Genomic DNA, 72,089 nt, shown 5'->3' on the forward strand with positions numbered 1-72,089 from the left:
GCATTATAAGACTGTATCATTAAAACTATAAGTACCAGTTCTAGATCCTTGACTTTAGATAAACAATTCAAAAGATAAATCAACTAAATGTATGTAAAGACCAATCTTTATTTTAAGCCCTCTACTCTGGCTTCCTTGAGCTTAGACAAAAATAAGAAGGAAATAAAATACAAATATTTGTAGGACTATTTATATTTTGTTGCACGGTTGAAAATGTTTCGTATCTTGTATTTTATTTTGAAGTGATACTGTGACACATACATTTTTTTTAAAAACGGTTTTAATTAGGTCAACTAAAATATGCGTCATATCCTGCTACGGTCCTGCACCAGCGCCTTTTCTTGCAGGTGAATAACCTGACCCCCGGCTCGATGAGCGAACTATGGATAAATCAAAGAAAATAAAAGTATCGGAGGAACACAGAGGGTTTAATTCTGCGTGGACAGAGTTATATGCTTTCACACCAAACGATGCGGGCTTACCGGTATATTTGATATGTGGAGAGAAGTTATCAAAGGTGCTGCAGCCTTTACGTACTGGAGGAAAAACACGGAAGAGGAAGACAGCTGACGATCTTCAGTCATAATTCAAACAGTTAACTCTTTTTAGGGTGCAGCTATATGTTTTATTTATTTTAAAGTGGGCCCATTTTAATTGTATTCATTTTCTTCAAATGTGCAGAGGACTCTCAAGTGCTGTGTTGATTTATTTTAAAGTAGGCCTGTGTATTTTTTTTTTAATTCTCCTTAAAAGAGTTCTTTGTTTATTATTAAAGGTAAACAGTTTTCTATAATGTAATACATAATAAATGCAAAAAAACTGTAGTTTTTGTCTATGATGTAACTATATATACAACTTTATAAGCTCTCAAGCTATGAAATATGTTTTGCGGCTCCAGACAAAAACAATTGGTAGAAAAGGGGGCAAAATGGCTCTTTTGGTCAAAAAGGTTGCAGACCCCTGGTCTAAAGCATTTATTGCTTTCATTTTTCCCCTCTCATATTCACAGTGTGGATCCATTGAGACAGCGTGGTGTCCAGGGAGCTGCAGAGACTTCAGGGAGAAACCTCAGTGTGATGGACGTCCTGTCTGTTGGTTTGGCTGGAGAGGACTGAGGGTCTTTCCTCTGTGAGGAGGACCAGGCCTGATGGAGGAGGAGGACCAGGCCTGATGGAGGAGAACCAGGCCTGATGGAGGAGCCCATTCTGGGCATAGCTGATACCAACTGCACAGGCCTTTCACTTTATTTGACTAAATGTGTTTACTTATACATTTAATAGGTTATACATTACCTATCGGTGCTCTCAGCCCTCCCTTCCTCTGACTCGTTCCAACTCCTGCCTCCAAACTCTGCTGCAGAAACTCTCCTCTCGACTCTTTCATCCTCTCTGGACTCTCTCTGTCCTCTTGCATCTCGGCAGCCTCGTCAGTCCCCTCCTGCTCCCTGGCTAAATGGCGCACTGCGTGCCAATAGAACCATCCTTAGGGCAGCAGAGCGGAAACGGTGGAAATCCAAACACCATGACGACCTCCTAACCTATCAGGCTCTCCTCTCCTCTTTCTCTGCTTTGATCTCTCAGGCAAAAAGCACTTTCTTTCAAGATAAGATCCAATCTTCCTATTCCAATCCCAAAAAACTATTTTCCATCTTTTCCACCCTCTTAGAACCCCCCAAAGCCCCTTCCCCCTCCTCCCTTCTGTCAAGCGACTTTGTTAACTACTTTAAAAAAAAGGTTGATGATATTCGCTCTTCTTTTTCCGACTCACCTTTACTCACCGCTGGGTCACCAGACCCACCTTTACTCACCAGACCCACCTTTACTCACACACTAACCTCCTTTTCCCCTCTCTCTCCAAGTGAGGTTCTTACCCTCATTACCTCTGCCCGTCCTACCACCTGTCCTCTGGACCCTATCCCCTCAAACCTCCTTCAGACTATCGCTCCTGATATTCTACCGTTTCTCACCTATTTCATCAACACTTCTCTAACTTCTGGTCACTTTCCAAACAGTCTCAAGGAGGCAAGAGTAAACCCTCTCCTAAAGAAACCCACTCTCAACCCGTCTGATGTTATAAACTACAGGCCTGTCTCTCTCCTCCCGTTCCTGTCTAAAACACTTGAACGCGCTGTCTTTAAACAACTCTCCTGTTATCTCCATCAGAACAACCTTCTTGATCCGCACCAGTCTGGTTTCAAGGCAGGTCACTCAACAGAAACTGCCCTCCTCGCTGTCTCTGAGGAACTGCACACGGCTAAAGCAGCCTCCCTCTCCTCTGTCATCATCCTTTTGGACCCGTCTGCTGCATTCGACACGGTGAACCATCAGATCCTCCTTCACACTCTCCAAGAATTTGGAGTTTCAGGCTCTGCACTTTCCCTCCTCACCTCATACCTCAAAGACCGTACCTACAGGGTAACTTGGAGAGGGTCCGAGTCCGACCCTTGTCAATTAACTACAGGGGTCCCTCAGAGCTCTGTTCTTGGTCCCCTCTTCTTCTCCTTGTACACAAACTCGCTCGGATCAGTCATTAGCTCGCATGGTTTTTCATACCACTGCTACGCTGACGACACCCAATTAATTCTGTCCTTTCCCCGCTCAGAGACCCAGGTCGTCGCACGCATCTCTGCTTGTCTAGCTGACATCTCTCAGTGGATGTCTGCTCACCACCTCAAGCTCAACCTTGACAAGACTGAACTGCTTGTCCTTCCGGGAAAAGATTGTCCCACTCTTGACCTAACAATCAACCTCGGCACCTCTATGGTTTCCCCGACTCAGACTGCAAGGAATCTGGGTGTGACCCTAGATAACAAACTGTCCTTCACTGCAAATATCGCTGCTACAACCCGCTGCTGCAGATACACGCTTTACAACATCAGGTGGATACGTCCCCTCCTGACCCAGAAAGCGACGCAGGTTCTGGCCCAGGCTCTCGTCATCTCACGCCTAGACTACTGCAACTCCCTCCTGGCTGGTCTACCTGCATGTGCCATCCGACCTCTGCAGCTCATCCAGAATGCAGCGGCTCGTCTGGTCTTCAACCTTCCAAAATGTTCCCACACCACGCCGCTCCTCCGCTCACTTCACTGGCTTCCAGTAACTGCTAGAATCCACTTCAAGACAATGGTACTTGCGTACCATGCTGTGAATGGATCTGGCCCTTCCTACATCCAGGACATGGTTAAACTGTACACCCCAGCACGTGCACTCCGCTCCTCATCAGCCAAACAGCTCGCCGCACCAGCACTGCGAGGGGGACCCAAGTTCCCATCTGCAAAAACACGTCGGTTTGCTATCCTGGCCCCAAAATGGTGGAATGAGCTCCCCATTGAAATCAGGACAGCAGATAGCCTACACATCTTCCGGCGCAGACTGAAAACTCATCTCTTTCGACTCCACTTCGAGCGATAGATTTACTAACAAAGAATTGCTAACAAAGCACTTATATACTAATAAAGGACTGGCTTATCTGAAGCCAGTTGAGTAGCACTTGAAATGTTTTGGCTCTATGAAACCTGATGTACTTATATGATTCTGTTTTCTTCAAGTTTGTATCTTCCTGGTCGAATGCACTTATTGGAAGTCGCTTTGGATAAAAGCGTCAGCTAAATGCAATGTAATGTAATGTAATACATCTTCTGTCTATTGTAGTAAAAGGTTACAGTCCAGAGGGGACGCACCGTATACCGACATGTATACAAGGGGGTATCCACCAAGCTCTGATGGCGGGGGCTGTAAGACGATGATCCATCAGCGCTTGGTTCGGCAGGGGGCATTGGTAGAAGCATCGTGGGTGAAGGTGAGGTGTGTGCATGGGGATATTCACCAGTACCCGGTAGGGCTGTGCATCTTCACTGGTCTCACGATTCGATTCGATTACGATTATCCTGTCAACGATTCGATTCGATTCGATATCCCGATGCATCACGATGCATCACGATTCATACCAATGCGTTGCATCCTCAATTTTCTATATTACTGCACATGGCTTATTTTTTTATCAATGCATACATGCAGTAAATACATATGAACTCTCTTTTTATTATTTAGAAAGTGCTTCAGAAATCAATAACATAAATGTCTTGACATTAATTTATAAACCAAAATTAATTAATTGTATAGGTCTAGCCTCCCTATATCTGTGTGTGAAGTTGTTCCATCCTCAAAAACAAAAAACTAATGCTTCTGCAGTCTAGCTGCAGCTTCTAGCAACGGTCTTCTGTTAAAAAAAGGACACTGAATGTCCTGAATGTGGCATCACACACAGGACTTGAGTCTGAACACAGCAGACAACAGGAGTATTTACAATAGCATATACAAACAAAAATACTGCATGTGGGTGCACACTTACATTCTCTGTCTTACTGTTACATAAATCCCATGAATGTATGAGATGAAGTTAGCTTCATTATATCTCAATCAGTGATTAAGTGAATAATAAAGTTTCTATCGGGTCACTATCAGCTTGTCACTCATTATTTTCAGGGAGGGGGCGGGGTTTGGAGGAACGGAGAGGAGACGGTGATCACGGAAGCTTTTTTCCTCCTGCCTTCACAAACTTTACACACGTATATAATAATATCGTCAGAAAATTGCTAGAGGACATTCATACTCTGCAATCCAAGACTTAATTAAATCCACCAAAAACCTGACATGATTGTAACGCGATTATTTTTGAAAAACATAAATCCTTGTGTCTCTGAGCCGCAGCGACACGGAGTGATTCAGAGCGGGTCCTTCTGCTGTTGGTTCTGGACTGGTGTTCTTGTGTTGGTGGATAAAGCAGACTGCTCCGTGTTTGGTGTCGCTGTGCCGCTGTCACGTCTGTTCCCTGATCTCTGCGTCACCGACCGATTTGATATTAAAGTGACAGAAAAAAAAACATTATAGTAAAGCCGCGGCCGGAAAATCAGGAAGCAACGTTACTACGCTATAATTGGTTATCTTCCGTCACTGCATCGATACCGAATCGTCCACGTCCGCATCGCAATGCATCGTAGAAACGATTATTTTCAACACCCCTAGTACCCGGAGGTGACTATGGAAATATATTTTAGGGGGAAAAAGCATAGAGTCAGCGGTGGACTTAGTACTCACCTTGCGCTACCCCTGATCTTGGGAACGAACTGGCCAGGGTTTGCTAAGCTAACAGGGGCTATGGGGCTGCATTCACGTGCGTCAGGGAAATGTGAGTTCTGTGCTGTGTTTAGTGGAGAGTCGGATTCTGGTCTCTTTGCAGTAGGCTGGGTCCTGAGAGGGAAAACGAGGGACACAGCGGACTTACTTTGGTTACGATTTGTGTGTTTCTGCCACCCGGCTATTTTGAATAAACTGTTTTTGTTTGTTTGTTTGCTCATCTTCGGTCCTTTTAACCCTGTGTGAGCCAGAAGCCTCACAATATTCAATCATACTTGGGGGTGATTTCAAACTGTTGGCTTTAGATCGATCATCTATCAATATTAATAGGATAAGCAAATCTGCCTCTTTTATTAAAGGTCCGTCTGCGAGACAGCGAGACACCGCGAAACTCAGCCTGGGCACACACACACCCGCAGCCTGGCTGGGAGTTTGTTTGTGTGCCCAGGCTGAGTTCCGTAGTGTCTCGCTGTCTCGCCGACCCCACACCAGTGAGCCAGCTCACAGTGTCCCGCTCCTCGCAGCAGCGAGCCTCGCAACGTCCCGCTGAGTGTGTGTGTGTGAGGAAGTCCGCGGATTGGTCCAAACGTAACGGCTCCGCGGACGTAACGTCACTATACCCGAAATACGTCACTATACCCATGAAGTAAACAATGGAAAAAGAGAAATCTCCAACGAGGCGTTCTGGGGCAGCATAGACAGGTCTTTTCTGTGTTAGAGTTTTACTCGCTACAGGGTGTACTTTGAGGGTTTGTGACTCTGCACACCGTTTACATGCATAAAAAGCTACATAACACACAAGGGGACAGGTAATAACCAGAAAAGCATGACATGGGACCTTTAAGGCTTTCCTCTCTGATTATAGTATTTGTGATGCTTGGCGGATTGATTACTTTTTTATTGATAAAGAACTTCTCCTATTGGTCAAATTGTGTGCATACCAGACCATTGTAATTTCAGAACATGCTCCTATTGTGCTGGCCCTGTCTCTCCCTAACATCCCACAAAGGAATAGACAATGGCGGTTTATTTCAACTTTACTTTCGGATGAACATTTTGTACATTTCATGGAGAAAGAGATAGTATTTTTCTTCTCCACTAACTTAACCCCTGTAATGTCTACCCTTATCGTGTGGGATGCTTTTAAAGCATACCTTAGGGGGCAGATAATATCATATACTGTTCAAATGAAAAGAAAATCCCACAAAGAGCGAGCTAAATTGGAGAGATTGACCAACAATATGCACAAACTAATGATCCGGTCCTATAAAGCAGTCTTTCTCTTTATAGGACCGATGGTCCTTGAGCGACCCCTGGTGAGTATATTGGTCAAATTTCACAATTGACATGAATATATTAAAAGTTTAAAGTGTTTCTCAAACTGTTTAAAAATGACTAGTATAGAGTGTAGCATAGATGTAGCGTAGCTACCATAGACTGTATATATCGTAGCTACGTAGGTTCGTTTTACGTCTTACGTCATAAATGATCTGCACGGTCAATTTGAGCGGTCAACTGACAAGATGTCAACGGTTTCATCGTGCAGAATAATATTGACTGGACATGATGTGTTGGTATTTGCACAGATGGTGCGACTGCAATGACTGGGAAACAAAAGGGACTGGCAGCGTGCATACGCACAGTTGCACCTTGCGCCACAGCAACACACTGTTGCATTGACAGAGAACAGCTGGCTGTGAACAAAATGCCACCATGCCTCAATCTGTACTGGACCAGTTTGTGAAAATTGTGAATTAAAACAAAACACAAAGCACTGAACACACGTCTTTTTAAAGCTCTGTGTGAAGAAATGGGAAGTGAACACAGGGCTCTCTTCCCCAATCTTTTAGAGAAGCTTTAAAGCATCACTTTAATTGCCAACAAAGGGTAGGACCCAACCGAATGTCCCTTTTACAGGCCCCTCTCTCTCTTAAACAGAGTTGCAAAAATGTTAGTTAAAGTCCCAGGACATAGACTAGAACACGCCCTCCCCACAATTATATCTGCTGACCAAACAAGAAGTCCCTGTGTGTGGTTTCTCTTGACGCAGAGAAAGCATTTGACCGGGTTCAGTGGAACTACCTGTTTTGTGTTTTGGACAAATTTCGGATTGGACCAAGCTTTGCTTTGTGGATTAAACTCCTATATCAATATCCCTCAGCCTCGGTTCGCACCAACTCCGAGCTCTCGAAACCATTTGGCTTGCACCGTGGCAGCCGTCAGGGATGCCCCCTGAGCCCCATGCTTTTTTATCTGGCCATCGAACCGCTCGCTACAGCCTTGCATGATAGCAAAGACATATCCGGAATCTGGAGGTCCAAAATGGAGCACAAGGTCTCACTCTATGCTGACGAGCTATTACTTTTCGTTTCAAACCCGAGCACCTCTCTACAGTCAGTTTGGTCACCTGTCAGGATACAAATGAAACCTTTACAAAAGTGAACTCTTTCCAATCAATGACAAAGCACAAACCTTAAACCTCACCTACCTGCCTTTTAAAATTGAAAGCTACAAACTTTCTAAGTTGGGTGTTTCAGTTACAAGGAAATACACCGAGGTCACCTCTGTCAATGTCCCTTGTAGGTCGTGTCTACATTCAATCAAAATGAATTCAATCAAAATGACCATCCTACCTCAATGTCTTTATCTTTTGCAAGCCTTACCGCTCTTTATCCCTAGATCATTTTTCGACCAACTGGACACCCTTATTTGGCAGGGTAAGTGTCCCCGTCTCAACAAGGCCCACCTGCAAAAGAAACAGGGCTAATGGTGGTATGGCCCTTACCAACTTCTGTTTCTACTACTAGTCAACTAATCTGCACCGCTTTAAATTTTGGTCTCATTTCCACGTCCACCTCAATCCCCCAAATTGGGTGGCCATGGAATTGAACTCAGAGGATAACACGTCCATTCTTGCACTGCTTGGATCCAAACTTCCGATATCAATTAAATCTATCAGTAACCCAGTGGTTAAACACTCTTTAAGGATATGGGTTCAATTTACGAAGTACTTTGGCCTGTCTGACTTTTCTCCTCTGAGTCCCATCATACAAAATCCCTTATTTAAACCATCCGTTTTGGATTGTGGCTTTCTAGAATGGCGAAGAAAAGGAATCATTAGTTTCAAGGATCTTTTCATAGATAAAACTCTGGCATCATTCGAGCAGTTGAGCAAAAGAATTCAGTCTCCCTAAGTCTATTTTTTTAGACATTTACAAGCAAGGCATTATATGCTCTCTCAATTACCCAGCCTTTCTATATCTACCGATGCAACCATTGTTGATACTGTCCTCTCCTTAAACCCGTCCCAGAACAGACTTATTTCAGCCTTCTATAACAACGTGTCAGATCTAAGGTGTCTCTCCACAGATAAGCTCAGGGCAGCATGGGATGTGGATATGGGCTTTTCTCTTCCAGTAGATACATGGACTTCTGTACTTAAACAGGTTAATTCAAATGATCTATGTGCACTGCTTAATTCAGTTCAAAGTGGTACATAGACCTCCTATTTCAAAAGTCCAACTATCGAAAATGGATCCTGATTTTAGTCCCTACTGTGATAAATGCCAAAATCCTCTCTCATTCATATGTACTGGTCCTGCCCTCGCCTTTGAATGTACTGGAAGGAGATCTTTCAAACTTTAACCAAGGTGTTCAGTACTGAACTGGATCCAAATCCTCTGGCTGCCATATTTGGGGTTATAGTCGGTTCCGGCGCCGCGCGAGTGGCAGCCAGTTACAGCCAGTTACAGCAGCTCTTACTCACACTGAGTAGTTTTCCTTATATTTACTTATTTTTGACCTATCTTATCTTTTTATTTTTATTGTATATACTTTGTTTAACTTATACTTGCACTATGGACGTCAGGCCTGTACTTTTTGCACTCTTTTTAGTACTGTTTATGTTCACTACCGTGTCCGGGGTTTCCCCGGCCAGTGAACGTCCCATTGTTTACACTCGCGACCAGCTGTTAGCCTTCCGTAGCATGGCAATGCTAACCGGCGATAGACCCGCTGTTCCCCACGAGCTGAGGAGAAAGAGACGGGGATGCCGTGCCGGGGCAAAGCTGCGAGCCAAGAGGAGACGATACAGACCTGTCCTTCCATCTATCACCATGGGGAATGTTAGATCTCTTCCCGAACAAGATGGACGAGATCGCGGTGCTGACCCGGCATGAGAGGCAGTATCGGGAGAGCAGTATCCTTGTGTTTACTGAGACGTGGCTAACGGAGCTAACCCCGGACACTAACGCTACACTGGATGGTTTTCATCTGCTGAGGGCGGACAGGACGAGAGAGAGTGGTAAGAGGAAAGGAGGAGGGCTGGCTGTGTTTGTGAATGATAGATGGTGTAATCCAGGGCACACCACTATTAAAGAACGAATCTGCAACAGGGACATAGAGCTGTTAGCCGTTAGCATGAGGCCCCACTATTTACCTCGGGAATTCACGCATGTTATCGTGATAGCTGTATATATTCCCCCCTCTGCAAAAGCTGAAGAGGCATGTGACGTCATCAGCTCTACTGTAAGCAGACTGCAAACACAGCACCCAAATGCTCTTCTCCTGATCTCTGGAGACTTCAATAATGCCTCTCTTTCAAAAACTCTGCCCACTTTCAAACAATATGTTACCTGCACCGCCAGAGGCAATAAAACACTGGATCTACTGTACGCCAACACCAAGGATGCATACAGCGCATCCCCCCCCCCCTTCCGCCCCTGGGCAATTCTGACCACAACCTGGTTCACCTCCAGCCTGTGTACCAACCTCTGGTCCACAGACAGCCGGTGCCCACACGCACCGTGAAGAAGTGGTCTGAGGAGGCCCTGAAAGACTGTTTCGACACTACCGCGTGGGATGTGTTCACTGACTCTCACGGGGAGGACATTAACGGCCTTACAGACTGCATCACGGACTATATTAACTTCTGTGAGGAAAACGTCGTACCCACCAGGACTGTACGGTGTTTTCCCAACAACAAACCCTGAGTTACCCCTGGAATAAAGGCTCTCCTGAAGGACAAAAAGAGGGCCTTCAGATCTGGCAACAGAGAGGAGCTGAAGACTGTACAGAGGGAGCTGAGGTGGAAAATCAGAGAGGGGAAAAACAGCTACAGGAAGAGGATGGAGGAACAGCTGCTGCAGAGGAACGTCAGCGGAGTCTGGAGAGGCCTGAAGACCATCTCTGGCTACAAAGAGCCAGATTCCCAGGTCCGGGGGGACCGCCAGTGGGCAAACGACTTGAATAACTTCTTCAACAGATTTGATCAGTCATGCGCCTCCCCCCCCCGACCCATTCCCCCCTGCCGCACCCCCCATTGTCCCCACTGCCTGGAAATGGCCCTGTCACCTCTCCCATCTCTACTCAGCCCCCGGTCATCAGCTCACAGACACCTCTCACATCAGCCCCTGGTTCTTCTCCACCCGCTGACGACACCTTGTCCTTCACAACCAACCAGGTGAGGAGGGAGCTGCAGAAGTGTAAGGCGAGGAAAGCGGCGGGTCCAGATGGCATCAGCTCGAGGCTCCTCAAATCCTGTGCGGATCAGCTGTGTGGGATTGTGGAGCTTCTATTCAACCTGAGCCTGAAGCAAGGGAGGGTACCACAACTGTGGAAGACGTCCTGTTTGGTACCTGTGCCAAAGACCCCTCGCCCCAAGGAATTCAACAGCTACCGGCCGGTGGCGCTGACATCACACGGAGAGGCTGGTCCTTGGACACCTCCGGCCCATTGTGGCACCATCAATGGACCCGCTGCAGTTCGCCTACCAGCCTGCCATCGGGGTGGATGACGCCGTCATCTACCTGCTGCAGAGGTCCCTCTCCCACCTGGAGAAGCCTGGGGGTGGGGGGGTGGGGGGGGGGACACTGTGAGGATCATGTTCTTTGATTTCTCCAGTGCCTTCAAGACCATCCAGCCCCCGCTCCTGGGGGACAAGCTGCAGCTCTCGGGGGTGGATCACCACCTCACCTCCTGGATCCTGGACTACCTCACCAACCGCCCACAGTACGTGAGGACCAGGGAGTGTCAATCAGACACCATCATCAGCAGTACGGGGGCCCCCCAGGGGACGGTGCTGGCACCGTTTCTCTTCACCCTCTACACTGCAGACTTCACCCACAACACTGCAACCTGTCACCTGCAGAAGTTCTCTGACGACTCCGCCATCATTGGCCTCATCTCCAACGAGGATGCCAGGGAGTACAGGGAGCTGACACAGGACTTCACCCTCTGGTGCCAGAGGAACCACCTCCAGCTCAACGCAACGAAGACCAAGGAACTGGTGGTGGATTTCAGACGGCGCCAACACTCCCCCCCGACACCAGTGAACATCCAGGGAGCGGACATTGAGATTGTGAAATCTTACAAATACCTGGGTGTTCACCTGAACAATAAACTGGACTGGACTGATAATTCTGCTGCTCTGTACGAGAAGGGACAGAGCAGACTCTTTCTGCTGAGGAGACAGGTCTTTCGGGGTGCAGGGGGCACTCCTTCAGACTTTTTACGACTCTGTTGTGGCACCAGCCATTTTCTATGGTGTGGCCTGCTGGGGCAGCAGCATCTCGGCTGCTGATGGGAAGAGACTGAACAGACTGGTAAGGAAGGCCAGCTCTGTCCTGGGGAATCCTCTGGACACTGTGGAGGTGGTGGGAGACAGGAGAATGGCAGCCAAGCTGTCCTCCCTGCTGGACAATTTGTCCCACCCCCTCCAGGACACCCTGTCCTCACTGTGCAGCTCCTTCAGCGACAGGCTGCTGCACCCCAGCTGTCGCACGGAGAGATACCGCAGGTCCTTCCTTCCTGCAGCGGTCAGACTATACAACCCCTAGTAGACCCCCCCCCCCTCCCCTACACACACCACAACACAGCCTATATCACCCCTTGCTGCTAAATACCAATCAACTATGTGCAATATGTGCTATATGTGCAATATATATATATGCCGTTAATAACTGTGTAATTTATAACTGGCTGCTAAATCCTTAGAACCGTTACAAGGTGTGTTTTTTTGCATTTTGTATCTTGTAAATTGTGTAACTTGCTGCAGTTAAACACCATCATACTATGTGCAATATGTGCTATATGTGCAATATATACATTATATACATATGCCATTAATAACTGTGTAATATATAGCTGGCTGCTAAATCCTAAGAACTGTTAAAGGATTTGTATTTTGGAAAGTATTTTTCTTTTACTTTTATTTTTTATATTATATTTTTATTATATCATAACTTAGTACTTTTTTCTTAACATAGGTAACATTAAGCTGTCTGTGGCTCTTTCCTGCTGTAACGATGCAAATGTCCCCTCTGTGGGACTAATAAAGGTATTCTGATTCTGATAGGAAAGGAATGCATTTAACTCCATTTCTCCTCCTATCTCGTTGAGCCATTCTGCTTAAGTGGAGAGACAGTGTCCCGCCCACTCACTCACAGTGGTTGATGGACGTAATCTCTTGCATGAAACTGGAAAAGATCAGATATTCATTTCTACACTCAAACAGGACATTTCAGGAAGCCTGGGGACCTTTTTGAAATGCATTACACACTGTGAAATTATCTGTTATTGGTATAGCTTATCTGCAGCATATGTATGTGTGTATGAATACAGTAGATGTGTATCTGTGTATGTTGCATGTATGTTTATGCATATGTATTACATGCATATATATCCATTTAACGATAATTCTGGTGAATATTCGTGTGTATGAGGCACACTGGCTATGAAAGTAGGGGATTACTTTAGTCGTTGTTATTGTTTGTTTTGTGTTTTCCATTGTTCTGTATTTTCCCCTTTGTACATATAACCAGTACAAACCATTGTTTCATTTGTATATGCATACGTTTTGCTTTCCATTTCTAAATGACAAACCCGTTATCCATTGTAGAAACGTAATACAAAGATTTTTGATCTGAATACTTGTACTTTTACTTAAAGGGGACCTATCATGCAAAATGCACTTTTGTACGTCTTTTATACATGAATATGTGTCCCCGGTGTTCCAGGGAACTCACCCAGTGTCAGAAAACACAACCCTCTCTATTTTCCTCCATACCCAAATCTCTAAAAAAGGGGCTGCAACGGATCTGATAAAAACTGATCCAGATTTGAACACTGTCCTGACGTCAGGATGGTGGCGCTACGGCTATTGGGCCAACTCTCCACCTATCAGGGGAATGTGGGGTTGGGCCACAGCCGGCCATTGCCGCTCGAAAGCGCTGGAGACGCTGTAGTACATATGCCAGGCCTGTAAGTGGCGCTGTAGTCTGCCACAAAAGCAGCGAAGAAGACTTCCCGCCCATAGTTACCATGGTTACCCTTCTGTTTATTCTCCGCTGTGGCTTTTTTTCTCCCTCCCCGAGGCAAGCGTTTGCTCCCGCTGCAAACGCCCGTCGAGGCAAGCACTGTAATTCTCTCCGGTTAGTCCACCAGCAGATGACAAACACCCACCTCTCCGCCTCTTCCAAGGAACGAGGGGACCGTGCGGCAGAGTTTCAGTTTCAGTTACTTTCGCCGGTCAAGATGTCCGTTAAAGTTTAAATCTTCCGGACAAAATTAGAAAAGTGCCGGTCAAAGGTCTTCTTTGTTATTTATTGAGCTTTAAAACAAATGAATAACGACTCTATATAATAAAACACGGAGGACGGAGATCTCTTTTTCTCCCCCTCTTCTGACAGCCCAGCAGCTGATCAGAGCACGGCTCACCTCTCCTGCAGGGGGGCGTGGTCAGCAGAATCAGACCCGTAGACAGCAAACAGCACATAGAGCGAAATGAGGCATGGCTAAAATGCATGATCTGTTTGGTATTTTGAAAACAGAAACGTATAAATATACATTATATAGGTATGGCCCTACAATATATCATTTAAATATAGCATGATAGGTCCACTTTAAGTAACATTTTGAATGCAGGACTTTTACTTGTAACAGAGTATCCCTACACTCTGGTACTTCTACCTTTACTCAAGTACAAGATCTGAGTACTTTCCACCTCTGTGAATATTGTTTTGTTCCGTCATTTATTTGACAGCTTCATCCCTTCAGTCCATCACACCCACTTTACGTTCATAGTGTGTACTTCTACTTACTATTATTACTCTGTGTGATTGTGAATATCCCTCTGTGATGAAAGAAAGCCTCCACCATGCAACTCTTTTGAAATCTACGTTTTATTACAAAAACAATATACCTTCATCTCAACGGCTGTTGGCAAGTCACCAATGAATCCCTTTTGTCTCATAGAAATGAAATGTCTTAATTTGATCACCATATATTTAATAAAAATAAACATTATTAGAGGTGATTAACAACAACAATGGTAAGATGTGACTTATCTTAATCAAAATATATCAGCTATTTAAACTTATTATTTGTTGTTCACATTTTAGAACACAGCGATGAGAACAAAAGTGAGTGTGTTTTTGTGCGGGAGGGGGTGAACACACAGCAGACCGACACACTGGAGGATGTTCAGAATAATGAAGAGGCTTCACATGGCTACAGAAAAATGATCAGCTGATTAAAGAAATAACAGTCACATGTCTCCATATAACACATGTCAGCAGTAGGACTCACATTGAAGTGATCATGGAAATGCTGCAACAGAAAGGAGTGTATGAGGCGGTGCAGAATACAGGCTGCATGTGGCCTCTATGTGAGGCTGTGTGGATCAGTGGTGATGCTCCCATCATTCACCAGGAGCACATTTCTCCTCTCCACACTCTGCTGGGCCGACAGTCATGTAGCTTCCATGTCTGTTTGGACTCTGAGGAGCGTCCTTCTGCTGCGCTTCCTTCAGTGTCCTCTGTCCGACTCCTCAGTCCTTTTCGCTCTGCTTCACCTCCCTGCAGTGATTTGTTGCAACGGTATACATTGCTTTATTGTGACCCTTCCACCCCTCTGACTGGTGTTTGTTGCTGTTTGGTTTTTGGTATAGAAAGTGAGAACGTTGCAGGTCGACATTATTTTGGTTGAAGTCTATTCAGTGGGCCAACAGGAAGGGGAGAAGTTTATGCAGGAACAGGAGAGAGATGCAGAAGAGGGGGTCCATGGAGCTCATCAGACGGCAGCCTGGATGAAAGAGAGAGAAATAAGAATATTACAAATTACACTAAATGACACTGTTCTGAATATCACACTGATAATCTCTAATAATGTTTCTGAAGAGCCATGCTAGCACCTTGTTGTAGCATCATCATGCTAACATTCTGTGTTGTTATGGAGGTGTAATGTTTACCTATGCTACGACTACAATCGGATACATGCTCAGTGCATGGACCGTGTAGTGGTCTCTCAAACCCGCAGTGCTGCCTTGTAACGATAACCACTGATAGCAAGCTAGCTAGAAATGATCGCTGCCAGTACCAAATAATTACAGACTGCTAAAAAAATAACATGATGTAACGATTGGTGACTTCTTTTCAAGACCAGTTTTGTGGTACTTACTTAAATGGCGGAAACAAATACATATGTATAACATGTAATGTATAGTGCTATGTTTACTGGAGCAACCACGCTCACAGCTGTTTGCACAAAAAACGAAATACAGCAGTAACAGTTATTACTTTAGCTGCAGCTAGCATGACTAACAATGAGACTATGGTGGGAACAACTCATGCTTTGCTATGCCCCGCTCTGTATATCTGTCATGTTATAAACAATATGTGCTTGATTTCAGACAAATAAAAGTAGACTCCTGCTTTTTTTAACTGTTGAAAAGCCTTTTTCTGTCAAAAATGTTTAATCAGCCGCTGACTATTATGTAGGTAAGCTACAGCCCTAACCCCTTGAAACGAGAATGGCTACTTACTGTACAAGACATGATGCCGAAGCACTGAGAACAGACACTGAGGTTAAGATACATATTAAAATGTTCATTCTGTTAATTTCTTTTTTTTCTAAACAGGCCAGAAACACACACAGTACATAGGCTACAGATGCATTCATGTGGAGGGATGTCAGAATGATGGCTCATGGTGGCATTGTTTGCACCAAAAGTCAAAGTGCATTGCAGCTGATTTTCCACCTGATCTAACATCAAGATGCTTGGTGTCATTTAAAGCCTGCCAGTTACGTCACCAATGGTCTTTACATCTAAAACAGCAGATCTCACAGAGACAGTCTTTTATCGCGGTAAAAGTAGAGCAAATTTCCCATAAACATGTTTTTGGCCTTGACCTCAAAATGTTCAGATTGCACCTGATTACACTTCCTGTCCCCTTTGTGTTAGAATCAACTGTCCTACATTTTATTTTTAAGGTAAGCTAAGGTGTTTCAGAAAACAGACCCAGAATGAGGAGATTATACCAGACCTCATGTGACCCTGGCAGACTGCGTTTTGAATATATCTATCATAATCTCGCCATGTTAATCCCTCCACAACATTACTGAATGAAATGAAATGTTATTTGTAAAGGTTAGTAGGAAACAAAATAATATATCAGTGTAAGGCAATGTTACTGTCAGTGAAATATTTGTATTGCGTCTTTCCCACAGTGTAGGAGTATAATACACCTTTACAACATAAAATCATTTTATTAAGGATGAAAAGGTAGGATGTGTCAACTACATAATATAATAGATCACTACACATACTGCAGGCCACTTAAGCAGGGAACTCAAATAAAGGTCACATAGGAATTTAGCCAATATTTCCAATGTTATAGTGGCACTTCCAGAGAATATGATAATGAAGGCATTTATAAAGATCACCCTCACAAATGAATGTCACAGACAAAAAATCATAAATGTGCGTTAAAGTAAATAAGTGACTCATCTCTGTGCAGAGTGTTCAAACTGTGACCCAGTCTGAGGACCGTCAGGTCTGTAAGCCAATGAAAAGTCATACATTTTTACTAACATATAAATCATATTTTACAGTATCTCAGGATAAAAAAGGTGATATAAGTCTCCCCAAACACAACAAGCCAATCATTAACAGAACATTAGCTTATTAACATTTATTGTTAGCATTAAGTTGGATCCTACCATATCCCTTTCCTACCCTGCTGATGTTAACATATTAACATTTGGTATTGGTGTCTTTGTGTGTATCCATTGCAGGTGTTACTGTCACATAAGTAATACATTATTACTGAAATGTGTGATGACTAATGAAGTGCAGCTGTGACTTTTTATTCTCCCTACAGAGGTAACTGTAATTTGTAGGTACATTTTATCATCCTAACCTAAATGCTTGTGTTTGTGCAAGGCAACTACAACGAACTGCAGAGAGCCAGGAATAAGAGATGGGGGTGGGGGGTCAGACTGGAACAAAAACACGACACATCATTGACAGTATGATAATAACATTTCAAACACCAGATTCACCCTCAGTGGATGAAGCCAGAAAATGGTGATTACTTTGTCAAGTGTATTCTGTGCGCCTCATCTCTCAACAAAACACATATAAACATCTTTGGTACCACTTCATCCTAAAAGACTGTTTTGTTCCATGTTGGAGCTTTGGAATAGCAAACTCTTTCCATTATGCACACGCTGAAATATCCTATCATACTTATGTAATTGATTTGAAAAACGCTTGCAAACTCCTGACCAGAGGTTGTGCTAGACTTTTTCTGCTCCTGACGGCTTAAAAATATCTGATATTGGATTTGTCAGAAGCCTTTTGCAGAAAATGTAAATGGTTAAATATAGGCAAAGTCAACCAATGAGCCCATTTTGTTATTATCAGCGACATGGATTCAGCTAGTCATATTTGAATGGATGGGAATGACATATTTCACACCTATTGATGCACTATAGTGTGAGGATTTGCATTTCAAGCAACAATTATTTAAGTTTGTTTCTAAACAATATCAATTGCTAGTGTAGACGAGGGGGGGGGGGGGGACAGTCAACATCATAAACCTCCCAAAAAGTCAAGGCTTCTAAAACATGTTTCTAACAAACGATTCACCCGAATATTAAGCCACTGCTTTGATTCCAAAGGACATCAATGACCATTGTGTAATTATTCTACTTATCATATTTTCATTACTGTTCTTATGTCTTATGTTATTGTCTGGGAAACAGCAAGTATATTCTTAGCAGCAGTCAGCAAATGTAACCTTCACCACCATCATCCAGCAACAATAACCTCCCCCAAAGTCATCTGTCAACCATCATCCAGAAACCATCACCCCTGAAACATTATTCATCAACTTAGGCTGGAGCCACACGAGGACGATAACGCAAACAGACTGAAATCGATATCAAAAAAGTCTTCCGTCCACACGCAACAGGCACCAGAAACGTGTCCGTTCACACGAGACTAGGGGTGTAACGGTATCCGTATTTGTCCCGAACCGTCACGGTTCGGACGTCACGGTTCGGCACATGCAGTCACACGACGAATACGCCTTTTTTTTATGAAGGGAAAAAAGTCTGTCACTCAGGGCAGTATCCATTACACTATATATAATCCAGGGGGCGGTATTGCGCCTAAAAGCGGTTTGCCTGCCGCCCTTAAACAACAAATGAAGAACAAGAAGAAAACACAACAAAACGAACAAAATACAAGAAGAAGTGAAGTTAGTATGGCGATTTCAGATAACACACAGGAGCTAGAAGACCCACCTGCTTCTTTTACATCAGCTGTGAGGGAACATTTCGGGTTCCCTGTGGACTACAATAACAATGGAGTGCGAGTGGTGGATCGGGAGGACGGTGTGTCGGCGTTGTTCGACAGCGGTGCGGTATGCTAATGGTAACACCTGGGTAACACACACCAAACATGCTAAATCATATCAGAAGGCATCACCCAGATTTGCCAATCACCAGAACCCGGCGAAAGACAACAGCAGTTCAACAGCTTATCCCCGCTGTTTTTAAGAAGCCAATAGACATGCAAGCCGAGAGACCAAAATAAATAACGGAAGCTATTGGCATATATATTTCAACGGCTATGCGCCCTTGAAACACTTTTTTATTATTTATTTTGTAATATTTTCAAGACATTCTTTTTAGTTTTACAGCTTGATGAAACCTTCTTGTTTGAGATCAGCCATTATAGATAATATGGCCATCTGAGTGTGTGTGGTACTGTTTGTGGTTTGTTTTACAGTTAATTATTCAAAATGTTAGAGTTCCTTATTTTTATACTGAAACTTGCGCTACTGTTCAAAAATAAATAACAACAAACCTGGAATTATGCATTTGGGACTTTTTTTTTAGCTTTTTCTTGTTGTACCGAATGTTAAGGAATAATTCTTCTAGATATCTAACCTTTTGCTCTGTGACGTTTTATGATCTACTCTGACGTCTGTTATCTCCTTTAAGGAAAGGCATTGGTGCCATATGTGTTGTTGTTACCAGTTTGTTACCAGTCAACTTGTGTGGCACGAATGGTAATTGTTGTGAGAACACTGAGGCACTTCTTTATCGGTGTTTGTGGACTCTAAGATGTGAAATCTTTGAGGCCATGAGTGTCGGACGCAGGTGGTTCAGTGTTCCCAGCTGTTTAGTCTACTCCTTCAGAGATGTTGATTTCTCTCTGTGAACCAGTTAAAAGGTCTAGCATAGAGAGAGGCTCTTCAGAATTGACGTGGCAACTCTACCGTGAAGTCAGAACCTCTGACTCTTTGACTTGTGATGTGAATCCTCCGGCCGATACTCTGAATAAACCCATCAGTGTTTGACATCAAAAGCTCCAACTCTCACCGTGTCTCCTTCCTGAGTCGGTGACTCCCAATGCATTACTACACAGAAGTTTCCCCCACACCGAACCCGTACCGAACCGTGACTCCCAAACCGAGGTACACACCGAACCGTGAATTATGTGAACCGTTACACCCCTACACGAGACTGCTCGAAAGCGCTGGAGACGCTGTAGTACATATGCCACAGAAGTCTTCCCGCGCATGGTTGCCATGGTTGCCCTTCTGTTTATTCTCTGCTGTGGACGCTCTGGCTCTTTTTCTCCCTCCCCGAGGCAAGCGTTTGCTCTTGCTGTAAATCTCTCCGGTAGTCCACCAGCAGATGAAGAACACCCACCTCTCCGCCTCTTCCAAGGGACGAGGGGACCGTGCGGCAGAGTTTCAGTTAGATTATTTTTCGCCGGTCAACATGTCCGTTAAAGTTTAAATCTTCCGGACAAAATTAGAAAAGTGCCGGTCAGAGGTCTTCTTTGTTATTTATTGAGCTTTAAAACAAATTGATAACGACTTTATATAATAATATAAGAAGAAAAAACGGAGCCTCTCTTTTGCTCCCACTCTTCTGACAGCCCAGCAGCTGATCTCTGAGCAGAAGAGGTGGGGAGAGGCGGGGCTATTGCTTCAACGTTATCAGGAAATTATCGTATAGGCGTAAACACGGAGCCGTTTGCCCCCCCAGAGCGTTTCGTTTGCAGATCTACCCACCTTGGGACCCGTTATCGTTATCGTTTTATGTGTTTCCATGTCGGCCTTGTGTGGCCGAACCGTCTATATCAGCGGTTTTCAAAGTGTGAGGCGCGCCTCCCCTGGGGTGTGCCAGAGAGCTTCAGGGGAGGCGCAGCGTGAGAAAAAAAACAACGATAAAAAGACGAGTAAAGTGACACTTGCACACTTTTGGCTGTCTGTGGAGACTGAGTTCCCCCACCTCGCCAAAAAGGCTGTAAAAGTGCTCATTCCCTTCACCTCCACTACCTGTGTGAGTGCGGGTTTTCCGCATTGACTTTGATCAAAAGCAAGTGCCGGTCAAGGCTGCAGCCAGAGGATGATCTGCATTTATTCCTGTGTGCATCAAAGACGCAGACTCATTGTTCCCACTAAAGTAGGGGTGAGTGTAATAAGGAGGCAAAGTTGACGTTCAGTGTGTTGCCGGGAGCATATAAGGATGTATCCACGATGTTGAAAATGTAAAAAATGTTTAAAAAATATGTGTTGAGAACAGGGCGTGCGAAAATATACGGGTCGTGCTGCAGCTAGATTTGCCTGTCCTCTGTAAGAAGGTGTCGGCGACTGACATGCAAGGAAGAACGGCTGTCCACAGGCTGTTCCAACTTTAACAACTTTATTAACTTCCAGGGTAGTAAATTGAACATGCAATTGTAATTGGGTGTGTGGTATATTTTCCTGCACGAACACGCATGTTCCACAACACACAAACTGAACAACACTCAATTGTCCGATCGCTACCACCGTCCTTGCGATCTTGTTATAACAACAAAGTGCACGTTACTGATGCAATATGGTTGAGACCATTCGGGCTTATTCTAGAGGGGTGCAAGGAATAGTCCAAGTAGTGGGGGAGTTTTATACAATATGTTTAAAACATAAAGATAAAAAGGTTTAAAAAAGTTATTGTTTAATGTTTTAAGGAGGTGACGCTACTCAGCCAATCAAATCGGTGCAGGCTGTGAGTCAGCACGATAGATTCAAACACACACACAGAGACGAGACAAGAGGAGAGAAACAGTCTTCATTTTCTCTTACTGGACCTCTTTGAAATGCGATTGAATACCCCTGCATTATAGAAACAACAACAATAATAATAATAATAGCAATAATAATTGGGAGGGGGGCGCGGCTGTTCTTATGTTCTCTGAGGGGAGGCTCACCTTCCCACACTTTGAAAACCCCTGGTCTATATGATAGAGAACTGTAGCGGATATGACCGTTATCGTCCTCGTGTGGCTGGGGCCTTAGTCTAGCATCCAAGCCAACCTTCACCCACCATCATCCGTATTTTAGGAAACTGATGCAATCTGATAATAGTTTGAAGGGGTTTTTGGAGCTCATGGTTTGACATGTGCTGAAATAGTTGTGCAGCAACTGCTCTTTCCAGGATCTGACTGAGTAAAGGAAGTTTGGTGAGCTCATGTCCTGGCTTTTTGAGTATAGGGGTGACTGTGGCCATTTTGATGCTGCAGGGCGCCATGCAATGCATTCAAGAACTTTAGACTTCAGCACAAAAGAAATCTAGGGACTAGGACCAGAGATTTGGATGTAGAGTGCGGGGCATCAGGGAGGCACAGTAGCCGGTTAATGGTGAAGAACAGTCAATTGCTGGTTGTCATTGAGAGTGAAATAATACGTGTCTTGGTCCAGAAAAGAGTTTCATTATTGGTCTTTACATGGTCCTGAAAGGCCTCAAGTTGGAGGCCTGATCTGTTATGGAGCCTCTCCAGCTCACAACTAGTGGCCTTCCTGGTGGAGAGTTTGGTTGTGAAAGCAAGTCAGGAGAAGGTACTGTACAGGGTTTCAGGGGGTCAAGAGAGTCTAAGGGATAGGAGTGTATCTGAACTGTAGTGGGCTACTTGGCCATTTTCCATGGTAAAAGAAGAATCTGGGGAGATCGTGTTACGCAGGGCTGATAGTTAATGGTTTGATCATGCAGGGCACATTGGACTGATTGTTTATCTATGAAACATATGGAGATGAGGTATTGTAGAGTATTATCGATGTTGATAGGTAATTATTCCTGTATTGGTTCTTGTGACAGCAGCGTTGAATCCCTTCGTTAGAGTAAGACCTCCGCTGTCTGTTCAGTAGTGGATAGGGTGCTCAGCATTATCCATAATGGATAGCAGATTGTTCAGTGTCATTCTTCCTAACACAACACCAAAAGTGTCCGGTTTGCAGCTGATAACGGAGCCATCATTTATGAGTGTATGAAGTCTGCTGGTGTTAACGGCTCTGATGCTGCTCCCTAGCAGACTACCGGAGAATACAGTGTACTTGAAGTTTCCATACATTTTGCTGCACATGCTGAAGGATCTCAGCTTCCTCAGAAAATAGAGTCTGCTCATCCCCTACTTATATCTCAATATTGGTCTTCCAGTTTAGTCTGTTGTCCCTGTGCGTTCCCATGGTACCCATTATAGTCCACCACTACAACATCTTCACCCAGAATGCACAGGTTAACAAAGCTGTCTTGACTTCTGTACTGTCAAACTCCATACCGGACAGAGCACTGCCCAGCCAGACGTACTGTTGTCTTTTCTGTGAGGTAGTTGGTAATCCAGGAGATGGTGGTTGAGTTACCCTCATAGCCTGCAGATTGTCACTCAGTAGCCGTGGCTGGATCGTGTTGAATGCGCTGGAGAAATCAAAAATGTGATTCTCACAGTGCAACCCGATCCATCCAGGTACGAATGAGCACGCTGCAGCAGGTAGATAATGGCATCGTCCAATCCCGGTTCTCAAATACCTTCATCACATGGGATGTAAGAGCAACTGGCAAATATCATTGAGGAAAGATTGAGTCTTCTTCTAGTGGAAGCTTAAGAAAGGGCCGAACACAAGAAGCCCTGTAGACCCAGCCGGTCTGAAAGAAAATCACATTTAAATAAGTAGGCCCCATAGCCCTATAGGGCTTTTTTTTCACGAAACTGTGTCTCATACCCCTTTCACACCAAGGCTTTTCCCGTTCTAGCGCCGTGCTAGAGCTTTTCTGGTTCAGAACTGGTTCTTCGGTTCAGCTCCCGCTCTGTTCACACCGCTCAGAGCCCGACTGGTACTGCGTCATTGCGTCATCGTTTGCGTCATCGTTTGCGTCATGACGTAACCGTTTGCGTGCCTGCTTCATAAAGCCAAACCGCGCTGAAACCCCACTATGTTCAATCTGAATTTACTTTAAAATAAAAAAAAATCTATATTGATTCTGACTTTTCTACATCCAACTCACAGGTTTATCATTGCTTTGAGAAAAAAAAAGTGAAGATATAGTCATTTGTTCTGGGAATGTCATTTTTCGAGCCTGAGACCTGAAAAACAGGCTTGGGGCTTAACAGGGTTAGTCATGATGTCAACACCACAACCCATGGCCTGGGACTTCTGTATGTACACAAAGCCTGGGGCTGTGGCCTAATTTAGAATCACAAAGTCATGCTGATGTTGCCATACAGTTAAGCATTGGAGGTCAATGCTCCCATCTGTGATGATGTTGTGGTTGAGTAATGCTTACTATGTCAGACATTGTGGAAGGGACTGTCAACTCAGACCAAGGGCCTCAGATGTTCAGATCACACGTGGTTTGATGTGCAGTTTTCAGCTGGCCTGCTTTCCACTACCTGCTCAGCAGCAACACACTCAGAGTCTGGCTAGTAAACATAGAGAAGTGTTTAGCAGCTGAAGAGCTTATCAGTGACTAAGCCAGACCCCGAACCACAGATGAAAAACGAGAATATGAGAGTAAATTTAAGGCACCTGACAGCTTATCTCTCCCACCCCCCCACCAGCCACAACCACTGCCCCCCTCCCTGCCTCCCTTATTAATTGTTTCTGCCACTCAGTGAGATGACTTTGCAGAAAGTGACAGATGCCTGCATTTATTTCTCACACCATTGGCTGGTGTTAGAGAGGATAAGGCAGCGGAGCCTAGAGCGAGCTGAAGTAATCTTTCAATTTTGCCAGACTTCCTAACCTTCATCTGTTGTCAAATACTGAGGGCAGCTCAACTTGGAGGGGAACAGGGAGGACAAACTGCCAGAGACAGATTCCTCCGGGTTTTCAGTCAATAGTGAAATGTCAGCAAACCTTAACAGCTTAAACATTATTGGTTGAAGGTGTAACAGACAATAGTAGTCTGGCCGACATTTCACTCGTATATGAAAATATCAGCTCCCACTGCAATATTAATCAGGAGCAGTTTTAGATTCAAACCTGCACTTGTTGTATCTACTCAATTTATTTAATGCTTCTTTTAAAACAACAATCATGAATAATACATTGCCCTGGGGTAAATGTAAAATTAGACAACAACGTAAGCATTTGTATAAAACTGAATTGCAATTAAAGTAATAAACAACTTATGTCATAAAAAGACCTCTATCATCATACTGCCAGATTATAAATCCAAGTTCCACAGATCATTTTTTAAGATTTTAGGGACTTAAATGACACAATTGTTATGCAACCTTTAATTAAAGTAGGATAACTGGTCATAGCTCAGCTGGTAACACTTGCTCTGCCAGAGCACTGCTGAGGCGCCAAAGAGCATCATGGTCCTGCTCAGGGCGCTGTGCTGCAGCAGCCCCGTCACTCTGACATCTCTCCACAGTGAGGCCTGTGTTTGTAAATGAAAATGACATTTCATTCATTTAGCTTAAGGCTTGATAACAAAATGGTTGGCTGCGTTTCATCCAACAGTGTATAGAATGTAGCAGCGGTGCAGGAGATTGAGGACAGTGTGGCTCGTGTTGGCTGCTGTTACGCCCAACTCAATGTGAGGGAAGTTGGCTGAACTGAATTTGAACCAGACGCCGGTTTATCCTCCTCTACTGGAACCCACTGTGACAGATCCATCAGCAGCCAATCAGGGAGAGGATATCATGAGTGACTTGTGAACACAACAAACACTTTCTCTTTCTCTGTGGGGAAATGTGATATTTTTATCACAGATGCTGAACAAATACATTTAAACATTTAGAGCAAAATAGGAGATGAGTGTGGAGCGCTGAGCTGACACTGCTGGGGAGAGATTCATATATTTTGAATATTTGTAGGTTTTTTGTGTATATGTTGATTATAAGTTTTTATGGCTTCAGCTCCACCCTTTCATATTGAGATTCACTGAACACCATTTGGAACTTCACTACAATTTGAAATTACATTTTGAGAGGCTTACTGTTAAGGTTTTTGATAATGAGAAATATAGGTGTGACATTAAGAAAATTATTGTTTCTGTTATGAGCAACTGTGCCTGGTGACCGGCTGTAAGACGACAGGCTGGGAACAACAAGACAGCTACATGGACACTCTTTCAAGGAAACAGCTTCTTCTTGATTGCTTACTTTTTATGTAACAGAATGCAGTGTCAGTATGGTTATAGCAGAAATGCCCCCCTCACCGATGAAATAAAAGATTATAGGCACTTTATATTTTCTGAAATGTTCAGTCTTGTAACAGGGACACGTGAGCACACAGGACAGTGTGTATCAGCACTGTCACTGAGTTGAATTGAACAAAACAAGACAAGCCTTGAAGGGGTCACGCTTGAGAGTCCCTTACACTGAAGCTTCTGACTGTGAGCTTTTATGTGCTGTGTCAGTGATCATCCAGAACAGCACTAACAGATGTAGGTTACATAAATGAACAGTGGACACATGGCTTCACAAATACTTTGTTAATCATTGGTTTGGGCTTCCTGAAAATTGCATGAATAGAAGAGGATGAAATCTGTGTGCAGTAAAAGAAACAGCTCTGGATTCATTACGGTTCATCACTTTGTATTGAACGTTTGGCAATTGCAAAACATGTTGCAGCATTAACTATAATCAGGTTTTTTTTTTATTACAAAGTAGCAACCTGGAATTCTTGCATGCCTCTGCAGTTGTTAGGTGTATATAATGGGGACAGGAGTGGCAGCACAGGGATGGGAACCACATACTGCTGATCGTGACCAAACCAAGGATATGGTCATTGTATTCAAAAGGACTGCTGCTGACCTCATTAGCATTCTGGGAGAGGTGCAGGATGAGTATCTGGATGGAGTTCACCTTGACAACAGACTGGACTGGAAATCTAACGCTGAGGCTGTTTTTCATCACATGTTGCAGTGTGATCAGTCTCTAGTGGCAACTTCAATCCTCTCTGCTGGAGCAGTTGGCATTAGGGTAGCAATACCTATAAAATGACCACCTCATCTCGTGTCTATGTGTACAAGTAAACTTCTCTCCTTTATTTAAGCTCTTATAAATAGTATGAAATAGTCTTTTTGCTAAGCTGCTGTAACAGTACAATCTGTCTGTTTTAATTTCACTGCACCACCACATGTCTGGATCCACCGGAGGGGTTTCCTCATTATAACTGCCATGCTTGGAGCAGAAGCCACCGTCTGCTTTATTTGTACCTGTCCTGATTAAACTGAACACTTCACTGTTTCCAAGTGTCTGCAATCACTGACAGGAAAGAACACATTAGTTCAGCTCAAGTGTAGAAGAACTTGCCACATTTATCTGCAGAGAATTATGCACAGGTGAGTCACGCACAGTGTGCTCTTAAAGGGGCCCTATTCTGCTGATGTTCAGGTGTATATCAGTATGTAGTGTCTCTACTATGTAGTGTCTCTCTACTACGTCTCTGCGGAGATAAAGTAAATACATCTACATTTAAATACAGTGATATCAAAAGAAAAAGTTTACATTGAAGTATTAGCACCCCCCAAAGAGGCACAAGGTTAGTGTTAACTGTAATATAAAAATGTGTCCTGATTAGTTTATACTGTTTTATAACTTTGCTAACTATTTGCAGTTCACTTGTTTAATGGTATGCTAAAGTGATGCGAATATGGATGAAGCTTACATTTATTTGTTGTTTTGTGTCTTTGTATAGCTCTTACGTTGATTTTTGGAGTTTTCAATACATTTTAAATCATCAGTCAAGTGCACGACCATCTTTCGGAGGGATATGCTACACTTGGTGTTCCGGTTTCCTGTTGTTAGCATTCCAGCTTCACAGTAGCATGCAGCTAGTATGTTCTTGTGTGTGTAGTTAAATGGAAAATTAAGTGTGGAGTTCCATATTAAACACACCGCCTCCGACTCCCATTCATCGGCTCTACAACACGCACATTTTTTTATTTAAATTGCAGCCTATTGCGGTTATGCAATCGCACAAGCTGATATCGCGATTTCGATTGCAATTCGATTAATCGTGCAGCCCTAAGGTAGTGTTTCTATTAGGGCTGCCCCCAAATAGTCGATTAATCACTAGTCGACTAATTAAGTCTAAATCGAGCAAATTTTCATTAATCGATTAGTTGAAGAAAAATAAATGTATATATAAAAATTTTAAAAACCCATCCGTGCGCTGCATGTGCTATGACGCGCAGAACCCTCAGACTTCATTCAGAGCGGAGCCTGGTCATTAAGTTAATTTGGTCGGGCAGGATATCCAAAGTGTGGATCTTTCTGAGCGAGTAAAGGACGAGCAAACTACGACGGCAAAAAGTCTCCTCCTGCACCCCATTAGAACGCAGCTTCCTGAATGCCGGCTTCATAACAAAACACAGAGCTTAATTATCCCGACGACAACGTGTGTTACTTTCTCAGACTCGGAGGAAAACAGCAGCAGTGACTCAGGCAGTAGCCTAGCTTTGTATCAACATATATAGACCTATAATATATAATCATTCTGACCTCAGAAAACGATAAAGCTTTAATTTCTTGATCAGGGCGTAATGCGGAGGGATTTTTGCCGACGTTTCTGTTTCCTCTGTAGTATTTATTGGGTTGTTATATTCAGATATGAATAATAGAAACTAGAACTAAATGTGTCCTCGCTGCTTGTTCACACACACAATAAGAATCCTTACCGGAGCTTCTACTGTTTATACCGCTGCATCCATGCGCTTTGACTCTCATGCGCTCTCTACATTTAATTTATATTTCAAAGGTTAATTATTACAGTTTTATTTTATATTTTATGTGAAGCACAATGTACCATTCTGTTATAATAACGCTCTTTATCAGCCTTTGAAACTGAAACCATTTGGGAGGGAAAAAAAAGAATAAAAAAATAAATATATATTTATAATCATAATGTATCATAAACGTGAAGGGATGGGTATCGTTTGAAATGTATCGATTCCGATTCCGCTTATCCTTATCGATTCCGGTTCTTATCGATTCCCCGTTTCGATTCCAAAATTGTGAAAGAAAGAGGTCAAACGTTTAGATAACAAAAATATCTTTATTCTTTTAAGCTTTAACTGACATTTTTACAAATAAAAAATATACATGCAATACAAATGTATTGCACAATAGTTGTGCTTTATTTTTAACTGAGCTATGCCTGTGGCAAGCTATTAGCAGGCATTACACTGTGCCTTGTCTTTTTCTGTTTTAGTGTAGTGGAGCCTCACTTTAGAGCGTTTACCGCCATCCATCTTTGGTGTTATGAAGTGACTGAGCTCGTGAACTGTCTACGGGAGGGCGGGGGGAGCGTCGCTGCGGGGCAACTGTGGACCTCTGTCGCCTGTCAGCGCAACTTACATGATGCCGTTTAAAAGAATTAAGGGCGGTGCCGGCCGTCAGCGTACCGAGCCGGCCGTCAACTGCCCGCTGACGACCGGCCGTTCTGTGATTCTCCAGAACACACAGATCATGGCCAGTGGATATACTGTATTCCACCAGGTCACCGCGGTGCAGACGGACCCGGTGGAATACAGGGTCTACCGCGTTTAGGAACCGTTAAGCAGAACTGAAATTGTGTATTTTGTATGGGTACCCGGTACCCGGCATTTTCTTATCGGTTCTCATCTGGAACCGAGTTTCGGTTCCCAACCCTATAAACGTGCGACGATTAGACGACTAATCGCCTTAATTGACGACTATTGGTCGACTAGAAAAATCTTTAGTCGAGGGCAGCCCTAGTCTCTACTTTAAAGAGTCCTCTCCTGCTGATGTTCAGGTGTATATCAGTATGTAGTGTCTCTACTTTAACCTGTTAAGCCCCCAAAGACCCCGTCGGCGGGTCCTTTTTTTTTCCACAAATTAAAAAATAAAATAAAAAAAAATAAAAATTATTTTTTTATTTTTTTATATTAATTTTTTTTCTTTGGATGGAATGAATACCTATGGTGATAATTCAATGTAATACACCATTTTTATAGTCTGGTACCTGAAAAAGGTACCCAAATGTGCCGAAAGCTTATTCCGCCTGGAACTTTCTTTTGCTAAACCTCTCTAAAAGGGTCAAATGTAACTTGTTTTGCCTCAATCTTGATACAGGGTACTTATTATATGTTATAGTTTGGATTCCTAAAGCTTTTAGTCTACCATCCCATCATTCAAGGGTGGTTTTCACTATAAGTAATGGTTTTTCTTTAGGCGGAGGTAAGAATTTACCTTTTTTTGCTATGTTCCATCTGAATTTACTCTGACTGAGAAAAATCTATATTGATTCTGACACTTCTACATCCAACTCACAGATGTAACTTGCTTTGATAAAAGAAATTATTCATATAACCCTTTTAGAAGTTAAGTTGTAGTCATTTGTTTTGGGCATGTCATTTTCGAGCCTGAAACCTGAAAAACAGGCTCGGGGCTTAACAGTTTCAGGTGTATATCAGTATGTAGAGTCTCTACTTTAAAGAGTCCTCTCCTGCTGATGTTCAGGAGTATGTAGTGTCTCTACTTTAAAGAGTCCTATGAAGGTAGATATGGTGCAAAATGCGAGAGCGTGTAAAACTTGATGTGAGCACTTGCAGAAAAAAAATCTGAGCTTGTGTGCATACATTTACACTTGTATAAAATATCCACTTATCTGTGAACCACATTTGAAGTCACAGAAGAAAAAAAAATGTTTGTAGCTTGTAGAAAAAAAATTAACTTAGTGATGAAATGTTCACTTGCAGAAAAATATATATTTTTTAAATATATTTTCCATTACAACTGCAACTTGGTCATTACAACTTCACGAATCTGCTCTGTGGCAGTATAAATCGACGAATCTGCGGCCTTGACTTTTGCTACACTTCTTGCGATGAATGTGTCGCTAAAGTAATTTTCCCCTGTAGATGTGGGGGGAGAAACATGGGGAGAAAGGGGGGTTGGAGCGAAGGGGCGGAGCTATCAGAACGAGGAGGCGCAAACTCGGTCAGTCACACAGCCATGTCAGGTCGAACCGGATGACTGCGGGGCCCTGCATGTTGCCCCTTTCACACCAACGCGGTTCCAGGGCCGGTTCGGAGCTTGTGCCTGATAAGCACCAGTTTTTCCTGTTCACGCCGCAGCGGAGACGGCTCTTTTCCCCGAAAACCGGTTCTTACCAAGCTCGAAAAAAGTGTCAGTCTAGAGGCAAGAACCGCATACGTCATGCTTACGTCGGAGGGGAGCGAGATTAACCTGGACTAACAGTTTAAAGAGAGTATCCTACGGCAAATAAAAGTTGAAACAAGCAGTGGCGCTGAGCAAAGTGACTAGAACGCAACCACACACTTGTAAAAAAAACACACTTTATAAAGTCAGGCAACACTAACCAGTAACCAGGCTTCGTGTGATTCTGTTTATTTGTACCTTACTTTGACCATCCGTTCGTTGTTATTGATCATTGTGGAGGGGGCAGACGTTTTGTTTTGTATTATACCAGCTATCGGATGGAATCAATACATGGGCTGCACAGGTTGTCATGTCCGACTATCACAAGTAGAATCATAATGAAAAATACGCCGGTAAAATGTGCCTGTAGAAAACGGCTTATGCCACAAGTTATAGCAACAAGCAACAAGTAGCCTAGTCAAGATAGTCAGTTTAGCTTCAGTTGCTATGCTAACATCACCCATTTTATACCAGAGAAACTTTTATAACAGCGTTGTGATGCCAAACAGCGTCAATTCAGACTGACACACATTCACTTAAGGGGAACTGGGGATATGTATCAGCTGCTTGTGTGACAGTCAGACAGTGAATACTTTACAGCGGCCGCTGCTGTGAGTTAACGGGAGAAATAAAGGTTTGAAATTAAATTAAATGAAAATAAACTCCAGTGGACGAGCAGCACTGCAGCGGTCGGTAAATGCCGCTGTAACACATTAATAAACAAAGGAACCACGGCACTCTGGAGAAAAGTACAAGGTTGGAGAAGTAGTTATTTAATTTAATCTGGCTTCGTATGATTAAAAGTAACACGATCATCGACCCGACGCAGTCCCCCATTGTTGTTGTTGTGAGCGAAGCACGGAGCTAGAACGGGAGCTGCGTTGGTGTGAAAGGGGCAACAGTAGTCACTTGTTTGTGTGTGACTGACCTGAGCTTGCGCCTCGTCGTTCTGATAGCTCCGCCCCTTCGCTCCAACCCCCCTCCCTCCCCCCACATCTACAGGTGAAAATTACTTTAGCGACACATTCATCGCAAGAAGTGTAGCAAAAGTCAAGGCCGCAGATTCGTCGATTTATACTGCCACAGAGCAGATTCGTGAAGTTGTAATGACCAAGTTGCAGTTGTAATGGAAAATATATTTAAAAAATATATATTTTTCTGCAAGTGAACACTAAGTGCATCACTAAGTTCTAACACATTTTTTTTCTACAAGCTACACATTTTTTTTTTCTTCTGTGACTTCAAATTTGGTTCACAGATAAGTGGATATTTTATACAAGTGTAAATGTATGCACACAAGCTCAGATTTTTTTTCTGCAAGTGCTCACATCAGGTTTTACACGCTCTCGCATTTTGCACCATATCTACCTTCATAGAGTCCTCTCCTGCCGATGTTCAGGCGTATATCAGTATGTAGTGTGTCTACTTTAAAGAGTCCTCTCCTGCCGATGTTCAGGTGTATATCAGTATGTAGTGTGTCTACTTTAAAGAGTCCTCTCCTGCTGATGTTCAGGTGTATATCAGTATGTAGTGTCTCTACTTTAAAGAGTCCTCTCCTGCCGATGTTCAGGTGTATATCAGTATGTAGTGTGTCTACTTTAAAGAGTCCTCTCCTGCCGATGTTCAGGTGTATATCAGTATGTAGTGTGTCTACTTTAAAGAGTCCTCTCCTGCCGATGTTCAGGTATCAGTATGTAGTGTGTCTACTTTAAAGAGTCCTCTCCTGCCGATGTTCAGGTGTATATCAGTATGTAGTGTCTCTACTTTAAAGAGTCCTCTCCTACTGATGTTCAGGTGTATATCAGTATGTAGTGTCTCTACTTTAAAGAGTCCTCTCCTGCTGATGTTCAGGTGTATATCAGTCCCACCCCTTAGCCTATCACGTACAACCATGGATGTATAATAAGAACTGGATACAGCGCCAGAGGCAGGATCTTGTTCATTCCTATGAGAGCTGCTCATTGGCGCATGAAGACCAAATGGCCGGACATTTTCGAGAGCAAACATCACAAATGATTACCCATGCCTGGCTGTCAGAGCAGGAGTACCCGTATGTGCACTCAAAGTGCATGCGCAGTTGAGTTTTCCCTTAAGCCCGAGAGAGAAAACACATCTGGATTCGGTTTTTAGTGCATTTTACAACTTTAGTGAAAGAGAGTAAGACCCTCTGGAGGGAACACAGGGATTTTAGCCTTTGTAGACCATTTACATGCACTAAAACCTATAGAACACACTACAGGAGAGGGAAAAGAAACCCAAAAAAGCAGAATAGGACATCTTTAAGTAAAAAATAATAATATTGCATATATCAAAAGGGGCAGATATGCTCCTACAATGCTCATAAATGTTTTTACAAATGCACTTGAAGATACATTTTAATTTAATCATCAATTTAAAGTTACTAGTTACTGTCATATTTTAAAAGAAATGGGTAAAATGAATCAAATGCTAATGAAACATTTGTCAGTCAACACTTCTTATGCTCCGATCGCCAATTTTGGGGCCGATCGCCGGAATCAGTATCGACCGATCAGATCGAGTGGGTGGGGCCTATGGGGATCTTCCATTTAAGGTGATGTTTAAAATGCAGTTAATGGGGCTCATTCACTGGCGCTTCCACAAACAACAACCGACATAATTATTACATTCAAATGAAGTACATTATTCAAGTTTACATTAACTTTGGATAATAACACGGGAGAAATGAGCGGAAGCGCTCTCTTTTCCTCTCTCCCCCTCTCTCTCTCCTGACAGCCCGTCAGTATCTCCTGCAGCTCACTGATCCAGTAATGAGTGACCCGACAGTGAAGAATAAACATATTTATAACTAGTTTAGCTTGTTCCAGAGGTAGATAAAATAGCTAAGTGTGTTAGGTCTAACTCTTGTGTGTTTCGCTCCGCTCACCGGTCCGTCACAGCGGGTGGAGCTGCAGGATTTCTGCTTCACACACACGTTGCATACCGCTATTTTATTGTCATTTTCGGACACCTTAAAATACTGCCAGACTGGTGAAGCCATTTTGGCGAGCTTGTTTTGCCGCGCACAGAGAAAAGTGTCATGTATTTTACGTCATAATTTTACGTCATGCGATCGGCCCTCGCGATCGGCATTTTTAGAGAGCACCGATCGATCGGCTGAGAGTGAGTATCGGCCGATATCGTTCGGTGGCCGATCGATCGGAGCATCCCTACTTCTTATTATCTCTTATTCTTTGCATTTCAATTTGAATAAAAATAATGGCAAGGTGCACACTTGTATATATAGTGTCCTATGTTTGTCCATTTGGTTTTAGTTGGTCTTCTACAGTGTATTATAACTTATTCATTACATGTTATTAATTATATGTAATGTATTATATAAATTCTCTGCAGATATTAATTTTTCTGATGTTGAATTGTATATATTTACTGTTATTATTACTACCGTTTATGTTTGTTTTTAGATTTTAATGTATTTTTTAACTCACCAATGCCTTGTGAACATGTTGCTGTAACAAAACAGTTGTCCAATTTGGGATCAACAAAGAATCTAATCTCTTCTCTGTTAGACATCTGTAATAAAGGGCTGCACACACAGCTGTGCAAACAGTGTGTTCAGCAGGCACACACAGCAGAAGGAATATCACCTCTAATACTCCCAACACTCAGACTGCTCTCTGAAGCCGGCTCATGCAGGTATGAAGGCTCTCAGTGTGTGTGAGGTGTGTGAGAGCTGTCTGCATTAACACAGCGGCTGACAGGAGTCCTCCAGACCTCCATGAGTTTTAATTATTCACAAGTGTGCTTAATTGAACAGAACTGGGGCAGGTCGAAGAGCTATGGGGAGGTAGATAACAAAGATGCATTCAACCCCCCCCCGTCCCGTCCCTGTGCCATCTGCCTGATTAGAAGAGATTTGGAAAGTGTGCCAGAGGTGTGGCTGGGTCATGCGAGGAGATGATGGAGATCTCTGAGATGGGTAATGTCACATGATCCCTGATACACATGCTCTCTCAATACAACATCTGTATGAAGGAATGTATCTTTTAGGATAAGTGATAATATATGCTGTCATAAAAAATATATATATGTTAAATGTGTCAGTGCTCACTACAGGTGTCAACATTTAAATATGGACATAACACAGCTTATATTGCATGCAACTTAAAGGCCTCCTATACTATAGCTATCTCTCTCTTTTTTCAAAGATGTCAGAATGAAACACACTGCAGTGAACTCAGAGTAATTCTAGAATATTTGAATGAACGGATGTTAATATCAAGAGGTATTCAGTGTCGATTAAACCATTGACAGTATACAGCCCTAACCGTATCGACATAACAAACAGGTCCATTGATCAGAAACCTCCACAGTGTATGTCACACTGAAACACCTTCTGTTATGAGCTGTCAGAACATCAACGTGCATCCATCTTAATGATCCATTGTCGTCCGTTTATTTAAAGAAAAACTAAGCACAAAGTACAACAACCTTTAACAAAATATTTGCCCTACTGCGCATTACAGATGGCTCGTACCGTGCGTAGTTCACTGTGCGGTTGAACGTTGTTTGCCCTTCCATTCAGTGTGTACAGTTCGCCTGTCCTAAATTATAGGGCCAAAACCACACCTACAGTCACTATAATTCATCGATACACAGGGAAATCTAAAACATCCTTTAACATCAAATTATAATCATTTTAACTTTTATTTATTCTATAATGAAGCAACTGTCACACAAACCAATTCCCCCTGGGATTAGTAAAGTGTTTCTGTTTCTGATTCAAAAAATAATCAACAGATTTTTATTTTTATGTTGATATGTATATATTAAATCTTCTTCTTCTTCTTCTTTATGGTTGTTTTTATTTTTAATTGTATTATATATGAAGTCATTTGCAATGCCTTGTAACCATGCTGCTGTGGCAAAGATAATTCCAATTCAATAGTGTGTATCTAATCTCATCTCATCTCTAATAAAAGGCTGCACATACTGGTCCCTGTGAGGAGCCTCTGAATGATACAGCCACAGCTGCAACAAATCTTATAAATATGCAAAATGGCTTCAACAGCGTCCACAACAACGAGACAAAGAGAAACAGTTTGTCTGACTGAAGCAGCACATGAGCTCAGAGGTGAGTTAGTGAGACAGATGTCAGATCTGTATGCCTAAATCACCAGCTTCCTCCATCCTGCCCCCACTAGGGGTCACTGTGGCTCTGCTCCCTCTCCCCCTCCCACTCACCCGCTCCCAGCTGCTGGCGGAGGATGGCTGCGTTCCTCTGCAGGGGGGAAGCGGATGACTTGGCCACGGAGGAGGTGGTGGTGGAGGAGATGGAGGGGAGGAGGCCGGGCTGGGCCTGCTGAGGCACCCGGTGCCTCCCCTGCCCTGCCTTCTGACCCCCTGCCAGCCCCTGTTCAGGCTCCGAGGTGGCCCTCCCCCCTGCGCCCCCCCCCAGCGCCGTGTTGGTGTTCCTCAGCGGCCAGCGGTTCTGGATGTGTGACACCGCCTCCTCGGCCACCATGCCGTCCCCCAGCGACACGTGCAGCATGGCGTGAACCGTAAAGTCCTGAGACTCGTCCGCCCACAGGTCCGACACGCGGCACTCGTACACCCCCTCCTCCTCCTTCTTTACCTTGGACAGGCTGAGGCGGTGGGAGATAGCGCTGCCCTGGACACGCACGGTCTGGATACAGGCAGAGGAAGAAGGAAACACTGAAATGTGGCAATGTCAGCTATATTCATGTCCAACGCTAGCTTTTTACTTCTGGCGATTGCATTTACGCTTCAAAAATCATACAATATGTGGAGATTTAAATATATAGATGCAGCTTCTGTGGTTTCATTATTTATAGGCAGAACTATGTGTTTGAGTAAAATAAACATTTAAAAAATATTGTCATTTAGGGATTTTCTTTTTACAGAAAAGGGTATCTGGTTGAAATAACCCAAATAAATTAGGTCATTTCAGACCTGAAATACTGCATAGAAAATAACGTCATGGTTATTTTTAAACACCGCAATAATAATGGTTTATTTCAATATTTGGTAGAATAACCCTGATCTGTCGGCCCCTTGCTCTTGGCTTATCCTGCTGAACAAAACATGTAAGTATCATAAACATGTTTCCCACAGAGCTTATTTGTTAAGCAATATTCTGAAATCCAATGGAAAAATCCCATTACTTTTGGTAAAGGGAGCCCTGTGATGCTAACTTTAGAGTTGGCCTACAAACTACGTCATCACTGCACCAAAACACGTAACCAAAGCTGAGCCTGCCACAGCCTGTTGACATAATCCTGACATTAAGAAAGGCTGACGCTGTATCGGCATGAGACTAAAGTCCTGGGTGAATAGTCACAAAAAAGAATGAGCAAAATATGCATAATAATCATCTCTTTAACTTCTGATACGCCAAGATCAATATTTAATTAACAGGAATGCTTAGATGTTTATTTCTCATTAAAGAGAACACAAAAGTCAGAGCTACTACTCTCAGAATGGGATTTAGCCTGAACATATATGAATTAATATGAACATCATTTATCCAATCATAGTCCTCGAAAAAACACTTGAGTGTGTGCAGTCAGGAGAGTGGACACTTACACTTATTTTTGTGGCTTCCCTTGGAACGACCTGAAACAAGAAAGCATTGTAAATCACATGTATTGAAACAGGTCCACCAATCAACAGGGCATTAGCTGCTGCATTAGTAAAAGATTCACATTATTAGTAACATTAACATGTGATGTGTTTTTCATTTAGTGCAGAGAGCATACAGCGTGAGCAGAGCTGGCTGCGTACATTTCTCAAAGACGCCATTGATAACCTCTCTCTCTCTCTTCCTACCCCCGCTGAATGTCTTAATGTGCTTAAACCGCAGAGGAAAACGCTGCGGATGTGATTGTCCCTGACTCCTCTGACAACTGAGAAAGACTGATTTGTGATGCTGGAGGGAAAATAAATTCCTCCTGCCACAATATTCTATCATGGTGGCGGACCTGAGAGGAATGTAATGGTGTTGATAACCAACAAGTGCCCTTTCAGCAGCCAGAGAGCCATCGCCACAGAGGGAATGCTCAGGATTCATCGACAAATGCATCGCTTTCAAACACTGGGATCCTTACTTAAAAAAATAGGAAACTCAAAAGATTAAAGAAACTGTCTGCAACAGGCCAATGAATATAAAAACTCTCCAAATATGTGCAGCCTTTTGATTTACCTTCACTGCAAATGCATGTATGCATAGTGCACCAATGCTGATCGCTGACAGATAAACATGCACTGAAAAAACTGAAAAGTTGACTTTAATGAAATGTGTTGTCAACAGATTTCACATAACTGCATTAGGTTGGTTGAAAGCAATAATATAAAGTTTAAATAAGGTTCAACTTAATATTATTACTTTCAACTAACTTATTAGTTATGTGAAATTAGTTGACATTATATATCTAAGTCAACGTTGAAGTGTTTTCAGTGTGGTGGAAGTGCATCTGACATCATCCACTGCTGGGTAAGATCTGCTTTAAAGATGTAGCACAATATACACTGTGGCACTAACAGCACACACACACACACACACACACACACACACACACACACACACACACACACACACACACACACACACACACACACACACACACACACACACACACACACACACACCACACACACACACACACACACACACACACACACACACACACACACACACACACACACACACACACACACACACACACACACACACACACACACACACAGAGAGACCTGCGTTATGTATACTTGAGGTTCAGGTGCTTGTGCAGTTACCTTGGCTCTGTGGGCCGGAGCACTGATCTGCAGCTCGTGATGCAGATCTCCAGGCACGTCCTCCTTCAGGTACCACCACTGGATCTCCAGAGACATGGGGGCCGCGCTGACAGCCTTGAAGGCGCAGGGCATCTCCACGTCCTCTCCCTCCCCCACACTCACATCTTTAGGGACTTCAGTAAATGCAGCTTTGGTATATGATGGGTGAGGAGACACACAAGACACCAGAAGCACATTAATATGAGTGGGATGGCATGGTGGAGATGCTGTGTAAAACATAAGCCTAACAATCCAGAGTTTGGTAATCCATTACCCTGCCATCATGCAGACTTCCTCTATTTTTAGGATCTCCTCCAATAGTCCCCATTAGCTGTGATTTATAGACTAACATGGATTTATGAGAGCACATCAGACATAGAAATGTGCCTCAGGCTTTATTTGATCAAATAATGGAGAGCAATCCTCCCTCTGTTCCATGATGCTGTGATGGGGGCACAGCTGGGTCATTCTGTGGTTTTCAGGTTGATTTATTGTCACAATTCTCAAGTATTAAATAATTGTAGAGAAAGAAAAAAACAGGCTTAGTTTTAAACTAGCAGGGTATATTTAATGCTGCAGACAGGTGGCATTTGTTTTCATTTAAAGCATTTTAAAGCCACTGTCTATTTCCGACGTCAAATAATGTATTCCCTTCTCCATTTGCTTCATCAGCGGGGACTCACTTACCATTTGCACAAATCATAAAGGGCGAATTGAGGATGAAGTAGTAAAGCAGGCTGTAGAGTCGCGTTTTTTCCATGTCACAACAAGACTGGTCACACTCAGCACGGACATTAGACGGTCATTGGACCTGGATGTATTGAGTCCTGTTAATGTCAAGTCCAATAAAATGTAAATAACTCCAGATATGACCACAGATCCAGAGGCAGCGGCTCAGCCAGGCAGCAGGAACACTCCGGGGGTGAGCCAGAGCATTTTTAAACCATCATTCAGCTCAGAAACAAAAGGAACTACAGTAATTCTACAGCCAAAATATGTAATAAGTTATTCAACCCTCCAGTAAAAGCAATAGCGCCGTTAATCCGCACTGAGCGTCGTCTGGAAGTAGAGAGCGAACTTCCCGCGGCTCTCCATCCCCAGCCCACTGCTCTCAGGGCTCCGCTCCAGCACCCAGCACATCCCGCTCTCTGCGCGGGAGAGGCTGCAGCAGGGGCCGCAGGGAGGACTGCCTCTGCCCGGGGCTCACAGACCGGTGCTAACAGGAAGGTAAGATACACAGAGCCTCGCGAGTTTCCCTGTGTGTTTCACCCTCTCTCTTCTGGAAACTGCCACCGACCTGGAGCCTCGGATTAGTGAGCGTCGCAAGCGCATCGCGAGGAGGCGCGTTCAAAAGAGTCTCTCTCTCTCTCCTCTCTCTCTCCTCTCTCTCTCTCTCCTCTCCCTCTCTCTCTCTCTCTCCTCTCTCTCTCTCTCTCTTCTCTTCTCTCCTCTCCTCTCTCTCTCTTCTCTCTCTCTCTCTCTCTCTCTCTCTCTCTCTCTTCTCTCTCTCTCTCTCTCTCTCATCTCTCTCTCTCTCTCTCTCTCTCAGCTCGCATCTCTCTCTCTCATACAGTATTGCCAAAGCTCTGTATAGTTGTAACATCTATACAAAAATACACACAAATAAACAGTTATAAACAAACTGCAAAGAACATGTTTGTTTTTTTTACAAGGAATACAGATTAATTTCATTCATATAATACATTAATACAAAATAGAATATGAAATATATACATAAGCTATAGGCTATAAGATGTGAGACCTGGTGTATCTGCTCATTCCGATTCCCTCAAACTGTGACAGGCAGAGACAAACTGTCCTGCAACAATGCAGCTCTCTTTATATTCCCCCAGAAGTATTTTTAGTTTTTCATTTTCATTTTTAAATATTTGAGGATGCTTATGATTGAGTTTTGGGAAGAATTGTTTCCGTATAGGTTCAAAAGTTGGGCATTGTGTGAGGAAGTGCTGCTCTGTCTCCACAGCAGTTCCTCCACATTGTTGGCATGAGCTAAAAAGACTCAAGAGACTGCTTTGGATATTGTTACTATGCAAGTACTCGAAGTGGTTACCTGTTACAAATACCTTGGTATCTGGCTTGATGATTGTCTTACTTTTAAACTTCAGGTCATTAATCTGCTTAAAAAGCTGAGGGTTAGGCTTTTATGTGCGCTGCTCCTCTAGCTTGGAACACTATGCAAAAAACATTGAAACTGAGCATTTTGATTCCCTTGCATCATTTTAAAGCACGGCTGGATGAAATGTTATTAGATACCTGTCACTGTGAATAGGTTGCTAATTTATACCCCTGTAATTTGGTTGACTCTAATGGCGCATTTCCACCACAGGCCTCGCTCGACTTAGTACGGTTTTGTTAGGCCTTGTTAGGCCCGGCTCACTTTAATGCTGCGTTTCCATTACAGTACTATAGTACTATAGTAACGCAGTGTAGGCGGAGCCGTGACGTCATCTTCAATGAGAACCCCAGAAAAACAACATCAGCCGTTAGCTGTTAGCACTCAAGCTCACAGCTCCTCATATCTGTTCAGAAACTAGACAAAAGTTAAACAAGTACAAACCACAGACTGTCTGTGTCATGGCGAGTATAGTCGCTGGTTTATTTATGTCTGTATAGGCCGTTGTTGTGAGTGTGGACGGTCGGAGCATATATTGCGTTAGCTTAGCCGATCTCCATTTAGACAACGCGCATTTTAAAAGGTTTTTCGCCTGCCGTCTGTCTGCAGACTTGTCAAAGCATTAATTCATGGTTTTTACTAACCGGTATCAGTATGTTGTTACTTCGGCATCATTTTTGAAACGTGTATTACAATTAAATCACGGTCAAATATGTTCATCTTGTTGTAGTTGTAGCCCCCTTGCCAGCGACGCTCTCTCTAGTTTAGCAAACTCAGCCCGACTCAGCCCTGTTTGTTGGCCCCGATAGAACCACGATTTTGTCGGGCCCGGCACGACACGGCACGCTTAAACCGCGCTCCGCGCCGTGGTGGAAATGCGCCATAATAGTTGTGGGCTCACTGGTCCTGACGCAGAACACCGTTTGAGCCGGTTTGTGAACAGAGTTTCAGGACCAGCTGAGAGAGGGGACTCTTTCCCTTGTTCATCTCTTGATGCTGCAGGGCTTTGTGGTGGTAGGAGTGGGGGTCACTTTCTTTTAGATGTAGCCAATATTTAATTGATCGTTTCTGGATTTTTATTAATAATGGAAATGTGCCTAATTCCGCTCTGTAGGCGTTTTGTTCTCCTGTGAACCTGGACGATGCGTTTGCAAAACTCATTGTGAGCATTTTCTATTGGATGATTTTCCCATTTGTCAAATGTTTGGTTTGTTTGTGGGCCCTACACTTCGCTTCCATAGAGTAGGATGGGTTGAACCAATACTGATTGAAGTAATTTAAGCCAAATTAAAATTGGAATTTGAATGTGAATTTGTCTTTTTATTGCATAAAACGCCCTGCGTGCTTTCTCTCTCAGTTCCTTCACAGCTTGATTAAAGCTTCCAGTGGAACTTATTTTCAGGCTTAAATAATTATATTCTGAGCAATTGTCTATTGTTTGTGTCCCAATTGTAAAGTCAATATTGTTTGCCTGACATCTGGATCTTTTTTTAAATATCATTGTTTTTGTCTTTTTTATGTTAATTGCCATGGCCCAGGTCTGACAGTAACCTTCGAGTATGTTTAAACTCTGTTGAAGTCCTTCTTTTGTCGGGCTTAACAGGATTAAATCATCTGCATACAGCAGGAATTTGATCTCTATTTTGTGAAGTGTGAGCCCAGGTGCTGTGGACTGTTCTAAGATAGTGGCCAGTTTGTTAATGTAGATGTTGAACAGGGCCGGTGATAAACAGCATCCTTGTCTTACTCCCCGTTCTTGAGAAATGAAGGTTGTTCTTTTGTGTCCGATCTTGATGCTGCACATGTTGTTTGTGTACATAGATTTTATTAGGTCAAATGTTTTTCCCCCTATACCGCTTTGAAGGAGTTTGTTGAAGAGACCAACATGCCAAATCGAGTCAAATGCTTTTTGGAAATCAATGAAACAGGCAAATATTTTGCTTTTATTTTGATTAACATATTTGTCAATTAGGGTGTGTAGGGTGTAAATGTGGTCTGATGTGCGGTGATTTGGTAAGAATCCAATTTGGCTTTTGCTCAGGACATTGTGTTTCGTAAGGAAGTCTATAAGCCGGGAATTTATAATACTACAAAAGACCTTCCCCAGGTTACTGTTCACACAAATGCCTCTGTAATTATTAGGGTCAGATTTATCGCCGTTTTTAAAAATGGGTGTTATGAGACCACGATTCCAGCTGTCAGGAAAGTAACCTACAGTCAGGATCAAATTGAATAGTTTGAGTATAGCCAATCTGATCTTTTTACTTGTGTGTTTTAGCATCTCGTTCAATATGCCGTCAAGCCCACTTGCTTTTTTTGGTTTTAGGTTAATCAACTTTTTTTCCAGTTCCTGTTCAGTAATTAGAAAGTCCAAAGGGTTCTGGGAGTCCTGGATGACCCATTCTAATTTGTGGAACTTTTCAGTTATTTGTGTTTGTTCTGAGTCAGAATTGATAGGAATGTTACCACACAGATTTTTAAAGTGATCGGTCCAGATGTCTCCATTCTGTATAACTGGGTCATCGTGTTTACTTTCATTTAGATTTTTCCAGTTTTCCCAGAATCTGTTTGTGTTTAAAGACTCCTCGATTATTGTTAGTTGTTTTTGTGTGTACTGAGCCTTCTTGATTTTGATTGTACATTTGTATTGTTTGATCATGTCGCAGTAAAGGAGGCGTACGTCTGCGTTGCTTGGATCTCTATGTTTTTGGTTCGATATTTTCCTAAGTTCTTTCCTTTTTTGTTGGCATTCTTCATCAAACCAGTTGATTTATTTTTGTTTTGGGGCCTTGTTGCTGCATTTCTTCAGTTGGGATGTATGAGCTGTTCTCATGAAGATTTGGTTAATTTTTCTAACTTCCAGGTCTATGCCTTCTTTATTGTAGTCATATGTGGTGTCCAGAAAGTTGTCTAAGAGTCTTTGAATTTGTTCGTTTCCGATAGCTTTAATAATAATAATAATAATGCATTTGATCTATATAGCACACTTTAAAAACAACGTAATCTCAAGGTGCTTCACAAGGCTTTCTGGAACTCTTGTGCACTGTCTGGAGCCCATTTGTATTTTCTTTTAGTGTTAAACAGATTATTGGGCTCAGATTGTGGACTGTTAGTTTCTGTTCTTTTCATGAACACAGTCATTTGGCTGTGATCCGATAGAGGTGTTAGAGGTTTGACTATAAATGAACTGAGAGAGAGCGGGTCCAAATCTGTTATCATGTAATCTACGGTACTCGTGCCAAGAGGTGAGCAGAAGGTGGGTCTTCCCAAAGAGTCACCTCTAAACCTACCGTTAACAATGTACAGACTGAGGCTTTGACAGAGTTGGAGCAGGTCTCTCCCATTCTTGTTTATCTCAGGGTCAGAATTATGGCGAGGAAGACTTGTGGTGTTGCGGGGAAAGTTTTGTCCAAATATGTGTTTGTTACCACTCTCTGAGTATGAGTCTGGATGGGTTCCAGTACGTGCGTTGAGGTCTCCACAGATCAACACTTTTCCTTGGGCCTGAAATCTGCAGATTGGAGGTGTGGGAATATTTCCTCGCTGTAGTAAGGAGAGTCACTCGGAGGAACATATATTGTACATAAAAACAAATCATTTTCTGTACTCTTGGATAGTTTAATCCAGATGCGGGAGGGCTCAGATTTTATTATTGTTATATATTTTGAGAGTTCGAATTTGTGCCAAATTATAATGACTCCTGAGTCTCTCCCTTATTTAATTGCTGGGTTTTTGATCGAGGGCAGAATAATTTGTAATTTGTTTGTAATTTGGGGGACAGTGGATGTTGGAATCAGATCTACACCAGGTCTCTTGGAGGATAATAATGTCTACATTTTGTGTGTTCTCTTTAAATTAATCTGTTCTATATTTCTGTCCAAACAGAGAAGAATTTATACTTTGGGTGTTCCACATAGAGATGGAGAATGGTGTCATTGAAGTGGTCATTGTGAAGAATACAAATACATTTTGAACATCTGTCTCTCTCTCTCTCTAGTAAGCTATATATAAATGTACCTTTATTCAAGAAAATATAATATTTTCTTGAATAAGGTACATTTATAATATGCACATACACATTATATAGAAACAAAACCTTGACATAAGGGGTACATAGGTACAAAGGCCTATAGGCCTACAGGGTACCAAAAAGAAAATATATAAATAAAATTGTGATCAAATAAAAATGTAACATTTACACATTTGGTTTTGATTGCCTTCATATTTTCAATATATAATAGTGGTGCTATATTGTTCAGAATCAGAACTCCTTTGTTCGTCACAGAGGGGACTTTTACATTGTTACAGCAAAAGTAAAGATCAGAGAAAGGGCATGCACGATTTCAAATTAAAATACTACAATTTGCAAAGTATACATTTGGGTAGAAAAGTAGCAGTAGCAGCAGTATTTATAAAATGAATTAGGTGTAACGTGTAGAATGTGTGCTATAAGCTAGATATTTTTTGCAAGTCAGTCCATCTCTTCTTTTGAACTTGACATTTTTGTGTAAATGTGTGGTTTTAATAAATATATATATGCAGCATTTGTGGTTTTACTATTTCTGTTTTGTTTTTTAAATATGGTCATTTAGGGATTTTATTTTCCGAAATAACCCAAAAACTGCAGTGTATCAGTATTTGGTAGAATAACCCTGATCCGTCTTGATCTCTCGGCTGACACCCCTGGAGCAAAAACTCAAGCAGCTTGGCTCTGTTTGATGCCTCGTGACCATCCATCTTTCTCTTGATGATTTCTGAAGTTTTCAATAAGCTTCAGGTCAGTCAAATGTCCCTCAACAACTGCAAGATGACATCAAGTCATGGAGGCAGCCGAGGGGAAGTGCACATCAAGGACGATTCAAAACAGACTCCTCAGGGCTGGCATCCTGCAAAGCTAGGGATACAAAGTCCTTCATCAATGGGAAGCAAAGAGGAGCCAGGCTGAGGGTCGCTGAAGATTGGAGTATAAAAGGACTGGAGAATGGTCATCTTCTCTAATAAGTCAAATGTCTAGCTTTTCCCCAATACACTGATAAAAATCTCTCCTTTCCTTTAATGTGTTACTTTAATTTGCAAGTAATTTTGTATCTTCATTTTGATAAGTATATTTAAATCATAGCACCAAGTAAATGTTAACTAAAAGTAATGTGTTGACCTACAACCTGTGAAAAGCTAGTAAAATGTACAGGGCAATGTGAGTAAAGGTGGGCGACGCCCCCGATGACGTCAGAGGAGTTTGCGCTAGAGATGGCAAATCCGGATCCTTTTACGGACTCTGAGTCTTCTGAGTCCGTCATTGAAGAGATCCGGATCATACGAGTCCTTTGAGTCATATGAGTCAGCATCACCAAGAGCGTAGAAATCCTACCGGTGAAACCGAAAAGTTGTTGCATTTCACGAGCATATTAAACTAACGTTACATTAACCTCCGCGACACAGTGTCTTTTGCTTTAAAGGGGACCTATCATGCAAAATGCACTTTTGTACGTCTTTTATACATGAATATGTGTCCCCGGTGTTCCAGGGAACTCACCAAGTGTCAGAAAACACAACCCTCTCTATTTTCCTCCATACCCAAATCTCTAAAAAAGGGGCTGCAACGGATCTGATCAAAACTGATCCAGATTTGAACACTGTCCTGACGTCAGGACGGTGGCGCTACGGCTATTGGGCCAACTCCACCAATCAGGAGGAGACAGCCACGGCCATTGCTGTTCGAAAGCGCTGGAGACGCTGTAGTACATATGCCAGGCCAGTAGATGGTGCTGTTCTCACTGAATCTGCCCTTGCAGAGCAGAGCTAAAAAAAAGTGCAAATTGAGCGAAATGAGGCATGGCTAAAATGCATGATCTGTTTGGTGTTTTGAAAAGAAAAAAGTATAAATATGCCTTATATAGGTATGGTCCTACACTATATTATTCAAATATAGCATGATAGGTCCACTTTAAGGTATAATCTTTGTCTCCAGTATCTTTCTGTACTTACAGTAATGTGTGTTCGCTACAATAATTGACATGTCTGTTAAACAGCACCACGTTGAAGTTAGACGGAAGCCGTCCTCCCGCCTGATGGAGTTCCTGGAAGATTCTGCAGAGGAGCTTATTAAAGAGAACCAGGTAAATGTTCTGCTTGATTTGTGTTTAAATGTGTCTGCTGTTCTATTTGTACATGAATATCTCTATTCTCTAAAGGTAAGTACATCTTGCCAGTATGTGAAAAACCTCTCCAGTTTTTAAGTTAACATTTAGATAAAGTACATTGGAATCTAATTTGACTGTATAATATTTATATATATTTTCAAACTTACTCAATTTCAATGTTTAATATTCTGATTAAAAATGTGTTTTTCAGGAGAATTGATAGAACCCAATTATTGAATCAGGTTTACTTCCTGCAAAGCAAACATTATACAATAAACTGAGCTTCCTTACTTGTAGTCATACTTTGACCGTAACAAATAAGAGTTCATATAAATTCCCATATCCACACTGTAGCTACTGCATATGATAATAAAGCCCTTTGAACCTTTTGAAGCTTATCCCATCCCCTCTTGATGTCAAATCAATGGCTACTTAAATACTAAATTAAATAGCTAACTCAACCCAATCAGTCTTAGTAAATTGACAGAAAAGTTTACAGTATTGTATGTTAACACTGATTTACATGTTTTGACAGAATGGAGGCAAAGATATCGTTGAAAAAGGACTATGCTGAGTGTGTCGTGAAGCTCCATGTCCCCCATGAAGTTCAGCAAAAGAAGACGCCTGTTGTGCACCGCCAAAAGTGTTAGTCAGTCATGTTTCATGTTGTTATTCTTGTATTGTCTTTCACTTCCTGTTTTGTTTTGTCACTCACTTGTCACGTCTCATTTCAGGTTCCTTGATTCCCTTTCCTAATGTGTTCTCCCGCGTTCATCAACGCCAGCCCCGCCCCTGATTGTTTTCACCTGTTCCCAGTTACCTCCTGTTTATATTCCCCTGTTTCCCTCTGTTTGTTGTCAGTTCGTCTTGTCCTGTTCCCATGCTAGAACTCTGCTCTTCAGTGTTTGCTTTGTTGACTCAAAGCCCATTATTTGCTTTTGAAACTTATGTAAACTTTAGTTATATCTCTCACAGGCTCCGCCCTCTACTGGACTCTATGGGTACTACCTTATCCCGCGTGCATTCTCCCACTGAGACTTCTATAGACGTAGCCGGCCCAGGGCGGGCCTACCTGAATGCGCGCGCATCACACCGTATAAAAGGAGGCCTCACCTCCTGACTATCATCCTTTTTCTCTTCAGCAGCGGAAGTGATTCCACGAGCTTCGAGACGATTGAGAAAGAGAGAGTAAAGTGTAGGACCTACCCGAAATGCCCGAATCTAATTACCCTTCTGCTTCACGTCCTTGGGGCCTGACCACGCGGTGGGGTAATATGGGCTGACATGGCCAGACTGCCAGATGATCCCGCGGCTCACACGAGAGCATCGTGGGCAGCACTTCCTGGCGAGGGCTAACCCGCAGGAGGAGTCGGTGGATCTGGAGCTCGACGTCGTGGACGTAGGCGATTCGGGGAGCGAGGTGACGTCTCCCGGTTCTTCCGATGGGGGACGAGGAGGACGCCTCGCTGACCGGAGGTCCAACTCTCAGGTCTGCGCGGATCGATTTCCCGGCGGTGATGACTCTGGCGGCGGAGCGTGTAGGCTTACCGCTCCCTCCACCGCTGCCACCGAGGCCTGTAAACCTCCTGAGATTTACGGCCCGGTGCGTCCGGCGCAGCCGACCTTCGTTTCGCCCCAGCTGCCAGAGGTATGGCGGTGTGTGGAGGCGACATGGCAGCAGCCATTTAAAACGAAGGCCCCGATAGCCGCCATGGCGGGTATCGTTAAGGTGGTGGATCGCTCGGACACGACATGTCCGGGTGTTGCCACCCCCCTCGATGAGAGCCTGGCGGCCCATCTGCTTCCGCGGCTGGTTGGGCGGAGGAGGGTAAACGTCCTCTGCCCCCGCTGCCCCGGGACCGAGACACCTGGAATATCTGGATAAGTTATTCAAGCTCGGTACGCAGATGGCGGCTGCGGCCGATAATCTTGGCGTGTTGGCGTCTTCCTGATCACCCCTCAGGCAGACGCCCCCGCCCTCCCGTCTCAGGACGAGAGCGATTATTCGGACCACGCTGTTAGTCAGATGAGTAATCTGATTTATGGCGTGGCCACCGCAGCAGGGCGGATGATTTCCCTGGCCACAGTGGCGTCTCGTCACGTGTGGCCAGGGCTCACGGCCCTATCTAAGAAGGACCGAGAAGATCTCCTCGGAGCCCCCGTGTCCACGGAGGGGCTCTTTGGGTCGGTCTCCTCGGTCACCCAGCGCTTCAGCCGCCTAGAGGAGGAGAGAGTCCAGCTTAGCCGCATGCTATCGCTGGCTCCTCCTCAGGCCCCACTACGTGCCCCCCTCGCGCATGCAGGGGAGGGAGCGTAGTGCGACAGTGAAGCGGAGGGAGAGGCGCCGGCACGGGGGTCCCGTAGCTGCGGCGCCCTCCACCTCTACGGCCCACCCCGTGGCACCGGCATACCGGCAATCACGGGGAAGGGCTGCCCGACCGAGGCAGGCTCCGCAACAGCAGAGCACCCGGGTGGGGAGCTCCATCTTCGCGGAGTTAACTGCCTATTTAATGCCCAGATCCCTGTCAAAACGTTTAAAATAAAGATGGTGTTGATCTGTATCCAAGTCTGAGTGTCCTTTGTTTCCACAATACACTTGCACATGTTGATGACTATACAAATTCCCCACTCGCCGCCCCAGCTATAGCTCCCGTTAGGGAGCAGGCTAGTGGGAGTGCGCAGATGAGAGTGATAAACCGCAGGCAGCACTGTTATAGTGCGGTGCGGGTACAGGGACATTATGGCCGACGTTTTTCTGTTAGAAAACATTCTATGCCTGAAGCTAAGACTCCGAATAATGCTGTTTACTATAGTGATAGGGGCTGCATTATAGCAACGCCCGCACTTGTAAAGAGGCGCGTGGCGGTGCGTTTAGGGGCCTTAGTAAAACACACTACGCCTGTAAAAACTCCGGTTAATGCTGTTTTCCATAGTGAGGAAAATAGCATTATGACGACACGCGCCCCCCCCCCGAGAGCGGGCCGCGGTGCGTTCATGGACAGAAGAAGCTCCGATTAATGCCTCTTTCTCTCTAAGAGGAAACAGCATTATGGCGGAGCGCGCGCTCTCACGGGAGCGTGCCGTGGTGCATTCAGGGACCTCAGTGAAAAATCTGCCGTTGTTTTCTCTGAGTGGAAACTGCATTATAGAAAAACGGCCCTTTCTGTGTCAGCCCCCCATGGGTCAAACTTCCTTTTATGGAGGTTTTGACGGCGGAGTGGGCCACCAGAGAGTACCACAGCTTCATAGCTGCGGCTCCGCAGCTGATTGCACATCCCCTAACACAATGTTATGGGGAATGGAAACTCAGCTGTGTACTGACAAGGTGGATGGACAGGACGCTGAAACGGGGCTATTCACTCCAGTTTGCAGCATCCCACCTCCTTTTATGGGCATGCGAGAGGTAAATCTGTCTTCCCAGGAGGAGATGGGTTTCCTCTCAGCAGAGATTCAGGCTCTGGTGCAGAAACAGGCTGTGTCTGTTGTGCATCCTCAGCACAGAGAGAAGGGTCTTTATTCCATGTATTTCCTGGTTCTCAAGAAAACAGGGGAATTCAGACCTATTCTAGATCTCCGGGGCCTGAATCGTCATATTTCCAGCAGGAAATTCCGCATGTTAACTGTGAAACAGTTACTAGGGCTTGTGCAGCCAGGCGATTGGTTCACCACCATCGACCTGAAAGACGCGTACTTTCATGTGGAAATTGTTCCAGAGCACAGAAAGTATCTGCGTTTTGCCTTCCAGGGAATAGCCTACGAATACAACAGGCTGCCGTTCGGTTATTCCCTATCCCCACGCACATTCAGCAAATGTGTGGCCACAGCGCCTCAACCGCTGCGCGCACACGGCATGAGAGTTTTATTTTACATAGACGACCTCATAGTCATGGCTGGGTCCCGGGAACAGGCAATATTTTGCACAGCACAGTTGATCACACACCTAACCAAATTAGGTTTTGCGATCGATTGGGAAAAGGAGCACCCCCATACCTCGCCAACAGGCGTTGTATTTGGGTGTGGTGCTCGATGCAGACGCGCTGCGTGCCACCCTGTCAGAGAGCAGACGTGCGCCCCTTCTCAGGGCGGTGCACAGGCTGCGACAGGGGGCAACAGTGACAGCTTTAACTGTCATGCAGACTCTGGGTCTCATGGCGGCTGCTCACATGGTGGTCTCGCCGGTTACTACATATGCGCCGCCTGCAGAGGTGGTTCCCCAGCCTGCGTTTGGAGGCACAAACGACGGCTGGTGACCATCCCTCCCCCCCCTCAGTGGGGGCAACCTCCGGTTTTGGGGGTCTCCGGACCACCTCCGGAGGGGGTCTCCACTGGGACGGGTGACCTCCTACATCACAGTGTTCACGGACGCGTCCGGAACAGGATGGGGAGGGACCTGCCTGAAGAGAGCAAAAGGTGGGCTCTGGGCTCTGACAGAGTTTCGACACAGCAACCTCCTAGAGCAGGGGTATTCAACTCAAATTCAACGAGGTCCAGTTAGAGAAAATGTCCCCATGCAAAGGTCCGGAACATCAAAATGTCTAACTTGCTTTATGAATTAGTGTGATATATATTGAAGTAGCTGTAGCTTTATCAACGTCTGCATGTAATCAACAACTGACTGCCAATCAAATAAAGAAAGTACAATTCAAAAACAACAATATTTATTGTCAATTAACATTGAACTATACAGATATACAGTAAATACTGTGGATATGTGTAATGTTCCTCTCGGGCTGCATTTAAAAATAAAATAGGAGAAAATAAATAAAATAGCTTTTGAAAATGTGTGCATCTTAAAAGTGCTTAATTTTAGATAAATAAAATAAAGTGTAGCAGCAGCTTGAGTTTCCCTTTTTCTTTGTTAACCGTTTCACATCCTGACTTAACAGTTCCAGCCGATTATAGAACAATATCAGTCTTTACACATCATAACATTTAAACAGTTTTAAAGTTTCTCTTTCTTTCCCTCTTATATTGCAGTCCATCACTCACTTTTTTTTTATTCAGCGTGAGAATTGAGCTGGAGCTTGTCCTGCCAGGAGTTTAGATCTGGGCTGAAATGGTGTCAGGGCCATTCTCATTTCATTTCATTTCAAACCTTTATTTAACCAGATTGGTCCCATTGAGATCATAGATCTCTTTTTCAAGGGAGACCTGCAGCATATAGGTTCCACATGAAACATAAAACAATAAAGGACATCATAACAATAAAGGACATCATAATGCATACACACATGCAGGTGCTCATTGGTTAGCCTCGGTTAGCCTGCCCTGGAACGATATTTAGTTTTAATTTTGATCCTGGTGGACTGATCATATCGGGCTCTGACTGCTTATTTGTTGTGACCTCAGTTCTGACTTGAGAGGGAATGTTTGGTCAAACACTTTGTGTTTTGTCTCATAGTGGCGTTTTGGCACTTTTAATGAGCGCCACGGTCTCTGAACAAATAAGACACTGGTTCTGTGCTCCCAGTGGGCAGGATGAACATGAAATGAGTCCACTCAGGGTTAAAAGCTCTGTTCTCACTGTCCACTTTCCTCTTCTTGGAGAGCGCCATGTGTAATTATTTGTCTCTCCCTGTCTGCCGCTAACACGCCTGTTCACTCTCCTCTCCGCTTCTTTCCCTGTATCGCTAATTATTCTCTTCCTTCACCTTTCCTCTCCGCTTCTCTCTCTGCCGCTCCCCTCGTCTCTTCTTCTGTGTTTCTCTCCCTGTATCGCTCACTCGTCTCTTTCACCCCCCTGTCGGCGGCGGTTAAAATAGAATCGCCCCCGTCAAATTGAAATCCCCTATTAATGTATTGATTATAGGTCCGGGTCCGTATAGGTCGGCGTCTGGGTCCGGATCCGGACCGCCTGTTGCCGACCCCTGTCCTAGAGCTACGGGCAGTAGTGTTAGTCCTCTGGCATTTCATGCCCCTAATTCAGGGGAGACATGTAATGGTCAGGAGCGACAACAGCACCACAGTGGCTTATATCAACAGGCAGGGCGGAGTCCGCTCCGCCTCCTTGTTGACCACAGCGGAGGAGCTGTGGTTATGGGCCTCAGAGGTGGTGTTATCTCTGAGAGCCCTCCATGTCCCGGGACTGGAGAACAGAGGGGCCGACCTCAGGTCGAGGGGCGGCCCCCTGCCAGGCGAGTGCTTCACCCGGAGGTGGTGAAGCAGGTCTGGGCCCAGTTCGGGAGAGCAGAAGTGGACCTGTTCGCCAGCCGGCGCAACAGCCACTGTGCCCTGTGGTTCTCCATGGCCCTGATCGACGACCCGCCCTTGGGGGTGGACGCGTTTGCACACGAGCCATGGCCAAGGAAGCTGCTATACGCCTTTCCACTGCTGCGTCCTCTCCTGGGGAGAGTGAGGCGAGAACGTCTGGCAGTCATTCTGGTATCACCGAATCGCGTCGGGGCTCCGTGGTACTCAGAAATGACACGGATGAAGGTGGGCCAGCCCTGGGCGATCCCCCAGTTCTGGGGGGCGATGTCTCAAGAGGCAGGTGCAATCGGGGCGTTACCCACTCTGGGCCGTCCTCTTCAGGCTTGGCTCCTGAGAGGGACAGGCTGAGACAGGGTGGATTGTCTGACAGCGTTATTCAGTCTATCCAGGCAGCTAGAGCAGAATCCACCACAGCCTGTTACAGGCCAAAGTGGCTGAGATTCCAGCATTGGTGTGAGGAGCGGGGAATAGAGCCCCTATCTTGTGAGTTGGGCTCTATTTTATCCTTCTTACACTTACTGGTGGCGCATTCCACGGTGAAAGTGTATGCAGCAGCCATCTCGTCCTGTCATGAGGGATTTTGGTGGCAGGTCAGCCTTTAATCAACCACTGATGTCGCGGTTTTTACAGGGGGTTAGGAGACTGCGCCCTGTAGTGCACGTCTCCACCCCGCAGTGGGACCTGCCCCTAGTGCTCGAGGCTCTGGCCTCTGGACCATTGAGCCTCTGGAGCTCTCCCCTCTGAAAGCATTGTCGTGGAAAACAGCTTTGCTTCTTGCCTTAACGTCGGCCAAAAGAGTGTCCGAGTTAACTGCTCTGTCGGTGCACCCGAGTTGTTTACTAGTTCGGGGTGGCCGGAGCGGCGCGACACTTAGATTGAACCCCTCCTTTGTGCCTAAAGACCTAAGGAGGTTTTAGTCTCCCCCCCATGGGGGGCCAGGGAGGCTAAACTGCACCTCCTCTGCCCGGTGCGTGCGCTACCATGTTATGTGGGGCCTGCCGAGAGGCAGGGGGGGGATAGCCCCCCCACATTTGTTGTCCTCTCACACTCTGCACGGGGTCAGTGCTTGAGTGTGAGGCATGGGCGCTGGCGCTCTCCCTGTTATCCTTAGGGATTCAGGAAGGCAGGTGCGTAGCAAGCCCATACGGGGCCGAGGGGGCTCTCCCCACCCGTCTATGGGCGGGGGGGGGGGGTTGTCCCGGCACTGTTTTTTGAGCACACTTTCTGCGAGGTAAGCGCAGCAGGGTGTGCTCTGTCAGCCGCAGCCCAGATTTCTCCTCGGTCACAACCGGGTTAAGGGAGAGTGTGGGGCAGCAGCTGCTGACCAGAAAAGCCTGTCAGGGGCAGTAGGGTGGAATGGTGTTGGACGACAGTGCGCGTATACATCAGGGCTCCACCCACTGTACCCATAGAGTCCAGTAGAGGGCGGAGCCTGTGAGAGATATAACGGGGGGTTACGTATTGTAACCCTAGTTATATAAGCACAGGCGGAGCCCTCTACTCAGGGCACTGTCTGTTCTATTCCGCTCGCTGAAGAGAGGTATAGGATGATAGTCAGTAGGCGAGGCCTCCTTTTATACGGTGTGATGCGCGCGCATTCAGGTAGGCCCGCCCTGGGCCGGCTACGTCTATAGATTGATGAGGGTGAACGCCTGCCTTCTGCTCACGGACATCATCCATGCAATGAACTTAAAGGACACCTATCATGCTATATTTAAATGATATATTGTAGGGCCATACCTATATAAGGTATATTTATACGTTTCTGTTTTCAAAATACCAAACAGATCATGCATTTTAGCCATGCCTCATTTCGCTCTATTTGCTGTTCTCCAGCCCTGTTTTTGCAGGGGGCTGATTCTGTGAGCTGCAGCTGACCACGCCCCCCTGCAGGAGAGGGTAGCGTGCTCTGATCAAGTCAGAAGAGGGGGAGAAAAATAGATCTGCGTCCTCCGTGTTTTATTATATTATTATATCGAGTCGTTATTCATTTGTTTTAAAGCTCAAGAAATAACAAAGAAGACCTTTGACCGGCACTTTTCAAATTTTGTCCGGAAGATTTAAACTTTAACGGACATCTTGACCGGCGAAAACAAATCTACGGCGAAACTGAAACTCTGCCGCACGGTCCCCTCGTTCCTTGGAAGAGGTGGAGAGGTGGGTGTTTGTCATCTGCTGGTGGACTAACCGGAGAGAATTACAGTGCTTGCCTCGACGGGGAGGGATTGCATTGAATTACAGCAGCAGGTCAGGAGCAAACGCTTGCCTCGGGGAGGGAGAAAAAAAGCCACAGCGGAGAATAAACAGAAGGGTAACCATGGCAACCATGCGCGGGAAGTCTTCTTCGCTGCTTTTGTGGCAGACTACAGCGCCACTTACAGGCCTGGCATATGTACTACAGCGTCTCCAGCGCTTTCGAGCGGCAATGGCCGGCCGTGGCTCAACCCCACATTCCCCTGATAGGTGGAGAGTTGGCCCAATAGCCGTAGCGCCACCGTCCTGACGTCAGGACAGTGTTCAAATCTGGATCAGTTTTTATCAGATCCGTTGCAGCCCCTTTTTTAGAGATTTGGGTATGGAGGAAAATAGAGAGGGTTGTGTTTTCTGACACTTGGTATAAAAGACGTACAAAAGTGCTTTTTGCATGATAGGTCCCCTTTAAGTAACACATCAAAGTTGAAATACGCTTCTGTCGTTTGCAAAAATCTTTCTTAAACTTAATTTCCTCAAGATTTCTCATTTTTCCACGAAAAGTCCACATTTTTTACAAGCAGTGGTGTAATGTTGAGGTACTTGAGAATGTTCTTTTCATTGCACTTTATACTCCACTACAAATCAAAGGGAAATATTGTACTTTGTGCTTCACTATCTTATATAGAGTTTATAAAGTATAAGGTTCTGTTTTTTAATTTACAATTTTTTTTAAATATTGTTAGAAATCCTTGAGCTATTACATTCTCAAGGGTTACTACAATTACTACAGGTTACTTTTTACATGTAATACTCAAACAGCATTTAGCTAATTATACTTTTAATTAACCTGTTAAGCCCTGAGCCTGTTTTTCAGGTCTCAGGCTCGAAAATGACATTCCCAGAACAAATGACCATATCTTCCCTTCTAAAAGGGTTAAATTAATAATCTTTTTTCTCAAAGTAATGATAAACCTGTGAGTTGGATGTAGAAAAGTCAGAATCAATATAGATGTTTTTTATTTTAAAGAAAATTCAGATTGAACATAGTAAAAAACTGTAAATTATAGTGTCCGTCCAAAAATTATTTTTTACTTATAGTGAAAACTACCCTTGGATGATGGTAAGGTAGACTAAAAGCTTTAGGAATCCAAAGTACAACATATAAGTACCCTGTATCAAGATTGATGCAAAACAAGTGACATTTGATCTTTTTAGAGAGATTTAGCAAAAAGAAACCACTTCTGGGGTCATTTGGGTGGATTTTCCATATCTCTGGCTTCCCTTGCTCGATTTTGATGGTTGACACCTCTTTCTGACCGTTAGAGCCAATAGAATCGAAGGGGGAGTCCCCCACACACACTCATTGTGAAACAAAACGGTGGGGGCTTTGCGCATGTAATGTTGCATCAGAGTGAACCTATCTCTAGCTTTGACATCTGGAAACGGAAAAGCAGTTTTAATGCTTATGGATTATCAGAAATCATTTCAAAGGGACACAGACACATTGGATTAACCTATGGATTAACTTCAGCAGCATTATTATCGTTTTAATGCCATTGAAGACCACTTTGGAGAGACTACAGAGCCAATGTTAGCATTTTTAGCTACCTCGCGTCACCTGTTTTGATGTCCGTTTTTGCTTATAACGTCGCCATTTCGTATAATTCAGTGATAATGTGGGTGTCCATCGATTCTGTGTCACCTCACGATGTGAAACGATGTCATGGATGTAGAGAAGAGATAAATAATAAGGTTTTGTGAGTGATTTTCGGTGCAGTAAGGTGTTAGCATTTTTCGCTCGTTGCTAATTCAGAAGCTCAGTGTTAGCATTGTGGGTTTTCTTTTGAAAAAAATATAAAAATGATCAGTTAGATGAGTTTCTTCCCGTTACATGGATATAAAACATTCATAGTTTTATTAAATGAACATGCCCTCAGACACTGTTTCCTGCAAGATGTTGCGGCAGTGCCCCGGTACCGGGGTCTCTCGGGCTTAACAGGTTAAGTAACATTTTCATTACCAGACTTTCACTTGTAATAGAGTATTCTTACATTGTGGTATGAATATTCTTACTTAAGAAAAGGGCCGGATACTCCTTGGACCTCTGAGTGACAGTATATCAATGTGTTTCTGTGCCTGCTTTGTTTAATTTAACGGATGTATGTGCAGTATTTGTTAAAATCATTGTAAACTGTAGATTAATCATGGCTTGTATCAGACAACAGAACAAAAATAAATGTGTTTGTGTTGTTTAGGTCAAAAGGACACCTAGTGGGTACAAATGGTAATTACAGTGCTTTGAGTTATGTATTGTACTTTCAGTGTTGCCGTAGTTATGCAGAACTCGTCTCTTACATGTATTCACGTTTTTACTCTGCATTGTTGTCTAAGAAAACATATGCCTGTAAGTGTTTCTATGCTCTGTTGTTTCAACATTGTTAATGGAGAGTATGTGTGAGGGATACGTTGTTAAATGGTGGAAATATTGCTGTGAATTCATAGTTGCAACGATGTATGCTAACCGCTAGCCTTTCAATGTAATTTCCCATAGGGGTTAGCATGAAGCTAACGCATCGTTTATGATATGGTTGTTAACACACGCGGGAAATGTATGATATGTTAAATGATTGCTATGCTTGAAATGAATGAACATGTTCTTGTGTTTCCAGTTGTACAGTGCTTTCTGAGTAAAACTTTCAAACGGAACTTCTGAAGCAGAGTTTTCTTCCTGTTGTCTGTCTGCGCAGCCACGGGAGCGGGGGCAGAATAGTGTTGTTTAAAAGTGTCTACTGTGTCATGTTTTGTAGTAGCCTTAGTGTAAAACAGTTTTATTGAATAAGAATTGCATTTGATGATACTTAATAATTATATTTAAATATTACCTACATATTTATTAAATGAAAGATAAGAATAGCAAGTAAAAACAACCTGAAAAGCCAAATATGTTTTACTGGAGATTTGTAATAAGATGCAAATGTAATCTTAAGTAAAATCTACTATACAATAGTAAGTAAAATCTACTTACAAAAACTGAGTGTGACAGTAAAGTTTACTCAAGTGCCTTTAGTAACAAACACTTCTTAACTGTAAGTAGAAGCTACTTGAAATATACGTTATTACATTTACTTAGGTTTTCTGCGTGCGTTTTCTTACCTTGATTTTCCTAAGTAAATCTTACTCCCCGTTTTTTTCAGTGTACCTGCGGTCTAATGTTCTTAACCCTCCTGTTGTCTTCGGGTCAAATCTGACCGATTTACTACTTTCATCAATCATAACTTTTTTGTTTTAGATTCGTTGCATTAACCTGTTCCACCCTGAGCCTGTTTTTCAGGTCTCAGGCTCGAAAATGACATTCCCAGAACAAATGACCATATCTTCCCTTCTAAAAGGGTTAAATTAATAATCTTTGTTCTCAAAGTAATGATAAACCTGTGAGTTGGATGTAGAAAAGTCAGAATCAATATAGATGTTTTTTATTTTAAAGAAAATTCAGATTGAACATAGTAAAAAACTGTAAATTATAGTGTCCGTCCAAAAATTCATTTTTACTTATAGTGAAAACTACCCTTGGATGATGGGTTAGTAGACTAAAAGCTTTAGGAATCCAAAGTACAACATATAATAAGTACCCTGTATCAAGATTGATGCAAAACAAGTGAAATTTGACCTTTTTAGAGAGATTTAGCACAAAAAAAACACTTTTGTGTTCATTTGGGTGGATTTTCCATATCTCTGGCCCCCCTTGCTCGATTTTGATGAATTAAATCTCTTTATAACCGCTAGAGCCAATGGAATCGAGGGAAAGTTCTACACACACCAACACATTAACAAATAATGAGTGAGAGTGACGCGTGGCCAAAACCGGAAGCTGCATACACTCTGTTGGCTAACTTTTTCTCTCCGATTTTTACATACAAATGGAATTATGGATTATAAATAATTTTTTCAAAGCTACAGATACATTATTAACCTATGGATCAACCGATTCAGCCGCGTTTTTTCTCGTTTTAATGCCATTGAACACGTCTTTTGATCAGATTGACAGCTACGGTGAGACGATCTCCCGTAAAAGCATCCGTAACACATTACTCTAAGGATCGAGTTCAGACATATAGGCTGTCTTGAACACTATCATCAGAGTAACGTGATCTAATCAATAAATAAAGATTCAGCCGATAACACGAAAGCACATGGCTACTTAACATGCAGAATGACATCATTTTGCATGCTAAGTAGCCATGTGCTTTCTGGGGCTAAATCTTTATCAGTAAACCGATTTAACCGGTAAAAGTTCCTTCAAAATAAGAGTCTCGATCTTATTACTATCAAAATAAAAGTGCAAAACGAAAACTTTACCATAGGAAAATATTGGCATACAAATATAATCACTTCTCTAAAAGGTAACTCATTTTAAACATAGTTTATTTATATATAATAATAATAATATTAATATTAGTAATAAGCTTTATATTTGTATAGCACCTATTACAATAATTGTAGCCAAACTGGCTTCACAGCAGTTCAATAGACAGATTAGTATAACATGACAGGATAAAAGCAATGTAGAGGAGCAGCTACATTTCAACACATATATCCACGAAGATTAATACATGAAGACTTGTGACTCTGACTTGACTTGGACTCTTCTTAGGTGACTCGGACTTGGACTCGGACTCGAACACAGGTAATGATGACTCGGACTCGGACTCGACTCGGACACTCCTTGGGTGACTCAGACTTGGACTCGGACTCGAACACAGGTAATGATGACTCGGACTCGACTCGGACACTCCTTGGGTGACTCGGACTTGGACTCGGACTCGAAGAGTGGTGACTCGAGAGTGACTTGGACTCGTGAATTGGTGACTTGACTACAACACTGCCCTGACGTCTTCTGCTGTATTTCTTGCCCCCTCCAATCCACCTCTGGATTCCACTCCATGCTGGGATTTCCCCATTGCCGACCCTCAGCCTTTCCATGGAGAGGTGGAGAAATGCAGAGGTATTCTCCACCAGGATTTCAATGCAACAAGGACTTTCGCCAGCGCCCCTTGTCTTTTTCTTCTGAGGTGACTAAGATGAACTATGTGTTGAGTTTGCTTCGTGGAAGAGCTTTAACCTGGGCCGAAGCATTGAGTTCTTCTGTGGATTATGACACTCTTTCCTTTGGAGATATTTCTGAAAATTTTTCCACTGTTTTTGATCATCCCGAACACTCTGGCTCAGCTGCTAGTCGTCTGCTAAATTTACAACAAGGGACTCGAACCGTTGCAGATTACTCAATCGAGTTTCGCACACTGGCGGCAGAAGCCCGATGGGACGAGGCGGCTTTAAGGGCTGTGTTTGTTAGGGGATTGAAGGATCAACTGAAGGATAAACTGGCTGTAAGAGATGAGCCTGCTGACCTCCAATCCTTAATCTCCTGGGTGTCTCGTCTCGACAGCCGGCTGCGGGAGCGCCGTGCGGAGCGTGCGCAGCGTTCACCTTTTGCTTTGCCAAATAAGCCAAACAGCTCTCCCAAGTTTGCTCCCTCTGTGTCCAGACCATCTGACTTCACCTCACCACCTCGCGTGCCCACCGTTGCTAAGGAGGAAGCAATGCAGTTGGGACGCGCTGGATTATCCCCTGAGGAGCGCCTTCGACGCATGAGGTCTGGAGAGTGCCTGTATTGTGGTAAGGTTGGGCATATCCTTTCTGGTTGTCCTGTCCGCCCAAACGCAGGGGCTCGTCAGTGAATTTGGGGGTCCTGACGAGTCCGCAACCTACACCTATAGTAGCCCCAACTTTGAGCCGTTTCCTGATTCCTGCCAGACTTTGTACTAACTCTCAGACCTTGCCCCTCTCTGCCCTCATTGACTCTGGTGCTGAGGATAGCTTTGTGGACTGTGAACTAGCCAAGCAGCTGGGTCTTAACTTGGAAGCTTTACTGGAACCTTTGACTGCTTATGCCTTAAATGGTAAAAGCATTTCTAAGGTTACACAGCAGACACAACCCGTAACCCTGTTAATTTCTGGAAATCACAGAGAAGAAATTCAACTGAAGGTTATTTCCGCCCCTGCAACCCCTTTGGTTCTTGGTTACCCATGGCTTCGCACCCACAATCCGCATATTGATTGGGCCGGAGGGAGGATCTTAGAATGGAATCAGTCGTGCCACCTTAACTGTTTACAGTCTGCTGTGCCTCCCGTCCCTGTAGACCCTATGCCTGCTCCATGTGTCTCAGCTAAAGTAGACTTGTCTGGTTTTCCGCCTGCATGGAATCCCGGCAGACATCGTCTCCGACCGTGGTCCTCAATTCACCTCCCAGGTCTGGAAGACTTTTTGTCAATCTCTCGGTGCATCTGTCAGTCTGACTTCAGGTTATCATCCCCAGTCAAACGGCCAAACTGAAAGGGCAAATCAGGATTTGGAATCTGCTCTCCGTTGCGTTGCCAACCATAATCAGTCAACCTGGAGTTCCCATCTACCTTGGATTGAGTATTCCCACAATGCTCTCACCTCTTCTGCTACTGGTGTCTCTCCATTCGAAGCCTCCTTAGGGTACCAGCCACCCCTGTTTCCTGAAGAGGAGAATGAGTTGACTGTTCCATCCGTCCAACAACACATTCTTCGTTGCCGTAAGGTTTGGAGGGATACTCGCTCAGCCCTTCTTCTGACTTCCTCCAGAAATAAGAGATCTGCTAACCGCCACAGACATGTCGCTCCCTCTTATGCCCCTGGACAGTCTGTTTGGTTGTCTTCGAAGGATGTTCCCCTCCTTACAGAGTCGAAGAAGTTGTCCCCTCGGTTCATTGGTCCCTTTCCCATTGAACGCATCATCAACCCCTCTGCTGTCCGTCTGAAGCTCCCCAGGACCATGAAAATTCATCCCACGTTTCATGTGTCCCAGATCAAGCCAGTCCACACCAGTGACCTGTGCCCTCCAACCATTCCCCCTCCTCCCCCCCCCCCCCCCCCCGAGTCATCGATGATCATCCTGCCTACACCGTGCGTCGGCTCATGGATGTCAGGCGCCGGGGCAGGGGCTTTCAATATCTGATTGATTGGGAGGGGTACAACCTGGAGGAACGTTGCTGGGTGCCTCGGTCACGAATTATGGACCCTGTGATGGTGAGGGAGTTCCACAGGGCACACCCTGACAAACCTGGTGGTCGCCAGGAGGCTCCCGTTGAGGGGGGGGTACTGTGAGGATTTGCAGTTCTCCCTCCTTCTTCTCCCCTTTGTTTTGTGTTTGTTATTGTCTGTCTGTCTGTGTGTCTGTCTTCCTGGCTGGGCGTGGCTGACCCACTTCTGTTTCCCGCCAACTCACCTCGTCAGCTGTGGCTCATCATCTGGATTACACTACTCACCTTCACCTGCATATATACCCGGTTCCTCCATCCAGTATTCACCAGTTCGTCGTTTCACCACGCTGTATCCGTCTGCCTACTCCTCTGCCTGCCACGTCCAGCCACCGGCTCCTCGTCTGTGTTTCCTCCGTGCTTCCACGCACACCAGCTCGAGCCTGTCAACTCTCGCCGGCTCCGGATCCTCGGCTCGCCTCACCGGTGTTTCCTCCGTGCTTCCACGCACACCAGCTCAAACCTGTCAACTCTCGCCAGCTCTGGATCCCCGGCTCTCCTCGCCGGTGTTCCCTCCGTGCTTCCACGCAGGGATCCCCGGCTCTCCTCGCCGGTGTTCCCTCCGTGCTTCCACGCACATCAGCTCAAGTCAGTCAACTCTCGCCAGCTCTGGATCCCCGGCTATCCTCGCCTGTGTTCCTCCGTGCATCTCCGCACCTCCGCTGGTGATAAACCCTGGCCCTGGATTAAGTGGACATCTAATCCCTCTGTTTGTCTCCTGAAGGGTTTTTGGTTAATAAACCTTTTTTACCTAATAAACTCTGTTTCCTCTTCCTGGTGTTCAGCATTGTGAGTTCAGTCCTGTAGGCTCGTGAGAGCGTAACACCAACTGCTAAGGGAACTACTGACGTTCCTCACCAAGTTCTCTAAAATAGAGATTTGGGCTTGCAGACAAGCAGCGGCCAATATATCTTTGGCAGGATACCAGGTTTGCAGATCCAGGCCTTGGATTGGCCAGACAGCGCCGACCGGATCCCCATCTCCACCAGCTCTCAAGCTCCTGACAGGTGGAATGGACCTAGAATTCCCAGCCAATCTGTTCTTCCAGCCCTTGCAGTATCCACCTGCTTCCTGGCACCAACTTGTCATCCAGGAAGGCCCTGATTGGTGGTTGGACATAGTGGCTGAACATTAAAGCATGCAAACATATTATACTAGAATGAAAAAATATAATAATGAACCTGAAAAGTTGCCTAATAACTCATATAAAAGGCTTTACCATTCACTATCTCTTTGATCTTTTTAACTATTTGTTTTCGGAGTAAGTCCTGGTTAGTAATAGCTGTCTCCCCCAAACCTTCTCAGGAAGAAAGTGTTCAGTTAATGTCCCCTATAATCACCTTAATCCTAACCAAAGAGTAGCCTATACGAGTGGTAACAGTGTACCAAAATGGTAAGGTTATGGGCTGGACAGCTGAACAAAAGCTGAAACTACAAAGCTCTATAGAGCTGAGAATCGTCTGATAACCCGGTTATGGCAATTATGGTATTAAAGCTTAATACAGTGTAATCCTAATGAAATGTAACTGCTTCATCCTGGGAATGGCATATCAATGTATGTGTGATACACAGATGTGTTTGGACAAGGGGGATGCATACAGTAATGTGCCATGGGGCTACCACCTGGCCTCACATGATGTTGTTTCTCACTTGAGAAACCTCTCAATAAGCTTTCTGTACTCATGGCTTGCTTTTCTGTTTTAGCTCTGAAAATCTCTTGAATTCAACAATAACTTCTAACATTGTTACTTAGAAATACATGTTCTTTAGTTGTTAATGACTGGCTTCATTTTTATTTTTTGGCGTATCTGATTTTTCGGATTAATCCTTTAAATATACCCACTTCATCTACATTTATATTTTAATAGCCATAACTAGTGATAGGTTTTAAGGGTATAATATGTGGTTAACCTGTTTTTTATAGGTAGTAGATAGAAATGTAAGAATTGCTTCACATTGTGTTTTTGTTGAAATTATTACAGTTATGGAGAAGTAAAATAGACTTTCTTTACTTTAATAATGTAAAATGGCTGTAGAGTGACCTTGCTTTGTCAGAGCAGACGTGAGTACATTAGCTCAGAGAAAAAGAAGCCGTCCTCTCTGATCCCTGTGGCAAATCCATTTCCATCTTAATCACTTCTATAGAAAGGCACCGGACAGAAACCCATCGTTCTTTAGTTAAGAAAAGTCATTTCATATCAAACAGGAAGCAAGGGCTCGTACATTCCTCCCATTAGTCACTCTGATTGAAAGGCAAGTTGAATCTCTAGTCACATCTGTCTTGGCGGCTCTTTTTCCATTTTGTATTCCCGCTGTCTCTCCAGCAGAGAAAATGTATTTGCTTCGGACAACACAGTGTGTTGACTGAATCTCTTTTTAAACTTGCCCATCTCTCATGGATATGAAAAACTACAAAAATAAAATGTTGTTTCTGTTCGAGTTGTACAGCATCTACCAGCGACTGCCACACACAAAACTCACTTACCGGTACTACACAATTACTCAACAGATAAAGTAGAGGAAGGGGCAGGTCTATGAAATCAGGTTTGTGCCATTAAGATCCAACCCAGTGTCACGGCATTTTGTGTAATAGTCACGAAATTAATTTAATCTATTGATTCGTGTTCACCAACAAGATTTTCCCATTGTTTTCGTGTCACACAGAACGATTTTAAAAGCAATGTATTTCTATTGGTAGTATGTTTTGTGCCTGCACCACGTCTTTTTGTCCGGTCGGGTCTTGGAAGACCAGAAGATGTGTGGTTAATAAAAACATTTTCCTACTCAATATCAAGCCACGATTATTGTTTTTATTTTAAATTGTATATTGTCTGACCTTTTTTGCCGTCCGCGAGGAAAAGAAATGGGGCTCAGAGCCTCAGAATACTGAAATCTTGTTTTCCTCCTAATTTGTTATTATTTGGTGCAGGCATGAAACATACTACCAATAGAAATACATTGCTTCTAAAATCGTTCTGTGTCAGAATACAGAAATCTGTATTTTTTTTAATCATTTTTTCCTTCTAATTTGTTATTATTTACATTGCTTTTAAAATCGTTCTGTGTGACACGAAAAAAATGGGGAAATCGCGTTAGTGAACACGAATCAATAGATTAATTTTGTGACTATAACACGAAATGCCGTGAGACTGGGTTGTAAGATCAAGCAAAACTTTCTCAGAATCAAGCAAAACAAAGAGTTCAAGAGAAAAAAAACTCAGTCAAGCTAAATAAATATCATCTCAAAAGTAAAACTTGCAAACAAATACTTTGTGTAATCATGTAAACTATTCGTATTTGAGTGTACCCAGGGCCGCCGCTTGCGGACAGGCAAGGCAGGCAACTGCTTGGGGCCCCGGACCAGAAGGGGGCCCCCAAAGAAGGTAGATTAAGAAGGTCCACAGCAACGACAACATGAAACACCCTTTCATTTACTGCAACGACATGTCGGGAAACCCCCTCAAGGCGGTCCCATGCATAGCGCACCATAAAATGCTGCTTCTTATCTTAAATGTCGTTGCCTTGCTCCGCTCCAGGGAGGGGGAGCTGGCGGCTGTGCATGGTGATGGAAAGCTGGTTCGAGGGGCTCCCAGTGAATGTTTGCTGAGGGCCCCCACAGACTTGTTTGTTTGTTTGTAGCCTTTATTTAACCAGGTTAAAAAATCCCATTGAGATCAACGATCTCTTTTACAAGGGAGACCTGCGGTACATTTAGTTACACATATAAAAACAAACAGAAAACAAAAGGACATCACAACATAATTACAGGGGTATACATTAGCAACCTATTTACATTTACAGGTATGCAATAACATTTCATCCAGCCGCGCTTTAAAATGATGCAAGGGAATCAAAATGCTCAGTTTCAATATTTTTTGCATGGTGTTCCAAGCCAGAGGAGCAGCGCACATAAAAGCTTTAGTACCTAAAACAGTCCTAGCACTTGGCACATGTAATAAAAACACATCCTGGGATCTCAGGCAATAGCTACTCTAGAATCGGCACTGAGTGTACCAACATGTTTTCATGATTCTGTTTAGATATATATATAAGTATATGCCATGATAGCTTCTTTTAATAGCATGCTAATTTGCTATGAAAATCAATGGAGGCTGAGTTTACTTCTTCACTTTGTAAACTTACTTGGTGTATCTCAATGTCGAGGACACTTGCTTGGTAGCACATGTCTTCCGAGTCACTTGCTTCAGAAGCGAGGCAAGAATCCTTCCTAGCCTCGGAAAACAAAGAATTGTGGAACAGGTGCGCAGGTGTGCGTCACAGGCGAGGCCCCGCCTTAAATGGAGCGCTATTTCCACCAAAGATTTGGAAATTGGTCCGTGCGCAAAGCATTGTGGGGATTTTAAGACCGCGGAGTCTACACATATGCAGCCTAGACATTTCTCGCTACGAAGTACGCCGGCCTCGGTAGAATTCCAAGTATGCTGGACATTGGAACAGTCCTTCGGCGGGACTCGATGACGTAGTATGCTTGAAATAGTGGCTCTGGAGCAGCCTTCCTCGACATTGAGAAACACCCACAGTCTATGATGCCCCTGAGCTCTGAACATTTTATTTCACTCTGAAGTGACAGCATCAGATCCACTGAGGGGGCATGAAGAAAGACCTGCACCAGCTTCATCCACACTGGGAGTAGCTGTTATCACTTGCTCAGTGTCATTTCATTTGACCAAATGTCTTTACACATACATTTAAAGGGGACCTATCATGCAAAATGCACTTTTGTACGTCTTTTATACATGAATATGTGTCCCCGGTGTTCCAGGGAACTCACCAAGTGTCAGAAAACACAACCCTCTCTATTTTCCTCCATACCCAAATCTCTAAAAACGGGGCTGCAACGGATCTGATACAGACTGATACAGATTTGAAAATTCTCTGACGTCAGGATCGAGGAGCTCCGCCTATATGGGCAACTCTCCACCTATCAGGGGAATGTGGGGTTGGGCCACGGCCGGCCATTGCCGCTCGAAAGCGCTGGAGACGCTGTAGTACATATGCCAGGCCTGTAAGTGGCGCTGTAGTCTGCCACAAAAGCAGCGAAGAAGACTTCCCGCGCATGGTTGCCCTTCTGCTTATTCTCCGCTGTGGCTCTTTTTCTCCCTCCCCGAGGCAAGCCTTTGCGCCTCCTGCTGCTGTAATTCAATGCAATCCCTCCCCGTCAAGGCAAGCACTGTAATTCTCTCCGGTTTGCCACCAGCAGATGACAAACACCCACCTCTCCGCCTCTTCCAAGGAACGAGGGGACCGTGCGGCAGAGTTTCAGTTAGATTTTTTTTCGCCGGTCAACATGTCCGTTAAAGTTTAAATCTTCCGGACCAAATTAGAAAAGTGCCGGTCAAAGGTCTTCTTTGTTATTTATTGAGCTTTAAAACAAATGAATAACGACTCTATATAATCATATAAGAATAAAACATGGAGGACGGAGATCTTTTCCTCCCCCTCTTCTGACAGCCCAGCAGCTGATCAGAGCACGCTCCCCTCTCCTGCAGGGGGACGTGGTCAGCTGCAGCTCATTTGCATTAAAGCTACGTCACAGAATCAGCCCCTGCAAAAACAGGGCTGGAAAGAGCAAATAGAGCGAAATGAGGCATGGCTAAAATGCAGGATCTGTTTGGTATTTTGAAAGAAAACCGATATTTATATACTTTATATAGGTATGGCCCTACAATATATTGTTCAAATATAGCATGATAGGTCCACTTTAATAGATTTTATTATTATCCACCTTTTTGTTTTATGTCCTTTTATCTAAAACATTCTTTGAGACTTCATCTTCTGGTTCAAATTATCACTATTTTGTCTTTATTCTACATGAAAATGTTAGAGATTCCATTCAAATCGTTTGATTATTCATATCTTCCTCAGGCTAGGAATAGTATGTTGAGTTTTTAATGGTAAATGTATATCATTTTCTCACAGGATATAGAATGAGACAACACAGTTTTTATCCATTGTGTATGAATAAATGCTTCAGCTCTTCAGACCAACATAGTAAGCTTTGAGCATGTTCCTAATTTTTCTTGATATGCAACCTAGGTCTGGTCTGTTTAATAAAGTAACATGATCTGTCACTTTTATATTGTAGAATTTATTAAATGAAAGCAGTCTTTAAATGTGTGTCCTAACCATAACTTAACATTGCCATATATGCTTTTGAAAGCACCCATAAGATAAGTCCTATATTTTCATGAATAATTCCCCAGAAGGCACCAACACAAATGTGGTCGAGTGGACTCCGGAGTTTGCTGCATGAGTTGCAATGTACAATCTGTGGTGTACTGGTCTGTCACTCAAAAACTGAGTAGCAACCCCTGAAAGTCCCGCCCACCCGGGATGTTTGTGCCAGAATCGCAAACAAAAAATGAAGGAGCGCAAACGAGAGCGCTGCAGCGAGAGCAAAAGTCTGATCATTGAGAACGAAGCAAAGAGAACTGCAAACAAAAATATATGTTATACAAAAGAATAAAGACAAATAGTTTACATGATTACACAAATTATTTGTTTGCAAATTATAGTTTTACTTTTGAGATTATATTTATTTAGCTTGACTGAGCTTTTTTTTCTCCTAAACTCTTAGTTTTGCTTGATTCTGAGAAAGTTTTGCTTGATCTTAATGGCACAAACCTGATTCCACAGACCATCAAGTTCTCAAAAACCTGCTTCCAAAGCACTTAATCTCATTATAACAGAATTCAATTTAATTGATGTGTGGAGGGTGCATAATCCATCTGCCAGAGACTATACCTGTTTCTCCACGAGACATAAAATCTTCTCTCGAATAGACTACATTCTTGTATCCTCTGGTCTGCTGCCTTTGATACAGTCAATTGAGTTCCTACCCAGACATCTCTCGGATCACAACCCAATCTTAGCTAACTTTATTTATGGAAATATAAAAAATGGGGCTACTAGATGGAGGTTTAACACAATCCTTCTAAATAACAACACATTTATGTCACAGTTGAGATTAAAACTTTCCAAATATATAACTTTGAATAATAATAGCGTCACAGATGTGACGGGTTTTATACGAAATAATGCCATATGGTTCAGTTCCCACCTACAAAAAAAAGAACAAAAAAAGTGATACACTATAACAAAGAAAGTGAACTTTAAACAAAGCAAAGCAAACTTATTGATTTATTAAGACAGAGGGCAGAATATATGATCCATATAACCAACAAGTATTATGCAGCGTGCAGCAGACCAAGCTTAAAGGGGACCTATCATGCAAAATGCACTTTTGTACGTCTTTTATACATGAATATGTGTCCCCGGTGTGTCAGGGAACTCACCAAGTGTCAGAAAACACAACCCTCTATCTTTTCCTCCATACCCAAATCTCTAAAAACGGGGCTGCAACGGAGCTGATACAGATTTGAAATTGTTCTGATGTCAGAAACAGGGAGCTCCGCCTATATGGGCAACTCTCCACCTATCAGGGGAATGGGGGGTTGGGCCACGGCCATTGCCGCTCGAAAGCGCTGGAAACGCTGTAGTACATATGCCAGGCCTGTAAGTGGCGCTGTAGTCTGCCACAAAAGCAGCGAAGAAGACTTCTCACAGAATCAGCCCTTGCAAAAACAGGGCTGGAAAAGAGCAAATAGAGCAAAATGAGGCATGGCTAAAATGCATGATCTGTTTGGTATTTTGAAAGAAAAACTTCACAGACATGTTTTATATAGGTATGGCCCTACAATATATTATTCAAATATAGCATGATAGGTCCACTTTAAACAACAAGAAGCTAAAAGGTCCATACCAGCAATTAGATAGTAATACACGCGGAACAGTACCTTTTACAGAGGAGATAAATGACTAATTCAAAAATTGCTTTAAATAACTGTATACAAGTAGCTTGATTCCTTCTGAAGAAGACTTAACCAAGTTTTTTAGTGGGTTATGCCTTCCTACGTTATCACTAGATGACACCAAAACCCTGGACTCACCTATTACACTGGGGGAGATGCATGAAGAAGTCAAAGCTTCTAATAAGTGTTGATCTGTGTTGGTTCTCTCGCGTCCAGGAAGAAGTTTAAAGAATAAGAGACAATGGAGTCTCTGAAAAGGGTCAAATTGGTTACTTTAATTAAGTAGCGTGGTAATGAAACAAACAGAAGGTAGTGGGACAACAGCTGTGAGTCCCGATGGTGCAGCGATGAAAAGAGAGCAAACAACGCTCGCCCGCTATCTATATATATCCTCCGTGACTCCTCCTCTCATGGCGTATAACCGGAAGTGACCGTCACTGTTGATATCCGGAGGCTCCTTCCAGTAAAGCTTTTCAAAATAAACTTTAGCATCAACGTTAGCCACAAGCCAATGCTAACCGGAAATGTTTTCAGAATAAAACAGTTCTAAGCTTACTGTATGTTTAAACTAAATTACGTCATTAAACATTGATTTTAATTTCTTACATAAGTCAAAGTCAACTTTAATGTCAATCTTTCAGTTTCAGTGTACAGACAGAGATCGAAATAACGTTTCCAACAATCCCGAATACAAAAATACAATTATACAAATATGTATAAAATATGTATATCCTATATCAGGGGTGGGGAACCTCCGGCCTGTATACGGTCCGCGAGACCATTTGATACGGCCCTCGAGGTAATTTATAAACACACGGAAAAGAAAAACAAATTAAAGAACTCTAGACCGCAATAGAATTAAACAAGCGACTGCCTGTTTTTCCTGGCCAAGGACATGTTCCATGAACACAACACGAGCGTAACGTGTCATCACGTGGTGTAGTGCTGCCGGAACGCCGCTCCAGCACTTCAAAAATGGCAGACAGTACACATAAGGAGCCATACACATGCCGCAGTTTTTGCGTGGCTGTGTCTTTAGTTGTAAGCCCAGTGGCGATCTGTTCATCTGTCATACTAATCATACAATAACGCCATCTAAAATGATATGCTACATTACAGTACAACTACTTCTGGGTCTTTGTGTGTCATTCAAACTCGGCTCTGTGTGTGTGGCACGAGCGCATTTTGTGTGAGCGAGCTAGAGAGAGACAGAGAGAGAGAGAGCGGTACCGGGGATTATTGCTGTTAGCATCTGGTTAGCTAGCTATGCTAACGAATATAAGGAGCTTTTTCTACAACCAGGTGGAAGAGAGCTCTCTCCTGTCAGACTGAGAGGCTGATTACCTCAGCTCAGTGAGGTAAAGGCACACCTTTATATTATCATTATATTTATACAAAAATAAGAAAATAAATGAAAAACAGGTATAAAATGCTCGATGACAGTAAAAAAAAGTTATTATTAATAAACAAGAATACAGTTTAAAAGGGGAGTGATTTGTAAAATATCCATAAAGAAAAAGAAAATCGATGCACATTACGATATGCCAAATGCCCGGGTGGGTTAGGATGGTATAGGGTTGGGTTAAATGCAGAGGACACATTTAGTTTTAATGTATGCGAGTACTGAGACAATAAATAAATATAAATCTTATAAATATAAATCGTAATAGTATGCTCTTTCTGCGCTTCTGCTTAACAGCGTGTTGTCAGGTGTCTCGGATTCGGAGCGTGTTA

General features: G+C 43.7%; 1 protein-coding gene across 1 annotated transcript; it reads right to left on the minus strand.

The window, feature by feature from the left end:
* Positions 1-14,296: 14,296 nt before the first annotated feature.
* vstm2b (V-set and transmembrane domain containing 2B) lies at positions 14,297-40,009 on the minus strand. Its single transcript, XM_034130544.1, has 5 exons — positions 39,412-40,009; positions 38,686-38,873; positions 37,477-37,506; positions 36,115-36,556; positions 14,297-15,215 (listed from the first exon to the last, which is right to left on the minus strand). The coding sequence occupies exons 1-5, from the start codon at positions 39,482-39,484 to the stop codon at positions 15,127-15,129; spliced, it is 822 nt and encodes a 273-aa protein (XP_033986435.1). The 5' UTR covers positions 39,485-40,009; the 3' UTR covers positions 14,297-15,126.
* Between the last annotated feature and the right edge of the window lie 32,080 nt (positions 40,010-72,089).

The sequence above is a fragment of the Trematomus bernacchii genome, unplaced genomic scaffold (genome assembly GCF_902827165.1).
Source record: "Trematomus bernacchii unplaced genomic scaffold, fTreBer1.1, whole genome shotgun sequence".
Classification (NCBI taxonomy): Eukaryota; Metazoa; Chordata; class Actinopteri; order Perciformes; family Nototheniidae; genus Trematomus; species Trematomus bernacchii.

Coding starts and splice junctions, on each gene's coding strand:
- vstm2b (XM_034130544.1), bottom strand. CDS start 39,484: ATGGAAAAAACGCGACTCTACAGCCTGCTTTACTACTTCATCCTCAAT. Junction 37,507..38,685: donor CTCCGGCCCACAGAGCCAAG/GTAACTGCACAA, acceptor TTCTTGTTTCAG/GTCGTTCCAAGGGAAGCCAC. Junction 15,216..36,114: donor CCGCCAGCAGCTGGGAGCGG/GTGAGTGGGAGG, acceptor TCTTTCATCCAG/GCTGCCGTCTGATGAGCTCC.